At 37.7% G+C, this 71,014-nt stretch overlaps 3 protein-coding genes across 10 annotated transcripts in view; 2 read left to right on the top strand and 1 right to left on the bottom strand.

The window, feature by feature from the left end:
* ANKRD28 (ankyrin repeat domain 28) overlaps positions 1-29,732 on the top strand; it is a 120,962-nt gene extending 91,230 nt beyond the window's left edge. For 2 of the 3 annotated variants that reach the window (XM_027880065.1, XM_027880064.1), the window contains exons 9-28: positions 1,760-1,838; positions 2,287-2,401; positions 2,809-2,891; positions 4,868-4,931; positions 6,210-6,278; positions 7,825-7,965; positions 12,162-12,273; positions 12,894-12,920; positions 13,823-13,897; positions 14,951-15,152; positions 16,493-16,580; positions 17,028-17,145; positions 17,727-17,946; positions 19,296-19,383; positions 19,480-19,563; positions 20,081-20,226; positions 20,412-20,494; positions 20,631-20,713; positions 22,977-23,068; positions 27,731-29,732. In XM_027880065.1, coding sequence (XP_027735866.1) covers positions 1,760-1,838; positions 2,287-2,401; positions 2,809-2,891; positions 4,868-4,931; positions 6,210-6,278; positions 7,825-7,965; positions 12,162-12,273; positions 12,894-12,920; positions 13,823-13,897; positions 14,951-15,152; positions 16,493-16,580; positions 17,028-17,145; positions 17,727-17,946; positions 19,296-19,383; positions 19,480-19,563; positions 20,081-20,226; positions 20,412-20,494; positions 20,631-20,713; positions 22,977-23,068; positions 27,731-28,017 — 2,256 coding nt within the window. In that variant the 3' untranslated portion in view covers positions 28,018-29,732. The other variant, XM_027880066.1, reaches the window with a different exon arrangement.
* Positions 29,733-37,191: 7,459 nt separating this feature from the next.
* On the bottom strand, positions 37,192-46,966 carry BTD (biotinidase). 3 transcript variants are annotated; one of them, XM_027880075.1, is made up of 4 exons: positions 46,865-46,966; positions 41,878-42,112; positions 40,191-40,340; positions 37,192-38,750 (listed from the first exon to the last, which is right to left on the bottom strand). In XM_027880075.1, exons 2-4 carry the CDS (start codon positions 42,106-42,108, stop codon positions 37,566-37,568), a joined length of 1,566 nt encoding a protein of 521 aa, XP_027735876.1. In that variant the 5' UTR covers positions 42,109-42,112; positions 46,865-46,966; the 3' UTR covers positions 37,192-37,565. The 3 variants fall into 3 exon arrangements, with proteins under 3 accessions (XP_027735876.1, XP_027735875.1, XP_027735877.1); XM_027880074.1 differs by lacking the exon at positions 46,865-46,966 and adding an exon at positions 46,659-46,748; XM_027880076.1 differs by lacking the exon at positions 46,865-46,966 and adding an exon at positions 46,323-46,348.
* Positions 46,475-69,595, top strand: HACL1 (2-hydroxyacyl-CoA lyase 1). 4 transcript variants are annotated; one of them, XM_027880067.1, is made up of 17 exons: positions 46,475-46,577; positions 47,527-47,631; positions 52,953-52,993; positions 54,223-54,303; positions 57,901-57,973; positions 58,471-58,548; positions 59,507-59,601; positions 60,010-60,122; positions 61,757-61,892; positions 63,009-63,114; positions 64,436-64,519; positions 64,803-64,904; positions 65,394-65,548; positions 66,947-67,105; positions 67,419-67,526; positions 68,118-68,304; positions 68,722-69,595. In XM_027880067.1, the coding sequence occupies exons 1-17, from the start codon at positions 46,521-46,523 to the stop codon at positions 68,752-68,754; spliced, it is 1,713 nt and encodes a 570-aa protein (XP_027735868.1). In that variant the 5' UTR covers positions 46,475-46,520; the 3' UTR covers positions 68,755-69,595. The 4 variants fall into 4 exon arrangements, with proteins under 4 accessions (XP_027735868.1, XP_027735870.1, XP_027735871.1 ...); XM_027880068.1 differs by lacking the exon at positions 46,475-46,577 and adding an exon at positions 46,971-47,362; XM_027880069.1 differs by lacking the exon at positions 52,953-52,993 and having other exon boundaries at positions 46,560-46,577.
* The last annotated feature ends 1,419 nt before the right edge of the window (positions 69,596-71,014 follow it).

The following is a 71,014-nucleotide window of genomic DNA, read 5'->3' as shown; positions in this document are numbered from 1 at the left end:
TGTAAGGTACTTTATTAATGTGCTCACTGGGCCTTGGAGCTACTTTTTTTTTCAACTCCATCTTCTTTCTTTTCATTAGGCTTCCTTTGAGATACAGTTTTATCCCATCTGAACCAGTGATACTGCAGGCTACTTTATCTGAGCCCTGAAATTCTTCTGTCTGTTACTTCACTAAGCTTATTTTATGTGAGAATTTTTCTTTAAATTAATAGATTCTCCAGGTTGAAGAAGGAGAAAAGTGAGGGAAAGAGACACCATATGTGTAACAGTTGTTTTAGAGCAGGAAAGTAATTGGACACGGAGAATGTTAATGATTGGATAAAGAGAGGAGAACTAAACCGTAGAGAGAAAGATGAAAGAAAATCAGAGCATTGAGATTGCTTGGGGAGGATGTCACTTATGATGCATTTGGCCTTTTCTTAAGGCCTCCAATGACAGAATTAAAATTGATTGTACAGTTGACCCCATTTTCTGTGTTTATTTGCATCTGCTATGATATGCGGATGCTGTCTTTTGGATTCTTTATGGTCAAAGAAGTCTGCTAGCTGAAAGATCTGGAGATGACTTTAATTACCAAGTTTTATTTCTTTCAGTCTCGGTCTGAGAAGACAATGTTTTCCTTAACAGCATTGTTGTGGGTGGTGTATGCTGCTCTGTGGAGTGACAAAACTGAAAATCCCACATCCATCTTTCCCTGAAAGAGTCTCCAGCAGACTTTCAGTAACACATCCATAGAAGTTTTGCCATTTGGTTTCAGTGGGAGAATAAAGATGGGAAGTCACTTTTGCACGTGACAACAATTTGTGATATTTCAATGCATATGTTCATAGTTTATCTTCCCCCTACCATCTTTGTCCTTCTTAACTTCGTGTTTTATGAACATTTCACACTCTTCAAAACCAGCATTTAAAATTTAAAGATGTGGTATGCATGAGCATTCAAGAGTCCTTTTATTTTCTTGTCATGTTTGCAATTTTTTGTGTGCATTTGTAGGAACCTTTCTCTGCAGTAAAGCTTTCCCATTACCTGTGATAAAGTATAAAGGGAAAATCACCCTAAAGTAATAATAACAGAAAAAATGGTTTTGTAAATGCATTGAGATTGAGCTGTTAAAAATTGAAGTTTCCTTATGCATTCCTCTTGGTCTACTTAAAGGATATCTTTACTGGGTGAATGACTAAGTGCACATTTTAAGATGTGCATTTCAAATGTATAGTACCAATTAGGGTAGAATAGTTCTACCCTGGGATTACTTGTGGTTTATGATAAATTGCTTACAAACATACCCTTAGAGAAATTGCCAAGGAACACATGAGCTTTTTATCTTCTAATATAATGTGTAGTTTACTCTCTGTAATTTGCTCTGTAGGAAATACAGCTGCTTTCTTTCAAGAAACATAAAGCATTATTTTATTTTAGACTTGGGCAGGGGAAGACTTGGACATAGGCTTTTTGCTAAAGTTCTGTGCTGTCATCATCCTCTTCAGAGTTATCTTGAAGATGTAAGTGTGAGTGAGTGGGTATCACTGACTTGTGACTCACAGCTGGAAGAGTGATTAAGTGCAGCTCTTGTGAAAAGCTTGCTGTCTGTCATGCTGACTTGTCATTGCCAGCATCTGTCTGGCAGAAGTGCATAGAAACAATTTAAAGGATGCAATAGGAGGGAAAGAAGAATGAAAGCAACATCTTTTGGTTGGTTCTGGTGGATTACTGTTATTGGCCATAAGTAAACACAGGGGTTGTTTTTTTTCTTTTCCAGAGTAAAGATGGAAAAACACCTTTGCACATGACAGCGATCCATGGTAGATTTTCAAGATCCCAAACCATCATTCAAAATGGTAAAAAGGGGGAGGGAGTAGCTCTGTCATCAACTTTCCAGTATTACGAATATTTTTGTCCTCTTTTATTGGTAGCAACATACTGAATTTTTTTTCAGATCCAGTGTCCAGTATCAGACCAGTTAATGGTGGAGTCTGGCATATCTGCTTATAAACTTTGATAAGTTACACTGAAGAACTGCTTCTCTTTCAGAATGCAGGAAAATATATAGATTTCTCTTCCTGAGTTGTTGAAAATTGTCCCATATTGTTACATAATACAGTGCTTTTCTGTATTCTTCTTGTTACAACTACCTAATACAACTGAAAGCTGTATAGGTTTTAAATCTAAAGTAGTTATTCATTGACTATTATTAACGTTCCTTAAATTATCATCAGTGCTATTTTTCTAACAAAAGTGTCTGTATGCCTACGTATATTCTTACTTAGTAATTACTTTTTATTATAGGAGCTGAAATAGACTGTGAGGATAAGAATGGAAATACCCCTTTGCACATAGCAGCTAGATATGGCCATGAGCTATTAATCAACACGCTGATTACGAGTGGTGCTGACACTGCAAAGTAGGTAACTTTACTGACATGAATGCAAGCCGAGAGAATTTAGAAATGTATTTGTTATATTAACAAGACTAGTATGATTTTTAATGTCATCTTCAAATTGAAATAGGATTATCCTGTACTGTACTTTAAAGTAGCTACTCAGTACATCACAGTTTGTACCAAGAAAAAGAGAAATAGATTTTCCTTTTATGTATTTCAAGTAAAAGCTTTGAAAGTTTTAATAGGCTGTTGTACTGATTTAATGCATTCTTATAGCTTGTAAGAAAGTCTTTATTATGTGAATTTTGCTCAGTATTCTAATCAGGTGGTTTGCTGAACCCACCATGCATGTGCACTTTGGCACACAATCATGTTTGTTTTATTTTACTTGTAATGAAACTGTGATACCTGATTATGGTGTATCTTAGGCGGGGTATACATGGGATGTTTCCTCTCCATTTGGCAGCATTAAGTGGATTTTCAGACTGCTGCAGAAAGCTCCTCTCATCAGGTAGGACACTCTTTTAAATTCTTATGCATGTTTTGCCTGTCATTCTGTATTTCATAGAGTAGCTTTTAATTAAATCTTAGTTTAGTAGTACATAAAAATCTTTATAGTTTACTGATAACCTGGTGCTTGCTTTTTAATGGACAGTCCAGAGCTAAAGTGAACGCAAACTTTTGCAGAAGTAATTAAAAAAAAAAAATCACCCAAATTGTAATAATGCATTTGTAAGTTCTTTAATGTTGTGTTTGTGCATTTGAGTTGGCTACAGAGGTGAGATGACTGGCTTAGACTATAATGAAACTTCGAGGAGAAAGACTGATGTTCTGACCTCTTAGAGCATCCTGCTGTTTCTCTTCCATGACTTCTTTAGCTTAGTACAGATCAATCTATTCCTACCTATTCCCATAGTGGACACCTGATAGCTCTGATGACTCTGTGGACTGCTGCATTAAGAAGCTGTTGCATTGGTGGTGTGTTGTTTAATCACATGCAATGCAAACTGCGCTTTTCCTTCATTGTTTGACTCCTCCCTGAAGTTGTGGAGTTTGTAAGGTCATTAGTTCCCTTGCTGGCCAGAGTCTGATGGGAATTCAAAGCTCTTAGAACCATTGCAATTCTGAGAAAGTAGATTTGTCCAAAGGGAACTTAACAGTAACAAAAGAAAAATAAGAATAAACTAAATGGTTCTGTATTAATCTGAAGACACTTAATGTTTTTTGAAAAAACAAAAGTGGGGAGGAGAGTGTTGGGGAAAAGGAAAAGAAAGAAGTCGCTTCCACAGCTTTATATTGTTTGTTAGGGAAGCCTGGGAGAAGAACTAAAAGAATATAACTACCTATTGTTAAGGCTTGTTATTTAGTGTCCTATTCTGAGCAAACTTGCAAGGATTTACCCCAGAAAAGGACTGTCCAATTATTGACAATATTTCAATTGAATGTGTTCAGAATGAGGGATATTCTGGCTCTTTCACAATATTATGGTGGTTGTGCCCTTACTAGAGATTCACTATGGCAAAGGAAACCTTGCAGAAGACTTGCAAGTGATTTCTGTGAGTTTTACATGAGTTGAGCAAACTTGGATATAAATTTAGCCTAGAGCAGAGATGAGTATGTTCAGCCTTCAGGCTGGAGAGACCAGACAGTGCAAGCAGCATGTTAGCATGTGCTGTTGGTGTGGGGATTGGTATCTGCAGACTATGTGCCCTTTTTGGTTTTGGGAGGAAAAGTCTCCTTTATGTAAATTAGGAATCTCTTGATTTTAAAATTAATTAATATTCATGTGCAGACCTTAACAAAACACCATTCTTCCTTGTTCCAGTACTGAATGATATTTAAGTAGTTAGTGGTGGCAGACAAGCAACCTTTGAAGAAAACATCAAAGGCTACTTTTCAAATCAAATTAGTAAACTCTTAAAGTGTTTGCCATATAGCATTGCCGATCGAAATGAGAGGAGAACGTAGTGGCGCCTACAAAACCTGTTTTATGGGATATGGAGTAGGAAAACAGTCTTGAAATAATAGCACTCTTGCATAAGGCATCCTGTGTTGTTCATTATTTATTGTTGTTGAATAGTTCTTAAAAAGCTAAAAAAAAGGCCATCATTCCCAGGTACGAAAACTGGAGATTGAATGAATAAGTTACATTATACAAGGGCAAGACTCTTAGGAGAGTATAGTAGTTCTTTCAAACCAAAAAGGTAGCTTTGAAACCTGATTTAAATATTAATCTTTGTGTCAAAATATGTGGTGAGATACGAAATTGCAGTTACATTTTTTGATCCCTATGTTTTTAAATGCCTGTTTTTCAAAACATTGCAAATAGCAAGGACATGTTTCAAATGAAGTAATTTTTAATGCTTGAGTGCTTTTTTGCAAATAGGTGTTAAGTTTGCTTAGCAAGCATTTCTCTTCGCAGTAGATGACAGCAGTTTTGTGAAAAGTGATGCTACATAATGGTTTTACAAAATATTTGTGTTGTAGGTTTCGACATTGACACACCAGATGACTTTGGCAGGACTTGTCTTCATGCAGCTGCTGCTGGAGGGTATGCAACAAAGCATTCGTGCTTTTATATTTAATGTTATTTTTTCAATTGATCATTCCTGCTGTTTTTTTTTAGTATTTCCTCTCTGTGCTCCCCTTGGAATGTATGTAACGATGAAAATAATTTCAAGATGGATTCTATCTGCAGTCAGTAAAAATAAGTTAACTATTCAGCTCAATAAGTAATTGCTGGAGTACACTGTCCAGATATCAGCAGCCTTACCTTAGGTTTATGTTTGGGGATGAACTGACTTTTTTTTAAATTTCCATGGATGATTATATAATTTTTAGAATTTACAACATTCAAAAATGGCATGCCCACCTCAAATTACTGTAGAACATGGGGTGGAAAAACAGCAATTTTGGGAAATTTGTATTTACCAAATCCATAAACAAAAGATAATCTAACTAAATTAAAAGCAATAATTTAATTCCAGAGTTTAGGTGAATGAAGTAGTCAGAACTACTTACTCATCACTTGAGTTGTGATCCATATTGATTATTGTTATTGTATTGTAGGTTTTCTATAGCACCTACTCAAAAGAAGAATTGGGTAATAAATTTCATGACACACTTTGTGGGACACAGGAACTCCATGATATTGATATTTTCATTTTTCTGTTTGAGTATTGTTTAAGTAATGGTGTTAAGTAATCATTCCAAGTCAAAAGATACTTGATAGATACATCCTTGTTTTAGGGTTAAATTGGTTTCTTTTCATATGAAAACACATAATTTGTGGCATATTCTGTCATTCATCTCCAGTTTAGGAAAGTTACCAAGGTAGTGTTTAAACTATAAACAGTGTTGTACATCTATAACTATGATCATATTTTATTGAAAAGTGATTATGCAAAAAAGTTAAATACTTATGTTGCAACTTATATTTGGCTTTAAAAAACATGCAGTAAAAAGTTGCCTCTGTGCTGAAATCCTGGTAGCAAAAAGTGTGTAACATGCAGGTGTTATTGTTTGTTTACAAGAATTGAATTTTTTTATTGAATTGCATTCATGTTTATGTGCCTTATGCATGCCATTTGATATCAATAAAATTTATATATGTGGTCATGAAATAATTTATATTCTTTGCTGATTTTGTCCAGCAATTATGAAATATGTTTTACATGCAGAAATGTATTTATCAAAAATTTCATATTCTAGTTCAGTTCCATTAAAAATAACATGTGAGATGTACATGTGTAGCACTTCTGATATTCATAGAGGCCAATACTAAGAAATTAAATTTGCAATCATGAGTAACAGTGCATTAATTTAATAGGAATTTGGAGTGCCTAAATCTTCTGCTAAATACTGGTGCAGACTTCAACAAAAAGGACAGATTTGGAAGGTAAGATATTCTAGATTTGTGTACTGTAAAGGACTGTTAAAAGTATTGCAGAAGTAGCATATTGGTGTGTGGGCAAGTCTGTGTTCCAGGTTAAATGTTTTTTTAAGATACAATGTCTCTAAATAAACTGTGCTTCAACATCAAAAGTCACAAATACAGTTTGTTTATTGTGTTTCATTAAGTAGGTGTTTTGTCTTGTTTTTAGAGACTGAGTTTCGTATTCAACTGTAATTTTTATGTGCTTTTTTTTGCTTACAACATGGATCTAGTGTGTTTAAATTGCTCTCATCCAAGGACATTAGTAATGTTTTCCAAATAATGTATTAGTCAAATCTATAAATCTGTTGCTATTTCTAAGCTGCTTTTATTAAAATATCCATTATTTTATTATAACTGCTTCACCTTTTTCCTTTCACTATATCCATCCCTTTCTGTTTCCCTGTTTAAGCTCTTAACTCTTTTGGAATGACATTAATTCCTATTTTTAGTACAGGATTATTAAAGTTCATATGGCATGATCAGTACTTGTGTAAAATGTCGTGTCACGTCATGGAAAATATGATTTTCCAGGATGTGAACAGCAGAAGTAGGAACTGAGGAAAATGTTATGGACCCAAACTTGTATTTTGCTTTAAATTCCACTTCATTATTTCCTGAGAAAGGAACAACTATGTCACAAATTATGTCATTGAAAGTTATTTTCTTTCCTAGTTTGGATTTTGGTTTAAATGTGCATGTTATCTAAAGCAATTATTTCAGGAGATGGAAAATATTCAAGTAAAGTGGAAAGAAATTGGAAAAAGTCATTTTAAGAGAGAGGGAAGAGGTGGGACACTTTAAAATGCCTGACTGTCTCCTCGAAATTCAGATATTTATAGCAGCAGTCTCTTTTTAAAAATAAAAGTGAAGTTCTGAGTCATCTTGATCCTTTTGAAATTTTGGGCGAACTAGTTTACTTAGAGAATTGTTTGTATTTGAAACTGCTGTAAGTTTTCTCTGAGATTATACATGAGTACTAATATTTCAAGGTATATTTTAAATTTTTTCTTTCAATGCCTCTGATATATTAGTATAGTTAAAAATAAATAAATAATGCTCTCGTCTCTTAGGCAAAATTCCAGTCTATTTATCAAAAACATCTGTTTGTTAGTTGTTGTATTTTACTTTTAATTCATTTAGTTGCTGTGCAGTTCTTGATTTTTCCATGTGGCTTGAAATTACCTAACAGAAAATAATATTTCTAACGTAAATTTGATTTCCCTCTACAAGTTTACAGAAAAAAAAAATCATATAAAACTTCCTTTAATACAAAGTTTGTGCATATTTTGGCTGGCAAATAAATCTCCTAGTTACCGTTCCACATTATTAAATGGTCCCTAGAAAACGGCCCCATTTTTTAATATTGTAATGATGCATTCTTCACCCCAAATACTTGTTTAAAAATGTAAGGAGGATTTAAGTTTCACTTTATTTTGCTTTTTCTGTCTCTATAATATTATTTTGCTGTTATTTACCATTGTACTTTTTATTTAAATGTGTACTAAAGAACTCCACTCCATTATGCTGCTGCCAATTGTAATTATCAGTGCCTGTTTGCCCTTGTGGGATCTGGAGCTAGTGTGAATGACCTTGATGAGAGGGGTTGTACACCTCTGCACTATGCAGCTGCATCAGACACAGATGGGAAGTAAGTGGCATACTTTGTACTAAAGCCTTTCTCATTAGGAACATTTGAGCTGTGAATGTCATGTATGCTGTGCCTTCAGATTTGCCAAATGCATTTTTTGTATTTTTGAAGGTGGAACTTGACAACGTATTGTTCGTTATATTTAAAATATGTTACGTAACAAATATTTCAGAGGGGGGAAATGGACAATAGTAAAATATCTTGCAATAATTTTGTTGTGTCCTATAATGGAGATGTCTTAATTCAGGAATTCATTGGGAATAGAGTTTTTAGTCACATCTGTTGTGTAGTTGTTGGCTAAATATTTTTTGTGGGGGTTTTTAAGACAGCTCTGAGCAGTAGGGTCATTTTGCTTTACAAACAAATTCTGATGAAGGATGGTGTTTTATGGAGGGTTCTTAATATTGCCCCAAAAATCTGTGTAATTACTCAGGAATGCACTGTGAAGCTAGACTGTGAATCACAGAAAGTCTACAGCAGGATATAAATGAACTCATCATTTCAATATAAGATGCTTCTTCATTTGTTACGTGATTAAAATAGTCTCATTAGGCATTACAACTCTGTCTCTTGAGAGTGTAAGTTTTTGTGATATAGTTACACTTTTACTAATGAAATGCATCCACAATCTTTCGTAAATCCAGAAATCTCTTAATTTTTTTTGTAACTAATGGTTAGGTTTTACATGTTTATTAATGCCCTAAAAGCTGTCATGCAAAGTGAATATAGATAGCACAAAATCGATGATGTCACTTAAGCTCCAGACACTGTACATATTGGGGAGACTTCAGCAGCACTTGCTTGTGCACACACTCACGTGTACTGGTCGTGGTGTGCATTTCACATGCATACAATGACACCTTCACTGGAGAGGTGCTGCTTTGTGCCATATTGCCTTGTTTCAATACAGCATCTTTTAAAAGGTGAGGTAACAGTAGGAATGAGGTGGCGTATAACTTACAGATTGGGTTTTGAAGGCTAAATAAAAAATATTTTCATGGCCATTGAACTTATATTTGAAGAACATCCCTTTTTTATGTAAAGCCAGATTGCAAAATAAAACTGTCTGCTGCTTTTTAGATATACTTTCAATTCCTGCTGGAGTTAGCTGAGATAATTTGGCTTTAATTGCGCTCTTACATGTTGAGCTAGGATTAATTTTAGCTTCCCAGTTGCTCTGAAAACCTCCAAACTATAATGGTTCTTCAGATGAGATTGTTTTGCCATCTGTCTTACAAAAGGCACAAGTGAGAATGGTGATGACAATACTGCAGAGCTTTGTGAGGTAACTCAAAGGACTGTCTGTGGGACCCACGTGGTATTGCCCTTCTGATTAACATTTGGGTCTCTGGAAGACAGGCTGCAAAGCAGAATGGCCTGAGGAGAAGCTTTTTATATTGATGCAGCAAGATGATTAGTAACAGCTGGAAAACCAGTGCTGCTCAACTCATATTCAAAATAGGAATGAAGTTAAAATGATTATTCAGTTGAAATATAAAGCCTGGGAAAAAACATGTCAGGAAACCATCTATATAGAAATTCCAAATGTGTTTGTGTGTGGTTTTACATTCTTTGTTCAGACATCTTTAAAGACGGAGTTTAGAGACAAGGATGTTTTTGTTGAAAATTATATTCTGGTTTGTTCCTGTTTAGAAGTATTTCCTCTGTGTCTTTAGCAAATGCTTCTGATGTGGAACAAACATCAGTAAGCCTCATTTTGACAAGATGAGAGAGAAAAGCATGATTTCAGAATGAGGTAAAATAAGCAGAATCTTAAGGGAGAAAAACCCCATACAGTTTCTATGTTAGAATTTTCTAATGGACAGTTCACCAATAAACGTGGGAAATAAATTTAACTTACCTGGACTTTCAGAAAGTTTGAATTATCTCTTTTTTTAAGAGACCTGTTGAGGACAGTTAAGCATGCAAAAGATGCAAAGTTAGTCTCTATCTTGCATGCAAAGAAACATCAAAGGTAATTGTCTGTTTTGCACTGAAAGAATGGGTACTTGAGGATTTTTAGTAGACTTAGCTTCCTGCATCATATTTACTGTATTGTGGGTTTTGTGAGCACGTAAGTAGAGAAGGTACACAAGTGCAGAAATTTAGGTAGCCAAGGCCAGTGACATGTAACGTTTATTAATAAGCCATGATTTTTAACACAGAATCACTGATTAAAATTAATGAAGAAATTTAAGAGGAGTGGACAAATAAAATGTAAGGATTGTAATTTTCTCTTAATGAGACAAATTGATGTGTCTTTGAGTTCTCGAGAATCTCATCCCATTTTAATTCAAATAAAAACATGCAAGTACAGTTGCCATTAATGAAATCCAGGCATTTGTTTACTGGGAAAATAAAGCCCAAGTTAACTGGTTTAAAAACATAGATATGTTTTACAGGTAGCTTTTTATTAGATATGCCGAACTTGTTGTAAAGTTACTTACATCTTACGTTACATATGTTACTATTTTAAAACAGCATTTTTACCTTTTTCACTACCTGCTGAAGTCCTGTTCTCCTTTATGCTGGGCACAAAATGATGGAAGTCAGACTGCAGCTTGGCATTGCTTCTGCTTGTCTCAACTTTTTTATGAGGCAGAGTCCTTTGTAATTAGACACTTCTTTGTTCATAGATTTTGCTGCAGCTTTTTGCCCCTTTAATCTTCACTCACCTGGTTTGTTACTTTCAACCTTTGTTTGGAAAAGCAAATGTCAGGTCTTAGTTCAGCAAATAGCTGTTGTTGCACAGGAGGTTATCAGGCCCTTGACCCGGTACAGCTGTCTTACTTGTGCTGAAATGTGTTTCCATTTCATCTCGGCCGGCATTGGATCTTGTTCAGCTGATGAACTTGCACTGTTCCATCTGCTGACTCCAGGCTGTTCCTTGAAAGAACTCAAGAGTTCTGATGTTGCAGGGTCATGCTGTCTTCCCTCCGGAGATGGCTGGTTTTGTAGGATTTCTGTCTGTATTTCTCCAAGGACTGAATGGGATTCCTTGGGGTTTTGAATGATCAAGTTTGCACTCTTAATGGCATTGATCAGGGGGCAGGTTAGTATTCCTGCCTCTCAAATCTAAATCTGCCATCTCCTCCTGAAAGTCTTCCACATGACATCACAGCATACCCATGTCATACAACTAAAGATGTTGAAATTCCCTTGAACTTTGTACTAAACAATTTTCAATGAGATAAACAGGAGCTAGAACTGTACTCATGTTGTCAGTATATCCATTTGTCACTACTAATAATGGTAATCTGTGAGACCTTTAGGTAAACTGTGTTAAGGAAGCTGGATTCCAAGCTGGATTTGACAGGATAATATATTTTTTAGCTTCATATGCATTTTATTCAACTGATAGAGAAGTATTTAGTGAATCCAGAGAGAAGCCCCTGTGGTACACCTCAGAAAACCAAATGGTTTCACCAACAAATTCAAGGTTGTGATAATGTCTTTGCAAAATGTTGCTGAAATTATAGACAGCATAAAATTATGAATGAGTAGAGTTATTGGTTGGAATCATTTAGGGTGCACACATGGAGTCTCTTAAAAAAAAGAAAACTAGGGAGAAAGTGAGCTGACTTGAATCCCCTATTTTTCACCCTTCTGGCTGAATGTCTGTGGTTGAAACTGTGCTGATCATGATCTGCCTTATAAGTCTGTGTAATGAGAGTAAGGAATGGTAGCAAATAAGTATGTAAACAACTCAGTGTGTTTACTGTATAAACAAATCAAAAAATGGCATCTGGTGGTAGAGGTGTATGTGTGTGTGACTCCAGGGTGCCACCATGGTATCAGCTACTGATTGTCTTCCTTCTGTAATAAGTATGAAGGAATGTACTGATGCAGAAAAACATACAAAATGGTACTCATTGATATTAGGATAGGTAACTGCAATTTTGTTATCTAGGAGAAAAATAGCCATGAAACACTAGTTTTAACCAAGCCAGATAATTCAGAAGATGCAGGAGGATGTGTGCAGAGTAGGACTCTTTCAAATTTTGCAAGTTTTGTGAATGACCTTAACTTCTGATGTAATGAGTTAGGTGTTTTCCAGTCCTAGCCAATGTTGTACATTAAATCAGTGTCCCTGTGTGCTGTATTCTATTTTCCAGTTGAATTGGAACAATTTATCACTTAGCATTAAGTTGAAATTCAACATTTAGATACATGGTTGCATATGTCAATTTGAATAGGTGCCTGGAATACTTACTAAGAAACGATGCCAACCCAGGGATCCGAGACAAACAAGGATACAATGCAGTTCATTATTCAGCTGCTTACGGTCATCGCTTGTGTCTTGAATTGGTAAGAAAACGTATCATAGATGAAAGCTGTAACAGCTGCTCTTACAGAGGGTGATGGAGAGGCCAGGGGATTCCTCCACCTTGGTTCTTCACCTGTAAGCTGGGTCACTACTGTTTTTCAGCCTCTGTAAGGATAAATATTTAAGCATTTGGTATTCCTAAAGCAGAAGCAAGGTGAGGAGCTAAGATGCTGGATACTGGCTTAAAAAGATAATACATTCTCAGATAAATAGAGGGCATCCTCTCGTTGAGAATGTTGGGACATTTGTTTTGTTTTGTTTCTTAACTTAGACTATACTGCTAATTTTTTTTGCTGGTGGCTGAAATAAAGTAACTACCATGAACTTTTAAGAAATTTCATGAAGGTCATCAGAAGGAGCAAATGAAAATATAGGGAAAACCTGTAAAGAAAGGGTGCCTTATAAAATTAATTCATGTCGTTACAGTAATTACTGGCCACATAATAGAATTTTAGATAATAAAGCCTTAGTTTTTTATTACTCCTTTTGCAAAAATATATGTTATCTGATACGCTGTGTTATACAGCTTCAGTGTTATTATTGCAATTGCAGTTTTATATTCAAATGTATTCAAACGTGCACTCTGACTTTTTAATTGCAGATTGCAAGTGAAACACCTCTAGATGTTGTAAGTGTATTATTTCTCACTGTTGAAGTATTACTATACAGCAAAAGAGAACATGTAATTTTAAAAATAATGCTTATTTTTTAGACTTATTCAACCATTTCTTCAATGCATAAATGTACTATTTAATTTCAACTACAATCTAGATCTAATTGCACTTTGGAATTTTAAAATAGGAAACTTTTTAAGCCATGTACTTTTTTACTTAAACAATTGCATGACCATGTTATAAAAATGCAATAATGAAAATATGATTTGAATGTATGTTGTGTTCTTCAACCGCTTTGAATGTTTTAATTCTGCTTTTGTACTCAATTAAATGGTCTTGAAAAAGACCCAGAATTAAAACCTTTGAACACATCTGAAAGTAACAAATAGAAATGTATATACATAGATATTTTAATGCTATACTGCTTCTACCTTTTTTGAGACCATTTTTTCTCTCTCAGAAATGTTTTCCTGTTCTGCCTTCTGACCTTTTCATATTGTTTTCTTGCTCACTTTTCACCTAATCCAAAAACTTACTTGGTTGGTTGTTTGGTTTTTTATTTTTTCCTGCTGCTGTCACCTGTCCTTGTCTTTCCTTTGTATACATTTCATCTAAATTATTTCATATGGCTGCTTCAGAAAAAAATAGTAATTTTAGCTTAGTTTCTGATTTAATTATTGCTTTGTTATGCAACATTAACCAACTGGGCTTGGAGGCTGAATATGTGGAAAGGGTTGCAGTCACTGTAATTCAAACTCTGTAAAAGGTTGAAGGGGATCAGGAGATAGTAATTTTATATTATTCTTCCTATTTTTTTTCTTTTTCAAGCTGTGTATAGTGGAAACTGTAGCAAATATTGCTGAGTGTTTTTAAAGATGAGGGGGTTTTGCACTCACTCTGACTTTCTCTCTCTCAGCTAATGGAAACATCAGGTACTGACATGCTGAATGATTCAGACAACAGAGCACCCATAAGTCCACTGCATTTAGCAGTAAGTGTTTCCTTCTTTAGTGATGACAGCTCTTCTAGTGGCACACAGTCGTTGCACAGGTTTATTCATTCTGGATTTTTTCAAAATAGCTTAATAACAATAAAAATACAAACATACGCACTAATATTCCTGAATGAGGTATACAGGGTGATTTTTGCCTTTCACTCGAAACTTGCTTCATGGAACAGCTTTCATGTGGAATCTTCCAACTAAGATTTATATTATAATTTATAGTAATGAAACTTTTATAAGACTTGTTCTGTAAGTAATTACAACTTTTTTTTAATCATCACATTGTTTTGCCTTCCTTGTTGTTTAGTAAGAGAAATATTTTTCCTTAATACTTGAAGAAAGATTTGCACAAAGAGTAGGGTAGGACAGTGGTGAAACTGTCTATACAAATACACTCAAAATACAGAGTAAGCAGCTGAATATGTAGCTTTCATCTTTTCACTGAACTTCAAGCAATTGAAAAATGACACTGTACTTTATGAAAATACAGTAAGTCTCATGCAGTACCTCTATATATGTCTATATCTCCAAAGTAAAAAATAATCTTTAATAGTGGTAAATGAAAGCTATTTGTACTGTATTCTTTTTACTCTTGGTTTTGTGTTTTTTTTTTTTTTTTAATATCTTATGTAAAAAGCCAACAGGAATTACTTAGGTTTGCTTATGTTCTTCACTTGAAATAATTGGAGTATGATGTAACTATGACATAAAGCAATGAAGCTTGCAGTATTCAAAAGACTGTTAGTTTGGGAGACAGATGATTTTCTGAAAGGAGTTGCAGTTGCTGGAAGGATAAAACAGAAAAAAAATATAGATAGAATAGATAGATAGAATATAGAAAAAAAACACCAACCTTTTTGCTGAAATTGTGGGATTTTTTTTAATTAATCATAACTATTATGATTACTGATGTGCTATATCAGTACCTCTTCTAAATATTAAAACAAAAATACTATCTTAACAGTTTCATTTATGTAGTCCTGGTAAGAAAGGAAAAAATGTGAAGGATGGGAAAACTGAAGAATTTTCTTATTCTTGTAGGCCTATCATGGCCACCATCAAGCTCTAGAAGTGCTGGTGCAGTCACTGCTGGACCTCGATGTGAGGAATAACAATGGAAGGACACCACTGGATCTCGCTGCCTTTAAGGGACATGTGGAATGTGTAGATGTGCTCATTAATCAGGGAGCATCCATCTTGGTGAAAGATTATGTTGTAAAGAGAACTCCAATACATGCTGCAGGTATGTTCTGACTTCTAAAATTTTGTCTTTTGAAGTGGATCATCTCTGTATTTTGAAATCTAATTAATGTTCTAAGAAACGATGTTTAGGAATGGATGATAAGGAATAGCGAAACAGTTTTGAGTAGAAACCACTATTAATCTAGTAAATCAATTCAGCTCAAGGAGTGCTGTTCCACACTTGCCTCTGGAAGGGTATACTGTCCTTGTTCATTCAACTGACTGAGCTAGCTGTGCTGATGAGTGTCAGCACACAGCCCAAACTTAGGTGAATTGTGTTGCCTGTCTTGGCAGTAAAATACTTCTAGAAATGACTGGAGTCTTGGAGAATTTTGACACGTTTGAGAAGAGACGTGAAAATTTACTTGGATTTTTTTTCCAAGGATTTAAATGACTCCTGAACATTTTCAAAGTAATAGCACTCCTTTTCTCGATGAATTTCCTAGAAAATATGTCTAAGCCTACCTTCCTGAGAGTCTGGCACTCATGCTCTATCCTTATTTTTTTCTCTCTCTGAAAATAGGCTTATTAAAATTGACATTATTAGTAATGCTGTTACAGAAATGTTGCTGTTAAAAGAACATTATGTACAAAATATCATCATTCTAATCACTTAATTTGTTGTCCATGGCACAAGCTGTATTCTTCTATTTGATTTAGCTTTCTTAACTTGTGTTAGCATTTCTGTCAGCTACAGAAGCATGAATTGTTGCTGTTCTTATGTGGACTGAATACTGCAGCTGTAGGTCAGAAACAATTTCCCTTCCAAGAAGCAATCATTTATCTTTCATGAGCTGCATTTAAATGGGATTTCTCAATTTTTTGTTTCTTCTTTTTCCCGTGTTTTTAACTGCTTGGTTTATTGCGTCCATGCATTACGTTTCCTTCCCCTTTCTAAGTGTGATTTCAGTTATTATTTTATAACTATGCTCATGCTACAGTTGTTAACAAAATCTGTATATCAATTGCTAAGTATGTGGTTATCTGTGCCTTAAAACTAGCAAAACTTACACTAATTACTATATTTAATTATTCCTTCTTGTGGATGTCATATAAGCGTATATTCTAATTATGGTTAATGTGTGCAACCTCATTTATATGTAAAAAAAAAAAAAATTGTCTGTTGACAATTGACAACCTGACTCAATTACTTTTAATACTGTACAGTTGAGAATACCAGATTTCTGAAATTATTTTCTAGTGTTCATATTTTAACAATGGTAAAGCTGTACAGTGTGTTTTCAAGCTAATGGGCTTTAGTCTGAGCAGGTTAGCACTCTGTTTGAGCCATCTACTCAAAGACAATTAATGTAAACCCCTGTTTTTCATAATGTTTTACAGCTACAAATGGTCATTCAGAATGTTTGCGGCTACTGATAGGAAATGCAGAACCACAGAATGCAGTGGACATTCAAGATGGAAATGGACAGTGAGTTTAAATGACAGACATTCCGTCCTTCACAAGTTGTGGCATTTATAAAAAACCAAACTAAATATTTAACAGTGGCAATTTTTTACTTATTTTAAAGAGAGATTATATTTGAATTTGGACAAATACGGCTGTGTGTATTGAAATAAACATAAAGTTGGCAGTGAAAAATATTCTGTTGGGAGGGAACTAAAATTGTTTCATTGCCCAGATGCTGAGAAAATGGATTCTAGTACTGAATCAGGACTTCTCAGTTAGGGGATATCAATTTATTTTCTTGAATCTAAAAACCAAATGACTGGCATTCTCAGTGTGAAGGTAGTGCCAAAGGAGATCATTCATGACGTGAATTTTAACAACGCTGACCAGAAGGATAGTAGTTGTTACAGTTCAGCTGAGTCTATTCCATTTCCAGATAGATTACACTGTATTTTGCTCTCTGCTTAGGACTCCTCTGATGTTGTCAGTTCTCAATGGGCACACCGACTGCGTTTATTCACTTCTTAACAAAGGAGCAAATGTAGATGCCAAAGATAAGTGGGGAAGGACAGCATTGCATAGAGGGGTAAGAGAATATTCCTTTTCTAATTTCAAGTACTAATTTCAAGACTTAGTATGTGGTAGTAATGAATTTCTCATTATTCTCATCTTGCCATTCTTAGTTTTAATCATCTTTTTAGTTGCATTCAAAAGACTGGGTTTTGCCTGTTTGCACCCTACCCTCAGAATTCTTTTCTATTTGTGGAGTCTCTTAGTCTTGCTGTAAAGTGTTGACTAGAGAGGTCCTAGAGTACAGCTTTTGTTGAGGGTGGGGAGTTAGTGTTCATGGGAGGAAGAAAAGCGTGATGCATGCCATATTCCAAATATTTTGTTTATAGTTTCTGCCAGATAAGACAATTGAATGAGCCCTAGAGATTAGCAGTTAATTCCATGTTATTCCAAGAAAATATTCTGTCATCGGTATTACAATATGTTGCCGTTTTTCCAAAAGAATGGCAGTTTTCAGGTTTAAGAACAACTTATTTTGCTTATTTTGTTATTAATTAAAACTGCAAGAATTTGCCTGAGTTTTGCTTGCTTTAGTTATACCCCTTGGCTTATATACATGAATAATTTCCACCTCGCTCTTTCCTCTCCCTCTCACAGGCAGTTACTGGGCATGAGGAATGTGTGGAAGCGCTGCTTCAACATGGTGCTAAGTCCTTACTACGAGACTGTAGGGGACGAACCCCGATACACTTGTCAGCTGCATGTGGCCACATAGGTGTTCTGGGAGCTCTCCTGCAGTCAGCGACATCTGTGGATGCAGTACCTGCAATAGCAGACAATCACGGCTACACATCACTGCACTGGGCCTGCTATAATGGTAACGTACAGCCCAGTGAAAATACGGCTCTAAATGTATTTGTTTATACTGAGGCAGAAGTTATTACTACGTGGAAAAGCAACATATAAAGGCTGTCCTCCTTCCATTTGTATTAGTCAGAGGGAGAACATGACAGATGTGGTATCTTGAAGAGGAATGTGTTAACATCTAATACATAATAAGAGATGGAGTTTTTTTTGTCCTATACTTTGTTATATACAATCTTCTTAGTTTTATGCCTCAAGGAGTTTTTCAAGGAATTCAGCATAGTACCCTTGAATAGAAATGGGCCGCACATTCCAAAAACTTAACCTTCACAGGGAGTCTTGGGAATGTTTTCAGATTAAATCTGTTTTTAAACTTGCTTCATATCAACCATGATAGGCATAAGAAGCTAAAGTATATAAAAGTGATTGAATAAGAATTTATTTTTTTCTTCACTGATACTTTTCATGGATTTGAGAGTGAGGGAGGCCTTAAAAGGTAGGAAATTCATTCAGCTCCTTTGCTAAAGATTTTGTTCTGTGTGTTCATTTCTGACGTAGTAGAGGTTGTCATTTATTTCACCTCTGAGTGACATGATCAAGAAAAATTAAGAATTATTAAGTTAATAACTACTGAGCTGATGCAGCTGGGTGATAATTTGAACTAAAATAACATCTCTATCACATTCATAAAATTAAAATCTTGCAGCTTGGTCCATTTTAACAGTGGCAACAATCTATGAATAAAACAGAACTGAGAGAAATGCTTAATTTGTGGGATAAAAATTTGACAAGACTTGTGAAAATTCAAATCTTTAGACATCAGTGAATGTTGAACTCTCTATATATATGCATCTAAGGTCAAACAAATAGTTACCATTGCTGCTGCCTGTCCAGAAACACGGTGTAGAATTTTTAAAATATTAGTACGAGGGGTTGAACATGTTCTTTTTAAGATTGTGTTATGACCATAGACTTCATTTTCGTTTGGTTTTAGCAAGTCAGTGGAACAAAAATAAACCTTAAATGGTGGAGATGTTGTCATGTGGACAAAGTGATGAATGTCCAGAAGAGTTTGAAATTCAAAGGTTTAAAGAGTTAAACTAAGTGTTCTGGGTGTTTTTCAGACATCATGAGACACCTTCTAAATTTCATAAAGTTTACAGTGTTTAATGTCAGTGTGATTTTCAGGATTCTAAAAATATCTTAGTTCCTTAACATAGCCCTGTCGAATATAACCAGTCTTTCTTAGAAACTTTGAAATAAAATACTGCTTAATCTAATTTAGGTATCTTTTTTTTTGTTGTAATCCATCATTATACCTTTTCCCATTTTTGTAATACTTAACTCTTACATTTGCTTTAGGTCATGACAGTTGTGTGGAGCTGCTCCTGGAACAGGAAATCTTTCAGAAAATGGAAGGAAATTCTTTCAGTCCCTTGCATTGTGCTGTGTAAGGAAGTGTAAAATTATTCTTCATAAATTTCATTTCTGTATTTAACAAAAGATTTATCATTCTGTAAATAACAGCCTGTTTAATTCATTATAGGATTAATGACAATGAAGGTGCTGCAGAAATGTTAATTGATACACTAGGTGCTGGTATTGTAAATTCAACAGATTCAAAAGGAAGGTAAGAGTATAAATGCACAAAAGAATTTTTGTAATGTCATACACTATGCTAAATTCTTCAATCATTTGGGGATTTTGTATTTGCTACTTATGTTAATTCCTCATTCCTCTGATTTTATTCTCTAAAGGTTTTTTTTTATTATTCTGTGCTAGAAATAAATTTTAGATTTTTAAAAATCCTGGTCTGATTTAATAAACTTGAGCTAGCTTTTTATTATACAGGCAAGTCAGAGCATGTTTTAAATTGTATCACTTCATGGATATAATTTTATGCGTCTTTTAATTTTTCTGAATCAAATTATATCTCTATTGCATAAGCTACATGGGGGGGATTTATTTGAAATGAGAAGGTGACTTTCTAAAGGCAGCAGTCACAACTCCAACAATACTGATTCCAAAAGATCAGTGGGAGGGACTGCCCAGACCTTAGTATTTGTAGGATCTCAGTCAGGATGTCCCTTTGAATAAAGTAGAAAGCATGGCTGAACGTGGCCATACTGTCTTTTGATCTGTTGTAGAACTCCTCTGCATGCAGCAGCTTTTACAGATCACGTTGAGTGTCTACAGCTTCTGCTTGGTCACAGTGCTCAAGTAAATGCTGTAGATTCTTCTGGGAAAACACCTTTAATGATGGCTGCAGAAAATGGACAGACGAATACAGTTGGTAAAGAGAAAACTTTATATATTTCTGCTCTTAGCTTTGTTAATCTTACTGTGGGTGAAGTAGCCTTATAGTTAACCTTCCTGTGAACCTATCTGGTCAAAATTCTGTTTTCATTTTGCACAAATGTGAGCCATTTATATTTTGAGGAATATGCTTTTAGTTAATACAACTCTTTATTTCCCCAGAGGTGCTGGTTAGCAGTGCTAAGGCTGATCTGACTTTGCAAGACCGTTCTAAGAACACAGCACTCCATTTGGCTTGCAGCAAGGTGTGTGTGCTCTGACTTACCAGTGGTGCACTTTGTGTTATCAAGCACCGTTTGAAAATACTACTACTTTAAAAAAGCATTCAAAGCAATTTGTGAAGAGTATTTGTTATATGACAGATGTTTGTTCTGTGTTAAGGGTCATGAAACTAGTGCCTTGTTAATACTGGAGAAGATTACGGATAGAAACCTCATCAATGCCACCAATGCAGCCTTGCAAACGTACGTATCAGCAGTGAGGGTATTTTAAAGATGAGTTCTTGGTGTGTATCTTGCTCGTAAAGAGGAATATTCTTCAGATTTTTTTTTCCCAAACTGGTTGATTTTTAATTGTTTACCAGGTGCCAAAAGTTGAATTGAGTTGGAATTGAAACGGTGTTTTGCTCATACTTAAGGTTCCAATTTTAGATGGGTAAAAGGGATGATAAATAAAACACTGTTGTGATTCCTGTGTGGAATTACTGCAATCCACTGAGATTACCTGTGAACCAATATTTTTCTATTTTAAAAATTATCCAATTTTTCAATTAAAATTCACCTCAGTTAACAACTCATTCAAGGCAAACTAAGACTTGGTCTTCAAAGATAGCTACTTTAAAATAAAACACAGACAAAAAACAACTACCTGAACTATGCTTTTATTCTTCAGCATGGTTTCTATTTCATGTTTTGAGGATGAAACACTATTAAATATCGTGGAGAATATGCTATTCCTAAACCTTTCTAAAGATCTTCTCTCAAGTGGAATTAAACCTATTTTGTTAGCCCAAATCATAAGGAAAGCTTAGAAATGTATAGTATATCATACCAATAAGGATGGGCTATTAAAATGACTCTTCTGTGTGTTTTCCTTTTAGAGAATATGTTTGTGTTACAGACAATACTTGACACCTCGTGTGCAGTCAAGTTAGGCACGTGAATTGTCAGACTGCTTTAAAAATTCTATCACAGACCATTTAGGAAAAAAAAAACAAAACAAAACCAAAACAAACAAACAAACAAAAAAACCAACAGTGGAACTTGTAAGCAACTCACATATTATTCTGGCATTACGTCCCTTCTGGAATCTTGTCTTACTCAAACTCCTACCAGTCTTCCATCTATTCCCTGAGATCTGCTTGAACTAAGGAGTTCAAGCAGATCTCAAGTTCAAGTAAGACTCCCTCCTTTTTGCTTTTGCTGCTCACCATGGTGCACCTCAGGCAGCTTGAAATAACCAGAAAGCAGGAAAGGGATTGATTGCCTCTTTCTGGCTTGAAGCAAGGATGTCTCAAGGGAAGGAAAAGCAAAAAGGAGATGGGAACAGAAGTGGGAAAGTAATTCCACCCATGTGCCTTGGCTCTGATCAAGAGATGTCGTGGGGTAAAATAGGTACACATTTGCACCTCTATGAAATGTTTATACAAATTGCAAGGTTTTAACAGATGTTTAAAATATTACTGCTCTAGCAAATGTTTAGTAACTAAGTTGACTTTCTGAACAACTTAAACATTAAGTCCTTCTTTGTGGCAAGATAATAATTAAAATTGTTGGTCTCTATATTAAAATTATTTTAATTACAGTACATTTGTCAGTATATCTTCAATAGTTCTTGAATTTTTATAATTTTAATATAAGCACCACAGATACAGCTGCTCCTATTTGTATCTTTTACATTTCTGATCTCTAGGTAACGCACTTGTTTCCAACTCAAAATATAGTTCACAGTTAACTTGAACAACTTTAAGAATCTGAGAATGAATGAAGAGTAATATAAAGCAGAGGGGAAGCGAGCTGTTCATTCTGTTTCCTGCCGAGTGGTGGTAGGGTTTTATTTAAGCCAGTGGGAAGCAATTTTGAAAAACTTGCATTTGAAAAAAGATAGAATATTTGAGGTAAAGCTACACTTTCCTTCATAGATCAAGTCAAAATTGATTTATGGTTAATAGTTTAAAGTTTTGAAAAATAATCTGCTTTTCTTGCTTTATGCATTATACTGTGAATTTTATTTTTTTTTTATCTTGAATCCCAGTGGAATATAGTAGTTTCTAAAAAGCAGATTGATTAAATGCTTTTGTATCTCTTGTAAGCATTTACATGCAATAAAATATAACTACCAGTCTGCTTTTAGGGTTCTAGTGATTGATGCCAGTGATATGCAGTAACTCTCAGATGTGAAAATATCTGTTACAACAGCTGAGTGAAGGATTTATCAACAGTAGGGTGTGAGGTGTTTCTGACATTTTAACATAATAAAGTCCATAAACAGGCAGGTCTTCGCTAGCAGCTGCTTCCTCTCTTGTGCTGCCATAAAAAGAAGAAAGTTTGTGGTTTCTTTGCAATAAGAAAAGAGATTGTCTGCTTTTCCCACCTGAATTATTATATCAACGATATTATATCATGTGTGAATAACATAGGAGTATAAGTACTGCATCTAACTAGATGCTAGCTACCTATCTTAATAACTTGTTCTAAGGTTTATATATGAGTTTGCTTGTCTTCACAGACCTCTGCATGTTGCTGCTCGAAATGGACTAACGGTTGTAGTTCAAGAGCTTTTAGGGAAGGGAGCAAGTGTACTTGCTGTAGATGAAAATGGTAAGAAAAATTTAACTTTGTTTCCCTGTAAGGAACTGTGGTTCTAAACTCAATTCCCTGAAAAGCAATAACTGTAGAAATTTCATATGAGCCTTGCAGTAGGTCTTCCAAAGAAGAGAATGCATTGGGGATGGATCATTCTAGCCAAGCAGCAGAAGTATAAGGATAGTGAAAACATTCCAGAACTATGCAGGTCATGGCCGAGAAGTGTTTGGTTTGCATTTATAGTTTTATGATGCACTATAAATGTAGTTTTATGATGCACCTAGAAAGGCACTGGCTTTGGCATACCAAAAATGGTCACTAAAACATAACCTTCAAAGTAAAATATAACTCTCAGTTGTTAAGCTGGATTGAATTGCTATTCATTTTATCACAAGGGGTATATCAGAGTTAGCTTTTGAAAGCAAGTATCAAGTATGATTAACAGCTCTCTCTTACTGGTCTCAAGCTTCTGGCTTTTTGGAGTTTTTTGGCACATGGAAGTAAGAAGAATTAACTGTTTTATCATGACAATAAATCATACACCTTGTAAGAACAAAAGAAAATTAGATCTACTGACTGATTTGCGTATTTTCATGTAAGACATCTGTGGTCCTCAGAAACTGTGCTTTTAAAAGTATGGGAGTTCGTCTCTTATGCCATACTCCAGTGTGTCTTAAATGAAAGCTGTAGGTGGGACTGGGGAGTGGATTGGTTTTTGTTGGGTTTTTTGTTTGCTTTGTGTTTGTTTTTTTTTTTTCCCAGAAGACATGTGCCTAATTAATAGTTTTCTAATGATATTTACACTTTGGAAAGTTTTTCCTCTCTTAATGTTCACTGTGACTTTCCTTGTGTGTTTCTCAAATTAGACTGTGTAAAGTCACATGGGTGACTTAAAGATCAAGCTGCATTGACTTTTTGCAAGCAGTCTTTATTTGTATCTACAGCTGTATAAATTGAGACCTCTTCTGCTGGATCTGAGCTGTAGATTATTGTTGAAAATATAAGCTTGGAAAAAACCCAAGGTCTCTCCAATTACCTGCATTTCAGTTTATAAATAATTTATAAGATATTTAAAACTCTAGATTTGAAGTCACACTGCTTTTGTTAAGAACTACTGTCAGTGGAAAAAATTAATCCTCTTGGTTCTTAAAAGAGTAAGTGCAACTGAAAAAGCAAATTACTGTCCAGTATACTTCCCAAAAGCAGCCATGTTGAGGGTTTATTCTCAGTTCTGTATCAGTTCTTATTCACATCTTTCACTTCTTCTCCCATGTTTCCACACCAGTCATGATGAAACTGAGATCACCTGCATCTGCAAAATACTCTTGAATTTGACATTATTTTTGTAAGTTTATGTGTCTTAAAAGAAATTGCTAGCTTTTTCTTTCATTTGATACCATATGAAGTTTTATTTTTGGTCACTCAACCAACTTTTTAGGGTTTTTTTTGTTCTGTAGTGGGTTTTTCCCTGACTATTTAACTTTCTAGGCTAGCTATATTTCCTGGTGTAGTCTATCTTCTATTTGTCATATGCATGTGCTCCACAGCAGTGAGAGGAGGCATTCTCTGGAGACTCCACAGTATGGAGTTTCTCTTTCTAGATTCATCATTACAGTTATCATTGGCCTTTCGAGCCTCTAGAAAAAGGCAGGGGGTTGGTTTGGGTTGTTTGGGGTTTTCTGGGTGTTGGGTTTTTGTTGTCTATTTTTGTCTAGTTCTTTTCCAAGCATTGTATTCTAGTTTGTATTGGAGTTCCAGTTTTTGGGAAGGAATTTTTCTGTGAGTGCTTACAGACTGACTTGTGCCTCAGACTCTCATCTCTTTTCCAGTGTAACGCTTCCTTGGATTTATTTTGGGAACTCTCGTTGCACTGACTACGTTAATAAGCCTCTGATTTTCCTATAGGTGCCTTGATGGAAACTTTCAGGCCCCAGGGTAGGGGGCAGCTCTATGTTTGGGCAGGGGGAGCCCTGGTCTTAACTCAGTGCCCATCACACAGGCTCAGTTTGCTGTTGTGCAAGGAGGCTGCCTCAACTCACTCTGCTTCTATTGTCCCATCTACAAATGAAGATAGTAGTTTTGTTGTTTTGTAAAGGCTTATACAGGTACAAATACAGAACATTATACCAGTATCGAGTAGGAGTATTTCAGCAGAGTCAGTACGTTTACCAACATATTCTTAAAGCAAATTTATTTATAGCTATTGTTGCTCTGACATATGAATGATCATTTTACAGTTAAGTGATATAAAAATGTAATTTGTTCTTGAACATTAAATTAATATAGGCCAAAATAAAGTGATAGAGGACACAGATGTCAGTCTTTTATGGTGCATCCTGTGTATAAGGCAAGAATAAAACTGTGATATTTTATTCCTGCTTATGAAAGCCAGGAGCTTAAGACCTATAATTGAATATTAATATAAACACAGTTTTTAGAGAACAAAGAACTTGTAACAAAAGCAAGTATTCTGTTTGATCTTTACATTGGCCCTTTTTATGATGCACTGGGATGCTCTGTTCCAGAAGGAACGTAAGTATGAGTATTCAAAAACTTAGCAGTCTTTAAAAGGGGGGGGAGGGAGCCAAATGAAGCTAAAAAGGTAGCAGATGACTGCTTGTTTTTCTTCTTTAAACTATTATCAGATTACATTAGGGAAAGAAATGGTGTTTCATATGACCAACTGGAATAAACTTATTTTTTGTGTCATCTTACCTTCATACAACCTCCAGCAATTAAAGATATTAAATGGTGTGCATCTGAGTATCAGTTCTGAGCCTTCTGTTCTGCCTTACATGCCTGAAATGCAGTCATCATCCAAGTGTGGCGAGCTCTGGCCCTTGCTTCTGAATCCTCTCAAAATGTATCTCTTCTGCAGACTGTCACTGTTAACTCTGAGCTGTTTAAGTGCTGTGGTACCTTACTAACAATGAAAACATCTGCTGCGCTGCACTTCTGTACGGCCCTATCGCATGGTCAGCTGGTGCGTTTTGTGCTTGAATTATCTGTGTTTCCTTGGATTGTATGCTCCTTTGGGCAGGGACTGTTGTCTTGGTCTGTTCCAAGCATCAAGCACAAGGTCTGTCCTGAGCAAATAATAGTTCAACTGCAAGACTCTCCCCTGCTTGCTGTTTTCTGAATTTCTAGCTACAATTATTTTCCATAGTGTGCCTACTTCTTTAAAACTTATTTACAATTGTTTAATACAGTAACTGCTCCCGAGCTCTATGCTAAAACCTGACTTGGATCTACTTCTACAATAAAGATGATTCCTTAGCAGTTAAAACACTTGTTGGTAGAACAGGCATTGTCTTGTTTCCCATGCCTTCCTAAGGTCTGGATAGAAGTCCATCATGCACTTTGCTTTTAAAGCTATCTATTAATTAAAATTACTTGTGTGCTTTTTACTTGGATGTTATACACCTTTAAGTTGGGAACTGGGGATAATGCACAGGACTTCAGACTCCCACACGTGCCTGAACATGCGTCTCCCTACTGAGCTCGTTGTGGGCACGTCTGTCGCACACAGTGGGAGATGCTGCGGAGGTGCTGCAGGGTGATCTGGGCACACACTGCAGGGTGGAGCCAGGGAGAGGGAACTTATCAGGAGAATAAGCTGTGATCTGTGGTTGTACATATGTGACTGCCCTGCTTCTAGAGCTGCCAGTGTCACCACCAAGTGTGGTGGCTCGTGCTGTGGATACACCTGAGACCTGTGCCAGAACTTACCCTCAGGTGCTGTGCTGAATGGTTAAGCCTGAGACAGGAGCAATGCACTGATCTCCACTGAGGAGAATTTGAAGCGTTGTTCTTGACATTGAATTAGTAGAGACAAGTACGTAGGGAAAGGGGGAAGCTGCAGAAGAAGCAGTATTGGGGATTATTAGAGCCATGGTAACCCAGAAGAGATGTCACAGCTATATGTGAGTTGACTGCAGGTCATTCCATGGCCTGAGACCTCTTGCATTTGGGAGTTGTCACTGCAGTTTGTCTGGACCAGTTGGGCAACCAAGAGGTGTCTCTGCATGTTCTAGTCTGCAAACCCAGCTATCATTTCCTCAGACTTCTGTTGAATTCTTAACTGATATCCTGCAAAATAAATTTAGGCTTTGGTTTTATAGTTTACATTACTGTATATTGTAATAAATTATAGGTTAACTGACAGTCTATACTCTGCCTGTTCAGTTTAACTGCCCCTGCCGCTTTAGCCAGCTTGTTACTGAGATAAGGCAGTGTTATTAAATTAACTGTTGGTGACAAGCAGCTGTGGTGGAAGCTTCTGGATGAAGAAACATTTAAGACGTTGAGCTCTGGTTTCTGCAGGGCTCTTTAGTGAATGCCTTCACCCACTGTTGGCTGCCATTATTTGCCTCTCCTCAGCCAGGTGACTTTCTCACTGTTTTCAGATCCAGGCTTTTCTCGCTGGCCTAAAGTACCTAACTGTGCTTAACAAAGCAATTACATCTTTGTTGCAAAGCCCCTTAACTTCAAGCTTGTTTTTGTAACCAGAAGCTTAAAAATTCTAATTGATAATGCATTAATTTTTTTTTATTTTTTAAACAGTGTGAAACTAAGCAATATAAAATACTTTTGCAGCTGAAAGATACTATGATCTTGGAGAAATTTTTGCATTGTCTTGGTTTTAAATGAAGGTTTTGCTTTTTCTTGACTTCCTAGGTTACACACCGGCTTTGGCCTGCGCGCCCAACAAGGATGTGGCCGATTGCCTGGCTCTCATTCTGGCCACCATGATGCCTGTTTCATCAAGCAGCACATTACCTGCCCTTACCTTCAATGCCATTAATCATTACACCAACACCTCAAAAACTGTCACTTTTGATTCCTTGCCAATCATGAGGAGTGACCACAGCTCTTACTGTACTTTCAACAACATTGGCAGGGAAGGTGGCTATCCATATACAGAAGACGACGAGCTCAATGACTCAGATTCTGAGACGTATTAGAAGCTACATTTTGTAGGTCTGAGGAGTGAACCCTCATGCTTGAAGGTCAGACTTGCGTTCTCGGAAAGCTGTTGGTGTTTCAAAACAGAAAGAGGACAGGCCTTTGAGAAGATGTTTTTATTGTGGTTGCATAAAAAAAAAAATCTGTGAGACTCTAGGAAGATTTTTAAGAGCATATTTTGCAGAAGAAGCATGAATTCTTGAATAAGTACTTGGAATCCATGGCAAAAAAAAAAAAAAAAAAAAAGAATGTCAAAACTGTTTTATTTAACTGTATTAATACCATTCTGTTTCTGGTGCCAGGAGTAATTCCTGCAGACTGGGCACCCGACTTGATGTAAATGAACAACACTATTGTTCAACACAAAGGATGCTAGATTTAAATATTCTCAGTAAAACTAAAACCATTTTGAAGGCAATAAATGAGTTTGGTACAGTAGGCATTGTTTGTGCTGCAAATTGCCAAAGGACCAAATAACTTAAAGATTTTTTTAATTAAATTTTTGTGAAAACTGGAATAGGTTATTTGAGAAGTTGTTTCAACCAAACCTTAATTACTTCTGGAAAAGAAGCTTAGATTTGGGTTTAAATGTTGAATTTTATTTTTTTTAATTCTCTGAAAGCCTTCCGACACTATTAAATGTACCATGAAAGAAAGCAGATGTACTTTTAAGTTTTATTTTCTTTTTTGTTTAGATGAAATTAAAATGATCTTGTCATACTTTTATAATACTGAAGTTAAACCAGCTAACAAGGTGAAGTCAGGGTGAAAAATGTACAGTGTAATAAACAAGGGAAGGGGTGGGAGATGTGGGAGGGAAGTGGGAAGCAGTAATTGTTGCACAGTTTTAGGGTTTTTTTAACTTGGGTTTTGGATTGAGATTTTTCTTAATTTAAAAAATACACGAGTAACTTGGAAACTATGAAACTGCGTAAAACGAACTGAAATGTCTTGATAACCCTGTTGTGACTGAGAGTTCTTTTCAATAATTTATCCACTTCCTTACATCATAAATTCGTATGTAAGATTAAAATTGTATATCCCTATCACCTTTTTTTTTTTTTTTATCCCAGAGTTACAAAGTGTGGGGGGAGGTGAATTTAAAAGTAAATTTCCCTATTAGAGAAAAAAGTACAGTGTCTGGTCTGTGGGAAGAGCTGTGTATCTTTGTTGTGCTCCATTTAGAAAATAAACAGCAGAAACAGGTCCCTTAATGTAGTTCAGACTTCCCCAAATATTTTTTTTAATTTATAACAGACTACTCTTTTTTTTTTAATTGCCTGAAGAATGAAAAACTGACATAAGTAAGCTGAAGTTTTGTCTGTTAAATATGAATATTTACTTTATTTGGCTCTGCTTTAACTATAACTGTTACTTTTCAAGTGAATTTGTTTATGTACATGCAAGGAATCCTTGCATGTCCTGGCAAAGTACAAATAAATTACTACAAACTGATTCCAATTTCATTTTTATCTTTTTTTTTGTATTGTGAAACTGGAAATCTTTGTAAATTACAGCTGCTTTTCTGAACATAGTGTGGAAACACGGGACAATATTTTGATCTATTTGATAATTTTGTGGGGTTTTTGAAGAATTAATGAGCATGTACATAGAAATAGTGACTGCTTGAATACTGTATTTACCTGCACTCTTTCAGTACTTCAAGAATCCTGTATATTTTATAGATTATAATAAAACCCAAATTTGAGTTCTACTAATGAATAATTTATTTGCATGTACTAAGGATTGATGACAAAGTCTCTTGTCGAAATGTTAGAATTTATAAAATCTGCTTCACGAAGGCTTTGCCAGCATTTTAATTCTAAAGGAAGGTGAGCTATTTAAAGTAATTTTAAATGTTAAGTTACTTCATTATTCCTTTGGGCTTCCTTTTAGTTATTACTTTTTTAATTATTTGTGCCTGTGTTCATTGTTTATATATGCAATATGTTTATCTGTGAGCAGAATTAGATGACTTCAGAGAGGTCATGATTTCTGTGCATTCTTCCCTCTGAATCTCACGTGTGGCTGTGTGGCAGTGATGTCCCTGCCTCAGCTGGGGCACGCAGGCAGCACTCAGCAGATCCATATTGGCCTGTCTTGAGATTCACTGTAACTGTTTAAATTCCAAGGTTGAAGGAGCATGGACTTATTTTTCATCTCATATGCTTGTGGGAAATCGGGATGAGAACACCAAGCAGTGTGTTATTTAAAACGAAACAGCTGCATATTTCTGTTCTTGAAACTGTCTGAATTTTGTTGATTCAAAGGCACTATGAGAAGATTATATTATTAGGCCTTTATTATCTATGCTGACCTCTGACTCCAAGATGATGTTACCTCAGTGTATGGTGTCTGTAGCCATAGGGAACTTTATGGGAGGGGACACTCCAGCCTTACTGGATAATTAGCAGTGCAGTAGAGGTTGAGCTGTCCATGTCCAGTGTGTGTCTGGAGGAGAAAAAGCTCAGATGGCACTGGTTTGTTTATAAAAGATTTGGATGTGGAATACAGGGAAATGCAGGAAACAGTGCTGTTGAACATGTTTGTTTCCTTAGGTCGATCAGAAATTGTGCCTTTCTTTTGGTTCATAGCCACTCACCTCCAGAGGAAGAAAACCATTTCTCTCTGTTAAATTGCATTATTTTTAAGTTCGGTTTCGTGAACTTTTAGAGCTAAATATCTGTCCTTTTTTTATATGGCAAATTGTTAAGACCATTTAGGAATTCAGAATAAGATGGGTTTGTATCTTATCTATGTCATCCTTACAATTTACTTAGTGAGCCTGTAGATTGCAATTTGCATGTATTTGTTAAAACAAACAACTTCATTACTACCTGGCCATATGGGTAGGACAGTAATTGTGCCTTGTAAGTGATAATTGAGACTATTATCGTAAAATGGTCTAATTCCAAAAATGGAATGTGATTTGTTTAAAGACCATGCTACTGTGGTCAGAGACCACTTTCTTAACAAGAGGTCAAGGAACAGGAGGTTCCTTGTTTCTGAAAAGCAAATAATGCTGTTGGTGGCTGGAGGAGGGGTAAAAAATTTAAAAAAAAAAAAAAAAAAGTGTTCATACCTCAGTTGGAGGCCTCTTCATTTCCAGAAAATTATACTGGAACCTCCATTTTTCTAAAAGAAATCCTGCTCATTTTGTACAGACAAATATGGGACAGTTATTCTTACAGCCTTTCTCCAAACAATCTCTTGGATTTTCACCAAGGGAGAACAGTGAGCCTTGGCTGGACCATTAAAGCAATATATCAGACTAAAATAAACTCTTTTTGTCCTGGAGGAAAAAAAAAGATTAAATGGACTGCAGGAATGAGGACAGCTGGCTCTGCTCAGCTCTGTGTATTCTGACTTCTGGGATGTTTTATGGGTTTTTCAGTTCTCAGGATAAATGTTCTGCAGAAGAAAATGCCAAGTCAGTTAGTATTAACCTCACAGGCTGAGCTGTTACTTTTAGAGTGCTGTGTTGCAGCATAAATGCTGGATGCTGATGGAAGGAATCAGTCTGTCTTGCCCCCACACACATGCCCAAGAGTAAACTCTACTGTCTTATAATTCCTTATAAAATCTTGACTTCTGTGTCTCCTGTTTTGTGTTTCCTTGTTTTACTTTTTATCACCTTCACATGCTTAGATGTCTCCAAAATAATTGTTTAAATATATGTGGAACAATCAAAGCTAGAAATAAGCACTTTTTGAACTTAGATTTTAGTTGCAGTTGTTTCGGGTTTTTTTCTGGTTGCATATTTTGTTTAAAATTCTGACTTGTCTATGTCCTTGTTTCAGCCATCAGGCTAAAGAATTAACAAATGTTTGGTTGGAAAAAATTAATATTTAAATCCAAAGTTTTGCTCCTTTTGACATCTACAAAAAGGGCACTGAAGATACCAAAGCTATCACCAAAGCTGGAGGGAAGATGACTAAAAAGAAGCATGAGATAGTGTTTATAGATTCTCCAACCAAATTAATTCTGGTTTTGAGAGGAATTAGCCTTCCTTTGCCCAGATATTGTGTCCATTTAAATACAACTACCATAGTAATCCAGAATAACATGCTCTATTTACATTCTAGTTTACAAAAAAAGTTAAGAAAATGTTCATTAAATGCAGTTGGTTGGAGATAACACAACTGTTTTGGTAGCTCAGCTTCTCTTACGCAAAAAAAAAAAAAAAAAAGTAATGACCTTTCTGTTGATCATCCAATAGCTGGGTAAGAGGATCATCCTATAGAAAGATCGTAAGCAACATTGAATACTGCACAAAGAAATGGTTAGCCTTTACTTGTGAGAAGTTTGTCATAATCATGGGACATTTTAAACACTTCTAGATGTCTCCAGGGAGCCCGTATGACTCAAATCCATGTTTGGATCGGTGAAGTTCACATCTTAAAAAACTGAAACCCAAATAAAAAGGGTAAGTGTTTACAGACACAGCAGTTCTGGAGAACTGGAGGCCACGCTCTCTGGCTCAGTGTACCACCGGCTGGGTGGGGGAGCTCCACAGGCTTCCGTGGCTCCAGCTGCAGGAGCAGCAGGAGGACCTGGCCAGAGGACTCTCCTCATCTCCCAGCACTTGGTTCTGGGTCTCTGCTGATGGTACATATTCACTTCCAAAAAGAAATGCCATGGCACTTCTGGTTAAAAAGCACTGATTCCTGATGACAGTAATTCCTGATAATCCTGTCCTGGTTGGAATCAGACTAATAATGTTGGAGAGAAGGGCCTTTATTAATCTCTTAATAAGTAGTTTAAACTTCTAACTCTACTCCACAGATCTGGATTTAATCTCAGCAAAATTCATTTTAATATCAGGAAAAAGTAAGTATTTAAATTCTTAAAAGTTGGTCAAGGAAATTCCTATAAATCCTTAAATCCAAGATAGGTAGTTATTGCCTCTTGTAGTAATCTCAGTGATTTGTGATGACTTCCTTATAATCCTTTAATACGCTACAGAAGTTGACAGGACAGTTGGGGAAGAATTCTGATTAGGTTGAAAAACCTTTTTTGAATGTAAGTGTGTAGCTGTGACTCTAAATTGGATAAGAGAAGAATTTATAAAACATGAGTCTCCAAAATTTACAGACTGAAACCCAAGGTGTTAAGAGCTCTCAGGAATGTGGTCTGATTCTTGGGGTGATCATATGCAGGGCCCATGTGTTGGACTTCAGTAATCTTTGTTAGCTGATAGCACTGGCGTTTTGCTTTTTCTGGAGTCCTTTTCTCACTGTAATATGTGTATGTTTTGAAGAATGTTAAGTGCAAAGGTATCACTGTGCATTAATCAGAAAGGATGGAATTAATTGTCTATTCTTAGGAAAAATACTACCATTGTGTTTATGATGATCTGTAAGCCTTATTACAAAAATCCCTTTGTTTTACTGCTCAACAGGAGATGCAAACGCCTGGCTGGACACTGTGAGTGTCACCCAGCCCCCCAGTCTGATCTGTGTGTCCTCTCAGATCTACTGAGAGAAAAATGGTCTGAAATGGCAGCCTCAGAAAGAGCATTTCGTAAAGTTGTTCAGCCGTCTGGAGCCCAAGAAGATCAAAAGTGTTTCAGTTTCCTTTTCCAGGGGGAAAATTAGTTGCAGGTGTGACTAAAATTTTCAATTTCTACAACTCATCTCGCAACTGAACATTCCTGACAGGAAGAAGATGAGTGTCCCTCCTTGCGGTACTTGAAGATTTCTTGCAGCTATTTCCAACCTGTTATCCCAATTTCTTTAGCACTGTATTTGTCCTCAAATAAAGCAGTATTCCCTGGTGTGCCGTGTTATTTTATGTTGGGATAAACTATGCTCCCTCCATTCCATGCTACACTTTGGCAGTTTTCAAGCTGAGGTTGGGAAAAGAACCTTGCAGTTTTTCACCATCTAACTGTAAACATAGCTGAATAATAGAGAACCTAAAGAGCCTTTCAAGCTGTCTTCATATTGATAGTGTCACTAAATATTTAAAGAGGAAAAAAACACCTTACATGCTCTTTTTCATTAAAATTGCAATAGAAGCAGCTCGAACTATCGCTGTTCAGATTTACAACAGAACAAAACAAAACCTGCTTTCAAGTCTTGTAAATGACAGTTGTGCAGGTTTTCTTCTCATTGTACCTGGGAGCTGACTTAGTTCTGAAAGCTTAAGGCTGAGGTCTCAGGGGTTCTTTTATGTTAAAAGAATAGATTAGATACATGACAGAATAGGACATGATCATTAAGGTATTTTGTGTCCCTTGCCAAACTTTGTTACTGAAGCTGCCTGCATAGTTTTCTTAAAAATGGTAGAATCTATTAACATCTTACTGAGTTCAGCCTTTCTAATGTCTTCTACCAAGACTTTGTTTGATGTGCAGAGGGTACCATTATTGTCTCTGGGTTCTGACCTGTGTTGGCTACACCTGCTCTCCCAGGGCAGGGAGGAAGGAGAGCACGGTGCCTCTAAATTATTTCCATTGCTGCTGACTTATTAAAAACTTGGAGTGATAGCACTCAATTCAACTTGTGTGTATTTGGGGTTTTCACTTCACTTGTTGAGATGTGTCTAAAGGAGCTTAAGTCCAGATTGTACCAGTGTGTCACCAGTTCCTCAGCCTGTTCATATCCCTCTTGTTAACTCCAAGATCCTGTTTGCCAGCTGTTGCTTTTGTGTGCTTTCTAGTGTTTTTTCCTCACTGTAAGCAGAGTATCCCCACATCCAGCTGGAAAACTCACTGTGAATCCTGAAGCAGCAGATCCCTTATGAGGAACCCTCCAACACCTCTGACTTGTATGCTGTTACCCTGCCTGGACAGACAGTTTCTATGGTTGTCTTTCCCTTCCTAGGAGCAGTGTCCAGGCCCCTTAAAGACACCATCCCCTGCTGTCTCAGAAAAGGATGTTCCTCTGGTGTCAGTACAAATTTCCAAATCCTGATTTCACTTCAGTTGACAGACTGACTGATTTAAAGCTGTTCTAGACTTGAGCTGTACTTCCCATGCATCAAAAGATCCTCATGTTCTGGTTCAGTTTTGTTCCAGTGTCTGGCAGAAGTAGTTCAGAGAGCATTAATAAAACTGTTTATGTCCATTGAAAAGGTAACAGAAGATGGGCTGCATTGCAGGATGTTACGAGTGTGAACGTCAGCCCTGCTGAAGACTTCTCACACCTCCTCAGTAAGTGGTGAGTAGCTTCACTCCCGTGAATACAGGGTTGTATGGGAACAGGGCAGTGCTGGGATTGCTGCTCCAGCACAGACTTCCAAAAGCCACTGATGTGTGATAGTGAACATCACAGGTTACTGCCCGGTCACCCCATTGCAGAATGGATACATCTGTTGTTACTCAAAGATCAGGATGGATGGGTGAGTAGATAATCACTGGTAATCCACTGTGCCTGGTACTGTCTGTTCAACCTTTTCCTTTGCTAAAGGCTGCTTTTTTTGGGTGAAGAGAACAAGTTACTAGAACACACTCTAATACTTAATGCCTGCTCTTCTTAGGGAGGGGACAGAGAAACATGCCCCACACAAACAGTAAGGCCTGAAGGTCATGTTTTCTAATGGTTTTAACATAACCAAAATTAGAACAGCTCTGTGGGACACAGTTTGCAAGTATTTCACAGATAAATACTTTTTCTTTCCTTAAGCATAGGAAATATGTGTAATGCTATTTACTTCCTTAGCCTTACTGTGACAATGATCTGCTTTGGAACTAAATTCCAAAGAGTATTTTAGTGCACAAAGCTGCATGTTTTTCAGCCTCCAAAGCAGAGGGTCCTGAAATCTCCAGTTGTTCCTTGTTCCATTCTTTCAGACTTGGTTGTGTGGTAGTAGAACCCGAAGAACAAATAAGCACTGCAAATGCTTTTCTTTTCTACTCTGTTCACCCTGGATTTGTGCAGCCTTCAGCAAGAACACCACTGTGGGTGCCAAACAATTAATGATTTTTAATAACCCTATGGTGGAACGGCCTAGTTTTATATCAGCAAGTTAATGCCTGATGAGACATAGGCATTCCCCGTTCCATGTATCTGTCCAGTATATGCTGCAGGATAAACAAAGCTATTGTGCTTCTGTATCAGAGTTGTGTTCAACAAGGCTCTGACTCACAGTGATACTGGTTGGAGAAGGAAGGTTTGATAGACCCCCCCCCCGATCATTGACGTTTATATAATAACTCTTTGTAAATATTTAGGAAAACTTGAGGTAGAAATTCAGCAATTTTTCAGTTGTTTTGCTTTCTGAAATCAGAAAGTGAGTTCATTCAAAGCAGGAGCTGATGGAGCACCTCTCAGCACGCATACTTGTAGCTGCCAGTTTGAACCTACTCAGACCACCAAAATGGAGACTCACAGGTCTCCTGTTAGTGCTCTGCTTGTCTTGGCCTGAGTAACAGTCAGAGCAACCGGAACACAAGGACTGAACCAAAGGAACAGTTGTGTTTATTCCATTACTCAACAGCTATTAGCAGAGGAAGTCATAACAGCCAATAAGACCACATACAAATATAATGCTTGAGAATGCATTAACTTGTCTGAATTTAACCCCAAATTAATATCCTTTGAATGTTCTCTTCCCAGCTTCTTCACTGCAGTAGAACAGTTAAAGCACTTTAGTTATTGCCCTTGAAAAGAACGGTGTGTTTTCCTCACTCAGCAGCACAGACCTGCCATCTGGTACATGAAGCACTGACGTAAAAGCCTTGCTGTCCCTCAGTTTGTTAGGTGCTTTTCATAACTCCTCTTGAATAAATTCATAAACAGTGGCTAAGATGTCTTAAAGTCAAAACAGTCTTGAAATGACCTACTTCTCTTTTAAACAGGGAAAGTTAAAGTACTCAAACAGTACATAACATATGTAGTTGATATTTATTGATGATGTTTTCTGTAAACATAATTTCTTGGGAACTGTGTCTTACTGCAGTCTTGTTTTTCACACTCATTTGATATCTTCTTCCACAGCTTAGATACTCTGTAGATGTCTACAACTGTGACATTCAGATACTGCTAAAAGTATAGGAAAAACTGGGAGTTCAGCTGGGAGGTTTTGACTCTAAGAAAAAAAAAAACAATCACGGCACCCTAACCAGAAACCAGAACCTCAGCACATACAAGCTGTATGTGTGTATACCTACATATTTTCATGCATGTCATGCACAGTACTTGTGTCTTCCTTCCTTTTATTTTTTTTTCTCTCTTGCAACAGTTTTCCATTCCATTCATTTCTGTACTCCAAGCCAGAACACCAGAAAACCAAAGGATTACATTAAAAGGAACAAATTCAGTTGAAATGAGTTATTTTCCCAGTATAAAACATCTCACCAAATTACAGCAAGCCTTTATCTTTGCAAGGCAGTTCTTTCCCTTCTGGTAAGACATAAGCTACCACAGTACAGACTGTACTTACAGCTTCTTAGGGTGCTTTGCTTATCATTTCAAATGTGGAACCTAATCAGTGAGTCATGTAACAAACACACCTGGACCTCTAGGAATGGATGTTCAACAACTTCTGTTAAGATAAATACTCTGAACATACAGGCAGTTGTTTTCTGGCTCAAAGATCTGTGCTAGTCCTTTTCATACCATCGTCCATACAGAGCAGCTGTCAGTAGGCCAGAAGACGTTCTATTTTTGCTCATGAAATAGTGGTGGTTTTTCCAGCCCATGTGATCAGCAAAGTCCAAGGTAATACCAGATGTCAGCAGCAAAGGAAAGATGTAAGGGGTACTCATATTTCCCCATAGCTGGAAATCTATCAGAGCAGTGGCATCTGTAACCTCCTGTCCACAAGAGCTAAAGCTGAGGCCGCCACACTTCACTAAGGCACAGGCCTGGACATAGTATGTGCCGTGCACTGTATGGAGCCCATCAAAAACTCCCAAAGCATATAATTCATCAGTTAAAACAGCTCTCCGATAATTTAAGTAACAACAAAGGGTATTGGCACAAACCTGGAGCTCTCCTTTCTCCCCCCATACAGGAACGAAAGTAAAGTTGTCATACATCATTTCTGCATAAAATGGGGGAGGTAACTGTTCATTTCCTTTTTCAGATACTCTGCCAGGAGTCTCTTCTTGCTCCTTAAAGCAAACTTGATCATCCAGCAAGGTGCTCATAAAAGTCCTGCATGAGTCATGTAAGTTCTCTCTGAATCTTTCATTACTCTCCAAATTGGTTTCATGATCCGTGGTAATCACAGGAATTTCTGCTACTATGAGCTTGCCGCCATAACTTTCCATGTTGTGATATATGAAGGATTTGACTGGAGTGTATATCCCACTCCCTGTCATGCCCAAGGTAGGGTGGTGGATATTAGCTGCTAAAATATTGACATTGAAAGCTGTTGCAAAAGCTTGTTGAAATTCTACAGCAGACAAGAGCGGGAGCTGGTTCATCCAGGCAGTTGGATATACAATTTGTTTCAAATTGTACTGTCTGATGAGGTTCACTGCAGGCTCAAAAAAGAGTATATCAAAGCAAGTGAACATGCCAAACTTGCCAGCAAAAGGGGTATCAAAGTGTTTATAGTCGGGCTGTGGAGGGGTATCAAAAGCGTATTCGAAATACAGGTTGTGTTTGCGGTACGTGGCTACCAATGCCCCGTCAGCATCAAACGCCACGTTGGTGTTGAACTGGTACCTTCCATCAGGGGGGCAGTGAGGATCAGTGTGGTCACAGGGCTGCTTAGTTCCTAAGTTTGCCACAAGGAATATTTTGTTCTTCAGTGCCATGCAGCTCAGACGCTGAATAACCTGGAAAACAGTGTGGAGAAATGTAAGCGCTTCAGAATACAAAGGAATAAGTTTTACTTAAGCAGCTATGTCTTATTTAATACTTTTCAAATTATTACTTTCAACTATGTTCAAAATTGAACATCTTTGACCATACCTGTAAAATTTAAAAGCACCGATAATTTTGTGACAAAAGTTACTGGAACCAATAGCTTTGTAGACAGAAAAGTATTTTGGCTATTAATTTTAAAATAGAACTAAAAAAAAATCTGGGTTTCATTTCCTGAGAAGTAAGTAAATAAATCTCTCTATTTCAAGGTTGTTAATTTTCAGAAACTTCTGACTTGTAGGATCACCAATGGCTTTTAAACACCAGAGGTCAACTGAAAGTTTTGCCAAGGCAGCACAACTGATCTGTGGGTGCCTTTAGAACTTCTAATAGTGATCACTTGCAACTGAGATGTCTTGCTCTTGCACCTGTATGTTTTTACTTTAAATTTTTAAAAAGCAATTACTATCTACTCTTATAGGAGCAGAGATGTAAATGAACAGACTTTGCATAGTTATAGAAAAGAAATACAAGATGTTACAGACCACAGTATTACTGGGATATTTCTTCCATATCACAGAGCACTGTACCCAAGACTGCCAGTACTGCAATTTCCAAACAGGGTCTGACTGGCAAACCAACTTCTTGCTTGCTTGGCCAAGATCAGGGGTAGTAAAGCTTCATAGGCCAAAACAGGTCATCGCTTACAACTGAGATTCATGTTAGCACACAGATTCTGCTTCGTAGGTACATTCATGACTTCTTTCATTATATTGGTTACTGTAAGGTTAATAAGAATTCACAGTCTGTATTACTAAGCATGGTTATTTTCAGTTCAGGTCCAGAACAGTCAATGAAAACACTATTTTTGCAACATGGAGGTCACATCTTATGTAATCACGCTTGGTCTGTTTCAAGCTGTTACTTGTATTGCATTGTAGCAGATCAAGTCCTGTTACTTGTGCTAATCATTTCACACACAGACACACACACACATCCTCCCACCCCCGACCACTGAGTCAGAATGTTATGATGTCATCAAGTCATTAAACCCAAGTAAGGAGAATGCACCAAAAGCAAAGACACTACTATGTTGTTTTATATAAAACAATGTTGTTCAAAATAGAATCACACACAACACCTCTTACTAGAAGCGTAATTATAATTTCAGAGGTTGGGGAGGAGGAGATGACAAATCCATACAAAAGCCAATCTCCTTGTGTGTATGTATCTAAACAGAATGAAACCAGCATAACCTGAGCATCCATGAAAAGAGAAATCTGGTACTACGAGTTGTTAAACCTCTTGCTTACTTCCCTAAAGCAAAACAACGAGAGCTGTTTCCCATGTGGAGCACAAACCTAGCATTTAGTTATTCCACCCCTGCAGACATCAATCACTCCTATGTTTACCTCTGTGTCGTTGAATAAATAAGGCTCTCTGCATGGATTCCACTTCCCAGAGTGCGAATGCAGAACGAAATCTAAGTAAGGATAAATGGAGCTCCTGGTGAAGTTGAAGCCATGGATTCCATCTTCAGGAAAAACAATGATCTGTGCCCCCTGTATGTAAAACAAGTACATATTTTGCAGGCAAAGCAAAGGAAAAAAAGGGGATCTCATGGGTAGAAAGAGCTAAAGAAAGTTAAGTATAATCCCATTATGTTTTGCCAATAATGCAGCTTCAAAGTATTTTTTCTTCAACTTCACAGTAGGTGTAACTATGTAGCACGTGTAATTGTGTATTAAAAAAAAAAAATCTTATTTAACCTGGCACATACCTTTATCTTGAAAAGTAATGTATTTGACATTATTTTAAGGGCATGAAAGTAACAGCAGAACTTCATCCAAATTCTTGCCAAAAGTGTTCTCCCTCCACATGAGTCATGAGAATGACATTATTCAGGTTAAAGACTAATGATGTTAAAAACTTGGCTTAATTTTTTAATCAGAATTATGCTGTTTGCAAATGAACTTTGTCAAAGATGCTGTACCTGTATCAAAGATGGGTGCAGCATCACTTAATAAATTAGGTGTATAGGGTTGGACAGGGTACTGGAAGTATAAATCTCAGAAACAGCTTGACTGTGGAAGCAGTGCAGAGTCTGGTAGAAATGTAGCCATGTGAGAGCTAGGCTGGGTCTACCTGAAGTTCAGGGAGAGCTAAATTGTTCCTAAAAATGAGGTGGATTCCTCTTAGATCAGTCACAGTATTAGTCATTCAAATTCCTGTTACTTTTCAAAAGTCAGTTCAAATGTATTATCTGTGCTATGGCTTTGGGATCCTCTATGGGTCTTGGGTGCAGTGCTACATAAAAATAGCTATTATGCTTCTGCGCAGTCATCTGAATGTCTAAAAAAAAAAATAAATAGTGTTTTCAAATTATAAAAAAATGGTAACTATTCTCTCCCAGATCAACTGATCTGTGAAAATTGCAGGTCAGCTCTTCTCTGTGTAGGGACAGCAACACTGGCTTCCTTTGACCAGCACCAGCTTTGGGTTTTCCTGAGGAGGGAGGGAAAGGGTGCTCTGCATAAGAGCAGCCAGAAATACTAGTCTCTCTCCTCTAAATATATTTAGACTGAGAACCATTCCATGGTAGGGTAGGAGAAAGGAATGGAAAATTTTAGTTCCACAGAACTGTTAATGGTGGAACATTAATTTCCAAAGCATTTAACTTCCTTAGTTTTTAGAAACATTCAGGAATTTCCACTGAGAGCACTGGAACAAAATCAAACGCAAAGACAGCTGCCCGTAAGACAATCTTTCAGTGAAAACATTCCACTTAAGAAAACAGAAAGGAGCTAGGTATTCAGACCAAAATAGAAAATTAATTTCCCTATGCTAAATAACTATAGGCGTCGTTTTCCAAGCTTGGAATAACCCGAGCCGGGTGGGATGCTAAGTGGCCTGATTTTTTTTTTTTTTTTTTAGAGCTGCTGGCAGGTCAGCGTGTCTGAAAACCCAGACCACAGTCATGTACATAAATACAATACAGCTTTAGTTGCCTGGGAACACAAATGTGAAAGCCTGTCTTCAAACAGCAGCTACTCCACATATCCCCGGGGCACTCACAGCTGCTCCAAGCTGTGGCAGTACCTGTCTGGCAGCAGCCACCGCTTGCTGCTCGTAGATGTCGAGGTTCTTGCCCATGAGCTCCAGCGCGGAGCGCCGATCCACCAGGGCTGTGGGGTTGGGGCTCAGGATGGACTCGTGCTCATACACGGCAGCAACATAATGCCCCTCCCTCCTGACTCTTCCTGAGACAGCTTGATAGAAGAGAAAGCAGACAGACAGCTCCCAGCACAGATGCACCATGGTGTGGGCCATAAATCTAGAGGGGGGAAAAAAGAAAATGGGCCGGGGGGGGGAAACTTGAGCAAAATATCACGCCAGGATTTTAAATTTACGATTAAATATGGACAGTAACTGACACTCTTAGCAGGGTTTGAACTGAGTATGGTGTTTTTAAATTCCTGAATGACCACGTGCATATTGTTTCTAAATCTTAAATAATAGTGCTTTAAATAACTGTTTCCTGTTTAAAAGCATTTTAGCTTTGTATATAGTTCTACTGACCTCTTTTCTTGGTCTCCCTTTACAGTTAACTTTAACATTCATTTATAGATTACTTCACCATATACCAAAGCATCTTTGGAAAAAGTTAAAAGCAGCTCACAAATTTGCACCTCCTCCCCTGTTTGGTGATGGGGGATGTATTTAAAAGTAGCATTTCCTAAAATTACTTGAAAACTGTATTTAGTAGTCAAGTAGAAATAGAACTTATTCTATCAGTACTGAAACAGATGATTGCCAGAAAAACTATACCAGACACTAGTTCTGCATTTATCCTTCTATCATGAAAATGCCTCTCCTAATGGATTATGGATTCACTGCCTTCCAACTCCACATATGTTAAAGGCAAATATTTTTCCTACAGTGCAGCTTTTTTGAACATCTATAAAAATGTTGAGTGCACTTCAGATCTGCATTCCTCCTGTACAGTGCAGATGAGTAAGGTTAAAAATGCTTTCATATTAATAACAATAAATCAAAAATTCATACAAAAAGGAGAAAATTTGCATTACTGAGCTTTCCTTAGAAAGAAATTAAGAATTATTGACTCTGGAAGGCTGGGGCACTCTGCAATATGTGGGCCATGTAGCCTTTTGACTTCCCAAATTAGGAAACTACTCATACAGACTGACAAATGAACGCGACACTTCAGAAATACTACAGCAATGCTCTTTTCTTCAGAATTATTCTCACAGTATGAGAATTCTGCATCTATCACCACATGGTTACTAGTATCACTAAGGAATTAAACCTCAAATATCTGTGAAGTTGAAGGAGCGTGCAGGATAGATGCACTAATGCTATGTATTGACAGCCCACAAGGCCAGTCACTGACTTGTTGATTGCATTTGCTCTTTGGGAACTCTTATCCAAGAAAAGAAGTGCTCCAAAATGCTCATAATGCCCTGCAGTCTTTGTAATCCACTACTCCTGAATTTTTCCAAAGCAAATACAGACTGACAGGCACATGCATGAAGAGCCTTCTCTCATTCCTATTAGGAGTTCAGCAGGAAAAAAAAGATCAATTCTAAACTAATCCCAGTCTTATTTTTACTCATATTATACTAATTGTAGTTTTGCATCTAAAGAAAGCCTATGGCAAGTTAACTGAAAACATCTCTTTGCTTAAATTCCAGGACAAAAAACAGCTTATTGAGCAATTCTCAATATTGCTGTGGGTTTGTTTTTTACCTAAACACCAACAATGAGCAAATTGAAGAAAAATACAGTAAGTACTTAGTTTAAGTCACTTGTTTACTTCCACGAGTTCTACATGCCATTAGCAACGCTAGTTTGATAGCAACACAATCTCATGTAGGTCAGCAAAATCATAACCTTAGTGCCCACGGCAGGCAGGAGGTATGTTTGCTAAATCCAAAAGTTTTAACATGTAATAATAGCACTTGAAAGGGTCTAGGAGTAACTTAGGTATTTGATGCGGCTAAACTCAACTACATATTCATATTTCCTTGGTGTCCACACATACATGCCTTCAAGGGTAAATTTATTTAAAGAACAATAAAAACAGAATAAATCCTAGGCATCTCTGTAATCAGATGGATTAAAGATACTGCATTTATATAAACAGTTTTGAAGTGATGTACAATAAGCTACCCTTGCTATTCTGCATCTTGAGGAAAACACCCAGTAGCTATGAGGGGTGATCTGGCAATGCAAATCAAGAACAGGGGGGTCTGTCTTGTGTATCTCAGCTTTGAAAATGAAATGCCAAAGCACGTGTGAAAATATAAAGCAATAGCAGAGGGAGGGAGAAGAGGGGTGGGAAACCTCTCACAGTTAAGGAACCTACTGAAAATAAACAAACGCTGTGGCACTTCACTGACAAAACAGTCTTTTCTATTTCTGTCGCCCCTTCAGAGCCAAAATGCCTATTTAGGACAGGAATGGGTTCTAGCCAGCTGCTCTTCACTAAAGCTGTCAACTAAGATGTAATTAGAATTCATCATTATAAGGGATGGAAAGAGTTGGAGAGTTTCAGATCATGGGATGGAATTGCTGTGTATTAGAAAAACTGCCTTTTTGCCTTCTAAGCCAAACACACCAACAGAAAAAATCAACACGCTTCTACAAAATGGTGTATTTTACAAACATGCTTGGAGAATTCTTATTTTTCTGCCACAGTTAATTTTCTGGTGGTCAGAAGGACTCAAAGGTATGAATCTGAATCCCTTCCTCATTTAGATGCACAAGAGGTTCAGCACTGAACGTGCAACATGCACACGATCCCATCTGGCGAAACCTGGGCCAACTAAAATAATAACTACAATAATTCCTCCAAGTCCTTTCCCTTGGCTGTAATTACTGCTAGTACTGCTAATGGGTGAGCACTTGTGCGAATGCTCCCCAAAGCCCTTCCCCCTGTTTGACATCTTAAACAACTGCTGTCTAATGGATTGCTCTTTACAAGGAGAGCAGTGACAGGCCCCATGGCTGGGCTTGGATATGTTAACCTTTCCAGCAAAATAAGGATAGCAGTGGGGTTTACTCAGCCCTTAGGCAGCTGAGATTTCAAATATGTCTCTGCCACATTCTGGATTTTTTTCTTCCTGGAAAATGCTACACCATCTAATAAATCCTTTCCTTAAGGAGAAGTTAATTTGCTTAGGGTCTATAGAGCTGTCACCTCACCTGAGCTACGACTTTAAATTTTCATGAACTGGAATGCTTTATTAATTTTATCTTTTTTTCTGTCCCTTATCTGTGATTTATGTGGTCTGCTGCCTGGCAGAGAGGCTCCAGCAGGATCATCTCACCCAAATACAAATATTTCATAGCAGTAGTATTGTCATCCAGTCACAATATTCCAGTTATATTCCTTCTACACAAAGGGTAAAAAAACTGGTGTTTGAGTTCAGATGCCAAGTTTTCCCTGCAGACCCGTTGCAAACTCTTCCTATTCAGGTTTTCAGAACATCTAATCAACGAATTCTGTTGTTTATGTCATGAAGTAAAGCATCACGTCATTTGCTTTTCAATGGCTTTAGAAAATTTAGAGTGTCATCTCTCACCACACCTGGATGTATACACAGAAAAGCAACACCTACCCTGCTTCTTAGTACTTCTGTACTCACGATAATCCAACAGACTATAAAAATAACAGAGGTAGCACAGCACTAGTCTGGGTCCTCTTAAGTGATTAACAGCAAATGCATGTTAGGCCATGCCCGACATATAGTATAGTCACATAAACAGTACCAATAAGTAACGTAATAGCAACATAAGGAGTAATGACAATAACATAAAAAGTAATTATTACTAGGCAAACGTTAAATTGCTATAAAAAAATAAACACTTTTTTCACATTGTATGATATACATGGATTGTGATAGTATAATAATATATATTATACAACATATAATAACAATATATATAGTGAAATTCAGGGGGTTTTTTTCCACTGATACATACTGTCTACTGCATTTATTTGCTACATCAGATTACACTATTACGTAGGTTTTACAAAGGCTTTATGTTATCTATGTTTTGTTAGCTACTTTTTTGTTGTTGTTTGGTGAGTGAGGGCGAAGGGAAGGCTGCTATCCTTAGGGGTTTGGCTGGACAAGCCGAGGGCGGGGCAGGGACATGTTGTCAACCGTGTCACTTCTGCAACGCGTGCCGGGATGGGCCGAGCCAGGAAAGGGGTGTGCGCCACCCTTCCGCTGGGATTTTGGGAAGATGCCCCACGCTCCTCCCCGTGAGCGCCGGCGCCGGGCACCCCCACCCCAAATCCTCCCCTGCTTTGCCCCGCTCCGCGTTTGCCACCTCTGACCAATCCCACCGCGCCGGAGCGAGGCCCTGCGCCTCACCCAGGCCTTCGGGGCCGCGGCCAGGCCGGGCCGGCACCAAGCGCGCCTCCCGCTCTCCGAGGCCGCTCCCCCCCCCCATCCCGCCCCTCCGCATCCCGCCCCGCTCCCGCCTGGAGCCGGGAAAGCCCGGCCCGCGCCCACCTCGCGCTGGGGGCCCGCGCCTCCCGGGCTCCTGATTGGCCACCCACTCTGGCCAATCGGGAGCTCCCCCAGGCCTCGCCCCCAGGGTGGGGGCGGTACCGGCGGTTCTGGGTCCCGCCCCCGGCGCCTAATTGGCCAGGCGGGCTGTCAGTCACCTGCCGCGACCCTCGGCCGGGCCGGTGCGGCGGTGCCGGCGCGATGGAGGGCGAGGCGGTCAGCGGGGCGCAGCTCATCGCACAGGCCCTCCGGCAGCAGGTGAGGGCGCGGGGCCGCAAACCAGCGGGCAGGGACAGCGCCGAGTGCCCGCGGAGAACGGGTGTGCGCGGCTGGACTCACCGGGAGTGGGCGGGAAGGGCTGGCCTCGCCGCTGTGTGGGAGGGAGGGAGGGAGAGAGGGAGGGAGGTCCCGCCGCACGGCCCCGGGAGCGACCTGGCCCCGCCTGGCCCCGGTGCTGCCGGGCACCCCTGAGCTGCTGACCCGGGGGCAGCGTTCCACGGGCCTGCACTGATTCCTTTCTTCGCCCCTTCCCGAGTCCCCGTTACCGCCAAGCAATGCCGGCAGCCCTCTGCAGCTCTTCCCGTGGCAGCTGGATGTGCCTCCTGCGCCTCCTTTACGTTTAGCAAAGCTCTGTGTTGGCCCTGAACTCGAGCTGGTGGTGACCTGACACCGGCCTTGAGAGAAGACTTTGCCTTTTAGCCTGTGACGCACAGAGAAAAGGAGCTCGCTTGTAATAAAAATAAGCACGGTCTTCTTTATCTCTGCGTTTCTTTGTGCACGGTACTATTCCAGTTATTGCCTGGAGCCTTTTTGGTGTCAGTTTTCTGTGAAACTGCGAGAACATGAGATGCCATGAGAGGAGATGAAGCTGACTTACCGGGAAACAGAAAAGTGACAAAGTCCCAAATGAGAACTGATCTGCAGAAAGCACTGAACGTATGTTGACTGAGGCACTGAACCATTGTCCTACTCCTTGTGGGCCTCCAAAATCCAGGGCTTTCACAACCTCAGAGGGCTGAGCTGCAAATACCGGCTGGCACTGTGTATGTTTCCACAGTGACCTCTAAACTTCTTTGTGACTATATATGTTGTTACCTTTTAGTTTTAGGCTGCCTGTGTTGTTAGCATGTCTGTGTTTGGCATGTGCTTATTATAGCTGTCTTTCGGGGGAAAAAAATCTGATTTCTTTTAACATTTTTCTTTATAGAATATTGAATACATGTTTGGCATTGTTGGTATTCCAGTCACTGAAATTGCAATTGCAGCCCAGGCAGCTGGAATAAAATATGTGGGAATGAGAAATGAACAAGCTGTAAGTATATATCTATAATGAGACCAATCCTTACCTGAAATGTTTTACAGTGGAATGAAACCCAGTTTATGTTTTCTTACTAGGTAGAATGTGGTCTCTGAATGTTAATTTCTGAATTTTACTTTCTTTTTTTACTCTGAATTTTACTCTGAATTTTAATTTCTTTATGACCTACCTCTTTACTTTTTTTCCTTGTCTATGTTCTGTTCTTAAGTGCCTAAAGAGGAAAGTTTTCCTACTAATTGATAAGCTTGTCCTGAGAGTTTAAATAATTATGATTTTTTTCCCTTAACAATTTTCTAAATGCTCACCAAACAGTAAACCACAGAAAGTTATACTGTTCCTGAATGCTCAAAATCAAGCATGAACATACACTTAGACTCTCTTAGTTATATATATTTCAGCTTTGTTGTGTAGGTGTCAGAAATTAGACTCAGGCTCCTCAGCATTTTCACAGAATCGCAGAATCAGTTAGGTTGGAAAATATCTCTGAGCTCATCGAGTCCAAGCTTTGACTGAACACCACCAGGTCAACTAGACCATGCCAATAAGTGTCACGTCCAGTCTTTCCTTAAACTCCTTCAGGGATGGACTCCACCACCTCCCTGGGCAGCCCATTCCAGTGTCTGATCACTCTTTCTGTAAAGAACTTCCTAATGTCCAAACTAAACCTTTCCTGTTGCAGCTTAAGCCCGTGCCCTCTTGTCCTGTCACTTGGGAGAAGAGAGAGATTTCCCCCACCCTCACCCCCTGGCTACAACCTCCTTTCAGGTAGTTGTAGCGAGTGGTGAGGTCACCCCTGAGCCTCCCCTGCTCCAGGCTGAACACCCCAAGCTCCTTCAGCCACTCCTCACAGGACTTGTGCTCCAGATCCTTCAAAGGCAGTTTCATTACCTTTGTCTGGACCTGCTCCAGCACCTCAATATCCTTCCTGAACTGAGGGGCCCAGACCTGGACACAGCACTCAAAGTGCGACATAACCAGTGCCGAGTACAGGGGCAGAATCCCTTCCCTGCTCCTGCTGGCCACACTGTTCCTGATACAGGCCAGAATGCCATTGGCCTTCTTGGCCACCTGGGCACACTGTTGGCTCATGTTCAGCCTCCTGTCGATCAGCACCCCCAGATCCCTTTCTGCCTGGCCACTCTCCAGCCGCTCTGTTCCCAACCTGGAGTGCTCCATGGGGTTGTTGTGGCAATCATTTTGATGTTTTGCCACTAGTTCTGGATTTGTTTGTTTTTCCCCAGTAGTAAAAAATTCCTTAGTCATTCAGTAGTTCCTTAGGTGGTCTGGGGCTGAAGATGGTAAGTTCAGGTTTAGACCTCATTTTCAAGGGTTGCTGCACAAGCTGTAACTGCCAGTTGTGGGAGTGCTGGCAAACGGACCATCAGTTTCCCTTACTCAGAGTTGCTCTGCAACCTTTGTCAGTTTTCCATAATTGATGCCAACCAGTAAATAAATTTCTTGAGTATTATCTTACCAGATTTTTCTTGTGTTTTAATTTGCTTGTGGGTCTGTCTCCTATGAATACTATTAATTAGAATTTTACCACTTTAACACAAGAAAGTCCTTCAGATATTCTGGACCTGTATTTTGCAGCAGTGTTCTTTTTTATGTTTTCTACCGTGTAGTTCATAGCCTTTGTGGATTGTCCCAGTCCTCAACAAAGTATTATAACAGTAGTTCAGTTAACAGTGGTCATGAGTTGTGTGTTTTTGCTATCTAATCCTTACATTCTTGTATTGGAATGTGGAAATTTAGAGGAATGCATGTCTCTGTGGAAAATCTGCAACATATGAGAAAGGCAAGTATATACAAACATGTTTAAAAGGTGTATTTGATTCCTTGAAGGACTGGGAATTCAACACAGCCTTTATATTCCTGTAGGCCATTTAGCAAATATTCTAGTTGTGGCCGTGGTTATTAACACACTTAAAATTAATGTCCTCATATGTCTGTAATTAACAGGGAAGATTGTTTTGCACTGCCAAATGAGATGCTGTCGTATTTATCATCCTTTTTTCACTCTACAAGAGTCTAATAGAAAAGAAACACTTTGCTGTGTAAAAGATTAAATGCTTTTGTTTAGTGGAATGAAAATTACATGAAGACTTGTTTTAGTATCAAAATGTCAGGGTTTGTCTTCTTTAGGGACTGGAAAAAGATGAATAAAGATATGTCTTGTACTGAGTTTTGGTTTGGTTTTTATCCTCACTGAAGAAACAGAGTAACTGGTTGGCAGAGGAGAGGGTGAAAGGTTATATAAAGTATATTCAAGATACACTCAATATTTACACATCATAGTCTTAAATGTCTAAGTTTATTAGTTGTGTGGTCTGGCTCTGGAGAATGTGCATACAGCTGCTTTCTTTATTGGTAAGGGCAGCTGTGTATTATCTATATGGAAAATTAAGGGGTTTTTTTCCAAGGGTCGAGTTTCTGCCTCATTTCTGGGCCAGATGTAGCCAAACCATTTCCTTGTAGAACTGCTAAAATTCTAATTAACAGTGCTCATAGGACACAAGACCCATAAAGAAGTTAAAACACAGGAAAAAAAACCTCAAGACGATAATCAAGCACCGTATGTATTGGTTGGCATCAGTTGTGGAAAACTGACAAATATTCTTGACAAAATTATCCTGATGTCCTTATGCTGCCTGGGAAGGTGGTGGAGTCACCATTGCTGGAGGTGTTCAAGAAATGACTGGACCTGTCACTCAGTGCTGTGGTCCAGTTGACAAGGTGGTGGCCGGTCAGAGGTTGGACTTGATGATTGTGGAGGTCTTTTTCAACCTAAATGATTCTGTGATCCTGTGAAAAGCCCATAAAACTGCAGAATAGAAGACCAGATTAAAGCATGAAGTTAAAAGATAAGTAGCGCTACCAATAGCCGTGAGCCAATCTCCCATGGCCTGTAATATGGCCTAAGTTTGCCTGGAGCAGTTTGACCTGCATCCAAATGCCCTTTGAACACTGAAAAGTTGTGTTGCAACTCCACAGCAGCATGTATTTTGTGTATCTGTCCCTGGGTAATTAGAGATTGCAGTGACTGCTTAGAAGATTGGTAACCCAGATGAATTTTAAACTTAAAAAATACACAAACCTTTAGTTACTAGATTGTTATTTGTCAGTAATGCACGTTGCTTATGTTTAGTTCCTAATCTTTAATAATAATTATCACTATAATATTCAAAGCAATCTCTTCTTGATATTCATAACCTCAGTTAGTTGGGAGTATACAGATATGCTGGAGCTGGTGCAGCTGTCAGGGGGATTGAGAACCCTTCAGGAAGGGCAGCTGGAACAAAAGTGGGCATAGTTTAGTCCACCTCCTACATTCAGGATCTTTTTTTATAAAACGTGTTGGTCTCTGAACAGATCTAATCCCTTGGCCTCCGTGCCTAGACCATGGACTATGTAGTGCAGGATGGTACTTTCTATGGCCCAGATCCTATTGCACATCTGTTGGAGTTTTTGTGTTCTGTTTTGGTTTCTCCTGTTGCTTAGCCATTGCTGCTTTACTCAAAAGAGTGTCTTCCCAGAGCTCAGTCACACTTTCTCAATAAGTTATTGGCCATTAGCTAATCATTTATTTTTGTGAGACTGCTGCTTTAAACCTGGTTCATTATTTGCAAGGCCTGGACTTAAGTTGCATGTGGTAACAGAAGACACCACATACTAAGCTCAGGTTCATACAGCAGGTTCTTTCTCATAATGAGTTATCACAAGCTGTACAGACCAGTCCTGGAACACTGAACATTAATTACAATTAACATGAGGGCCTCAGACCTGCTCCTAGGAGTGGCAGTACTGTTTTACCTGGGCTACTGGGTACAGAAATGCTTAACCATTGTTTACTCACTATGTTGTTTATATTTGATTTGAAAACAGACTAATTTAACCCTGCTTAGTGTCCTGTTTTAGTGGGAGGAACAGGCCTCTGCTTTGGCTGCAGTTCAAGCCCACTGCTCATGGGTGGTTGCAAGCTTTGAGTTGGGTGCCTACATCTAGACTTCCTACATTTCTTCCTAATGTTGATTGTGGTTTTGTGGGCAGTGGTGTTTTATATGCCTTGCTTGTCTGAGGGACACAAGGATCTCGTTTCAGTTGATCAACTGAATGTGACCATAACAGGTAATGAGTGCTGTTACTCACATTTTAGTGGTGAGGGTGCAAGATTCTTCAGTAAAATCACTCTTCTTTCTACTATTCACACCAAAAAATCTTTTAAGTATACCTTCAACATTATTTACAATCTCCTCTAAACACAGATATCTTTAGTCATGTTGCCTCCTTGCAGAATGAAGCAGCTAAAGTTTTAATGGCAATGACTGTACATGAATCCAAATTCTATGTGCTGCTTTATTTTGCCACTCAGTTCTAAAACATATTGCCATAGAAGCTCAACTCCATGCTTAGAGCTCCATTAACAAGATTTTTCGTAACACATACTCCAAATATTTCCAAACTTTTGCACACAGATATGTCATCAAATTGTTGTCAAATTCTTGAACACAAATGACATTTTTCTTCTCTGTGCCAGATGTGTATGAAAAGTAAAAAGAGGTTTTTCTTACCAGTTTTTTCCCAATAAGTGTTTATAAACTTGCTGAGTTCAGGACAAAGCACGAGAATATGAAAGAGTTGGCAATGTCACGTGCCACACTGCTGATAAGCTGTGTTAGCACATGTAGTAGATGCTTCTTTTGAGAAAATTATCAAAACACAATTTTTCTTTAAAATGTCCAAGTAGCTAAAGCAAAGTGTTATACTGGAGGTGGAGTAAGAAGTACTTCAGCAACTCAGCTTGTAAAAGACAAGCTCTATTCATCTAATTAATTTCTCCAGTGTGTTAGTTCAACCTTTTGCCTAATTTCTGACATACAGTGAGTCATTCCAGGGATGGCTGGATTTCTGCTTGTTGTCCTTCTCTTGCAAATCCCTCTTCCCTGGTAGTCCAGAGAGCATTGGAAGGCAGAAGTTTTATGCATTGTTTTAGTGTTGGGTGGTTTTTTTTGTTTGGTTTATTCTATCTTGTTGATTTTTTTTCTTTTTTAAATCCCAGAGATTCCTAATGTAATGTTCTGTAACAACAGGAGCCTGAAATGTGGAGAGGAGTCTTGAGATTTTTCACATAAATCTTCATGAACACACCTTACAATGGGGAGGGAGAAGGGGTACTTTTGCTTACATTTAAGCTCTGAAAATCAGGGAAGAATCCATATTTTCAGTATTTTTGTTGAAAGTTATGTACAAGATGTTATGAAATGTATACATAATAATAATAATAATTGTGTAATTAACTCCAATATTTTCAACAGGCCTGTTATGCTGCATCTGCTGTTGGATATTTGACTGGCAGGTACATTCCATGTTTATCAATCTTTATAATATAATTAAGTAAATATTAATATTGTAATATTAACTGTGTTAGACTTAACAGATGGAAACTAGAGAGGTTTGTCTGTTTTGGAGCTGGGACTTTTTAGTGTGTGCAGATGTAGGGCAGTTAAAACGGAGCATGAATGCTAAAATTTCAGTAACCATTACCAATATTTCTGTTGCAGTGACTCAGACCAGGAGCAAGGAGGTGCTTAAACTCATTTAATATTGACCATCTTATAACTTTCTTTATTTTTTTTCCCCTTTGATATCTGAATAGTAGCTTAACACCCTTGGTATGAGGGGCAGAAATCACACCACCATTGTTGGCTGCAACTTGGTGGACCTGCTATACCTCAGTCTCATCATCAGTGTGTATTGTTCAACAAAGACCTTACCAATACAAGCCTTCCAGTCTCCTGTGTGCTGCTCCTGACACAAAGTATTGCATTTTGCTATTAATGCTGTCAGGAAGCATTCAGTGGCCTGTGACTTGTGCTTCTTGGGTATGGATCCTTTTCTAAAGTGAATATCTGGTGTCTGCTCACTCAGAAGTGCAAACCCGATGATGCAGGTGGTCACTCCTTACTCTATCAGTGTGACAGCTCTGTTACGCAGTTTTGTAGTTTTTCTTCCTTTGAATAACCCTCTGGAAGTAAGCTGGGTTTTTTTGCTGATACATAAATAGTCTATAAATCTGCTAAGGAATGGTCATTTTTTATGTCATCACCTGCAATAACAAGTGCCTCTGCCTCAACTAAACTGTTATAAATTTGTGCTGAGTCAGATGCGCTTCTTCCTTTGTGAGCTTTGTCGCCGGTTTCTGCTGCTGAAGTGCAGTTGAGAAAACTGCAAACATAAGTGGTTTACCAAATTCCATATAAATGTTAGATGATGGAGTAAATGCAATAGAAGAGGTAAGGGGCTGTGTTAGGATAAACCTGTGCACATTGCAGACCTCTGTGTGGATGGCACATAACAACTGTTCCCTTGTTGTTGCAATTGGGTTGATACAGCTAAATGGTTTCTGATTTCTATGTCTTATCTACAGTCCTTCGTACAAATTCCTTGCCATTCACAACTTGTGATGACATGAGTGAAACTTTAACATTCCATATTTCAGCATTTTACTAATTTTCGTTGATGATTTATTTGGTGTTCCATGTGCTTACTTTCCTTTTCTCTCTCCCTCTTTTTCTTTTCATCTAGACCAGGAGTATGTCTTGTAGTGTCCGGTCCAGGTTTTTTACATGCCCTTGGTGGGATGGCAAATGCAACCATTAACTGCTGGTAATTTAACTGCATTTTCACTTTAAAATTCCAGTAATTGTGTATTGTTATTTGTTGCAGATGTTGAGTTCCACAGTGTTTAGTATTGTACTTCCTCTGCCCTTTCCTCTGTGGGTAGTGACAAGGAAATTCTTTACTTTTCAACCCTAAAAGTAATTTTGTTTCATTTCTTGTGATCTTATGGAGAAAATTCTCATTTTTTTGTCCTACCCCGTTGTGCACACATTAAAAAAATCTATCAGCATAGCTGGTTGTATGGGTACGTTTGAAAATGAAGTTGATGTTCAGCCTGTAATGCTTTATTGATTGTGGAGATTGTCTTAAAGGTTTTTTCTAAGTTTAAATCCTTGTTGCCTTTGAATTACTGTATTTCATATGTGAACGAATTGACAACTGCACTGTTAAAATTCCTATTTGCTTCCCACACAGACATTTAGAACAGTAATTAAGTATTGAGTTAAAGGATGTGCAGAGTGATAGTATTTACTCCTATAAACCTTCACTGAGACATGACAACTTCAGCTGGTCTGTTACAGAAAGGTGTTCAGAAAGCTGTACTGAGGTATTTGGGGTAGAAGCTGTGCTAATACCGAGCACGTGTGCTCACAGCACAGAGTGTGATCTGGAACAATGGGATCCGGAACATGAAATTAGGAGGGGGTGATGGACAAGGTAGTGGGAACACTAACAAATCAGGTCTCTGACATTTTGAAAAAAAAAAAAACCTCTAGTGTTCAAATCCTATCTTAAAAAAATGAATTTTTGAACAAAGTTTTGCTGTCACTATGTGACCTTGGATTAAAAGAAGAAAGATCATACGAAAACCTTGCTTTCTGAACAGTTGTGGATTTGGTCATACAAAAGAAATGTTCATCACGTTTACTTATGGATTTGCAGCAGATATTTCTATTTTCTCACAATTTTTTTTTTTGTCTGAGACAAGGTCTGTTTACCTGTCTTGATCTTTCATAAACCTGTACTCCTGGCAAAAGGTGAAGGGAGTGACTTATCTAGTTGGACAGAAAATTGACATTATAGTAAGAAAATCGGTTTTCCCTGACCAAACCACACTGTTCGCCCACTGATTTTTTCATTGGTCACATCAGGTTTGCCTTTTGCCCACCACGTGCCAAAAGGAGAGAAGTAAGCATTCACAAACCCTGAATTTAGCCTAATGGAACTAATTTTCCTTGGCCCCTTTGTTAGTAGGCAACTGTATCGCGTGTTTAAGAATTCCAGAAGTGCTTCCCAGTTATGCTTGGCTGGCATTGCCGTTCTAAGAAAGGGTGCTGTGCTTTGGAGAGAAAGACTAGGGATATAATAATATATAATAATATAATCTCCACACCTTTCTCCTGGCCATGTACTCTTGCAACTTGCACTCTTGATAGCTCTGGTACTTGTTTACCCTGACAATAACTTTCGGTTCATTATTCTGCCAAAAAGCTAACCCAGCAAAAACAAGTAAGTAACGTCATGTTAGATAAGTGGTCTAAATAGCTCCCTCTGCAGCCAGGCAAGCTTCAAGCACCTTAGTGAGGGGGAGAGTGGATTATGCATCTGGGAGCAGAAGTTAGAGAGGGCTTCTGCTCTCTGTGGCAACAAGGTGTTAAGTCTCCTGCTCCTCTGAGGAGTGAGTGGCATGAGGAGACCAATTTGTAGGGCAGGGTTAGCCCTCACAGGTATCTCCAATGTGTTATGTGATTCTAACACCTGGCATTGTTAATGCACTACAATGGCTCACATTTTTTTACTTCATGTTGCCCAGAAGTAATCTGAATGTTGAACTGACTCTGCTGGTTGTGACTTTAAATAACTCAGACTAAGGGTAGTGGTTAAAGCCCTGTTTTGAGTTGTCCTCCTTAAACTTGGAGATCCATTCTTCTGATTGCTCTCTGTTTCAGTCTCTTCCCAGTATTACTTTGGTAAGCTGTTTACCTGAAGTTGCAGCTGAATTTTTTTTTTTTTAATTTAGTGAAGTTCTGCAAGTCTGTAAGATTTATTATTCTTATTAGTTTCATTATAATCAATGCTCTTCCTGCCTCACTGTGGTTTTTAACTTGCTTTATAAGCACTGCTCTTCAGAATGTCTACAGTATTGTGACAGTAGTACAATGATTTGGGGGGGGGACAGACTTTTTTCTAGTTACAATTATGTAAAACTTTAGGAGCAAAACTAAATTTTTTCAAGATATAGCTGTTAGAGTTGGCTGTCTGAAAAGTCCAGCAGGTTCATAATTATATTTCATTATAGGGAAGCAGTAGTTAGTTATTTTGTTCATTAAAACATTTAAATAAATTCTGAAATAATAAGTGAGAGGAACATGGGGTTTGTCACTGTCAAACTCATTATGTATGGATAGCTGTAATTACTTTGCTGATGGCAGGGAACAAGCAGAATAAAATGTGTAGAGCATAAATCAAGTGTATTTTTCCATAAGAATTTTTCATAAAGGTAAGATACAGCCTGAAGTTCTTATTTCACCCCGTCAGGAGATTAGAACTGAGGTTTTTGATTTATGGTGGAGAAATGGCATGGTTATGAAGCTTGGATCTGGATACACATATACCCAAGCCTGAAGGGGGATTAAATTTAAGATTATGCATGGAGCACACTGTAAATGTTTCAGCTGGATACATTATATAGATAAATGCAGTCAAAGGAAAGGCTGTGTCTGAAGAGGTACTGTTCAGCAGAAAAAACCTAGAAAGCTTCTGACCCAATATTTCAATTTAGTGTGAAGGAATAAGCAGATTAATAAGACATCCTTTTTTCTATTGACTCAGCATTTTGCATTTTAAGAAGTTTGGCCTACAAATGGAATAGAAGACCAGTTTTTATTCCCTGTAGGAAAATAATTTATTGTGTTTTGTGGAAATTATAATAAAAATTACTCCTCTGTAATTTGTAACCCATATTGTAAGCTAATACTGCCTTCCACACAGAGCCATGATCTAATTTAAGAGCAGGACTGCTTTAAGCATGTTAAATTTTTGTTCATTTATTTGGGCTTTGGGGTTTTTTACTATAGACAAAATGGAGGGAGAAATGCTCTCAGTCAGTCAGCTAACTTCTGCCATGTTCCAAATTCTATACAAACAGAACCTAATCCTAATGTAAAATTGTATCCTAGTGTGCTTCTTAGTTGTAGTGCTTGTGCATGTTACAGTGCCTCTTGTATACAAAACTTTTTAGACCCATCAATACTTTTTTAGCTTTTTGGATTAGATGTCATTCTACTCAAAACACCTTGTCACCCACGTTATCAAACTTAAATAAAAATTGCCTGTGATATTACTTGGTTTTAGAAGTTTTATGATAGATGCAAGTCACTAAATACAGCCAGATTGTCCTAAAACTAGTGACCCAAAAGCTGCTAGGAAGTCTACTGTCTGACACGACAGTATTTAGAATCCACTCCTGTATTGTGCTGGTCGTTGTCTATTCCTTTAGAGATCTGTGGATGCTGAAGGTGTGTACAGCATCCCAAGAGCAGTAGGATTTGACAGTGAGGAGAATCACAGATGTGATTTTAGCTATTAAAAATGTATGCATGCTTAAGGTTCTTTGTTTTGTTTTTAAATGCACTTTTCTAGGCCTTTGATTGTTATCGGAGGTTCTTCTGACAGAAATCAGGAAACCATGGGAGCTTTCCAAGAATTCCCACAGGTACACAGACTTACAACAGAAATGTTTCAGTTAAATAATTGATGTTGTTTCTTCGTTATTGTAGGAACAACAGTCTCAAACACTAACATTTCCTAACAGATCCTATAATGCTGCTGATTTGCTCCATCTACTGGTTTAAAAGTGACAGTGTGTAAATACAGCAGATTGCCTGGAATGTACAAATGTACAAAGTACACACTCATGTAAATTACCTTTGTCTGTTCTGAAATGGAAAAAAGCAAAATAAACTTTCCAAAAAGTAAATACCACTTTCTAGAGGAAAAAAAAAAAAACAAAACAAACCCAAAAAGCTTAATCCATACCAAAGTATGGTTTTGACAGTTTCTACCAGCTGAGCTACTGCATTTTTCTGTGGGGAAGTTCTCACCTTGTTGCTTTTCATTTGACATTTCTTTAATTTTGTTCATGTTGAAATGAGATGGAAATGAGCAAATCACTTTGATAAATCGGTAAAATGGTTGTTTGCATTTATTCAGGTTGAAGCTGGTAGGCTGTACAACAAACTCTCTGTCCGCCCAAGCAGCCTGGAAGTTATTCCTGCTGTTATTGAAAAGGTATGAAAAAATACAAAATTGGCAACAGAACATCAGGTAACTGTCTCCTTCTGTTTAAGTTTTGAGGGTTTATTTTTGTGTAGTTGTTACTCGAAGCAGTTTTATCCTGCAGATATGAGGTGATGGTTGATTGTGTAAATTAACAACCAGGGAGATTTCTCCTAGGAACAATGCTACGGAATAGGTTAGAAATAGATTCTGATCCAATCTGACACTTACTGATCCCTGCAGTGTTTTTTTTCTTAGCCTCAAGCAGGAAAATTTTTATGAAGTAAATGCTCTTAGGGAGAGGTGCAATGACTGCAAATGGAATACTACAAACTTCAGCTGTTACACCATTCCATGTGAAGGAGATTTGGAAGGGGAGGCAGTGGACATGGTTGTATTTGGGTTTTGAGTTTGGTTATTGCTTTGTTGGTGGTTTTTTTTGAGACTGAGAGAAAACACATCCTTATCTCAGTGCTTCAGAGAGGATTAGCAAAGTCTCGTGGTACTGCTGCAGCAGCAGCACTTCAGCCATGTCAGCCTAAAATCTGCATACTATGATACTGTTTCCAGAAGTGCAAATTCAGTGAAACATCTACCTGCAATAGAAGAACTGGAATCAAAAGTAATAGAAAATGGAGGCATTGGTTATCTTGGTTTTTCTCTGTTTGTGCTGCTTTAAGTAGAATTCAACATGAACAGCTAATAATGCAGTTGTCTATTTTAAATTAAACAAAGAATTTAGACTCTAATACTGTACATCTGCTGAAAAGCTCCAGCAGGTATATAAGGGAAAATGTAAATAGCTGTCAAAACTTTAATTGTTTGATATAAATCACTCCATGGAAGCTGTGTTCATCAGCAGTATGAAACAGTGTATCTTCTCTGCCTACAGAAGAGTTTTCTTGCCTTTTTAAACTATTTTTAAAATCCTGTCAAGCAGTAATTAAAACTGTGATTGTCTGTTTCCTAGGCTGTAAGAACCAGCATATATGGTCGTCCAGGTTCCTGCTATATTGACATACCTGGGGACTTTGTGAATCTTCAGGTGAATAAGAGCTCTGTCAAGTGCGTAATGATTACATTCATTTTTCCAGTCACTGAATAAAAGAAAGTAGAGTTATAAATTGCTTTTATATTTTATTTTCCTAAAGCAGGAAAATGCAGCCTCTAAATGTAACACTCCATTGTAATGTGATGCAGATTACAGTTTGTAAAGAAATGTGCAAAACCAGAATGAATTAATATGGTAATATAATCATGTCACTCTGTAAATCTCTGGAACAACACTATCCGTAAGATTAAAGAAACAAGGAAGACAAACTTCAAAGCTTGTTTTAAAAAAAAAAACACCTACTCTAATAAATGCTGTAATGTGTGTAGCAACTGCAATTTTATGCTAAACAGTAGATTTGTCTTTCAGCATTTCTTGTTTTGAATTTTTTTAAGAGGTTCTTTTGTTTTGCTTTTCTTCAGGTATGTGGAATGCTGCCTGCCACCTCCCATCAGCATGGCTGAACACTCTGCTGTATCCAAAGCAGCCTCTATCCTTGCTCTTTCCAAGCAGCCTCTGCTAATCATTGGCAAAGGTGCTTTGATGTAACTTGGAACCGTACAAATCCGGGACAACAGTGACCAAGCTATTGCTTTTCACCAGAAGCGTTACCTTCTTTTCACCTTTAGTCAAACAAACAAACAAACAAACCAGTAGCAAAACACAAACTTCTTTGGAATTTGATGTTAACATCTGCTCTAGTTTTAGAATATTTTTATTCTGCTTTATAGCTGTTGTCTTTTTCATCTAGTTTAAGGGAAAAGTCAATTGATAAAATAGAAGTTTACGTAGAAAAAAAATGGATAACAGTTGTCTTTAAATCTAAAGCCAAGGGATTGCTTCCAAAATTCCAAACAAATTCTGTTGGAATACAGAAATTATATTTTCTATCTGATGCTCTGATATATATATAGCAAAAATAAGAATAACCAAAGGTCATTTTTTGATTTGGTCTTACTGAAACTGCCACCCTACCTGTGTGGGGATATAAAGCAACACAGCAGGTGTTGCTGTTATTGCTGTTTTACAGACTTTCCATTCTACTCTACCACTGTAATTAATTCCTGAAGTAGAGGTACCCCTGACGATAGAGGATAATTATTCTCTATACTGGTTCTCTTGTTTTGTCCCTCCTTGTGGAATGTTAGCCAGTGCAGTGGTGCTGAAGATACAGGTCAGCTCAGAACAGAATTGAAATAACCAGCTTGTTTAACCCAGATTGTTTTACTGCAGATGTGGCAACGCTCTGTGTCTGTGTTTAATTAGGGAGTGCAATGATTGAAATGAGATGGATCTTATAATGGATGAGGTAATGAAATTGAAAACAGAATCAGGAGATCAGGAGAGGTTATGGGTATTTTTTCTCTGTGTCTGGCTTGGCACACATGAACAAAAGGATGTTGTTTGAAAGTGAAAGGCAGAAATCAGCCCCTCAAAAATACATAGATCTGTGTTTTGTTGATGTGAACAACTGAGAATCTACTCAACAAATGCATCTGGATTTTGTGCCATATATTGTTGTTAGCAGAATTTTCGAAATACATACAAAAGTCTATACTTCAGGATTTAAGACTCACAGCGCTAGGACCAGTCAGTTATTCTAGACTGCCTGGACAGGCTTAATTCAGCAGCCATGTACTGGAGGTAGCATCACATTGAAGGTGTGCACAAACACAAACCTTTACAAGGTCTTCTTTTGGCTGCTCTCTTTTCATTAGAGGCTTGTTGGAAGCCTCTTTGGGCAGATTTCTGTGGAGGATGGTACAACAGCATGCAGGGGGCAAGCGAGAAGTGACATGACATGACACAAAAGCCATTGCATGTTGCTGCTGGAGAAGCCTCTGCCCCATAATACCAAACTTTACCCACTAAAAATTGTCATTCTAGATAAACAAAATAGGTAAATAGTTCAGCCGAAGTCTTAAAAAAAAAAAAAAAGAAAAAAAGAAAACAAACAAAAACCTTTTTGTCAGAAACATAAGACATTTTAAACCCCAATCTGTGTAGGTTTGAATGTTAGGTTTTGAGTTCTTCAGAAGGAAAAATGACAGGCAGCTTTCATAATGGGAAACAGTACTCTTTCTGCCAGTGATGTTATCAGGTTAATTGAAGTTCAATAGAATGCCGTTGGTTTCTGTACTATTAAGCAGTCTCTTTCATTTCATTCAGGTGCTGCTTATTCACATGCTGAAAACAACATCAGAAAGTTGGTGGACCTTTGTGGACTGCCTTTTTTGCCCACGCCAATGGCAAAAGGAGTAGTTCCTGATAACCATCCAAATTGTGTAGCTGCAGCAAGATCCACGTAAATATAAAGCAAGGTTTCTCATCCTAACATCTGAGGAACAGCTAGGGATTTTGGTGGTCTACAGGTGGCAGGGAAGACAAAATGCATACAGCAAAAAAATTTTCAAGCATGTTTCGCACCTCCTCGTGGAGCACTGAAGATCTTGCTTGGAAAGGGACAACATATTTAGGCGGATCACTTTAGAATGCTGACCAGGAAGATGCTTTATCTGAGAGCTAATGTTCTGTAACTCTGAAAGCTATGGCAAGTAGATGTATCAAGGTAGCTAGTATGTGTTTCATAACATAAAATAGAACTGGCAAACATTTTATTTTAAACAGGCACTAGACAAACTACTGGCTCTTTATTTTAACACTGTAAACAGAAGCTCGAGATGCACACGTTGCAGCTGAAGTTTGGCCATCTGCTGTCTCTGTAGGGTATTTGCAAATACACTATCAGTACATTGCACTTTATTTATACAGAAAAACAAGGTATTTCAAACTACACTGAATGACTGTGTTTAAAGTAGTTTGTAAGAGCTTTTTTGGGCTTTTGGCAAAATTGATGTGAATGGACTCTAAGAGCCCTAGTGTGTATGGATATGCACAGAATCAGCTTGCAGCTGAGATTAAAATATTGTCCATTGCTGAGCGTCTTAGCTTTATCACTGTTAAGTGTGCAGTTAAAAAAAAAGGAGAATAAAAAAATACAGGAAATGTTGTCTGCCCATCTGAAAGGTAAATTAACAGGTGACTAAACTGAGGGGTCCACAAATCCTAATTTTGGTACCCACTGTTGCCAGTGTCACAATAGTGAGTGTTTTGCTTTAACCTCAGCATCGTTATAACATCTTGTTGGTCTCCTGATGCAGCGATTCCTTTCCTAAACACAGTGTATTAGGAAAGTACTAATTAATTTTCCTCTGAAGTTCCTAAGCTCAAGAATGGCTTGGTGATTGACTCGGTAAAAGGATACAGGGTTTTGGGGCTAAGCAAGCATCTTAGAGGAAGGAAGGATTTTATATATATACTGGGGTTTGCTGTGGTGATTAGGATTGCTTCTACTTGTGCAAAGACTATTAAGTGTAGTAATAATTCCTTCTTTTCTAATTCTTTCATTTCCCTTTATTAGGGCATTACAACATGCTGATGTAATCATCTTGCTTGGTGCAAGGTTGAATTGGATTTTGCATTTTGGTCTTCCACCAAGGTTTCGACAGGATGTAAAGGTTATTCAGGTAAGCAGGAAAATTATTTTCACTTAAAGCAAGTCTTCTGTGTTCTAGCATTGCCTAGAACAATCATTGCAAACTATTTTGGCAGTGTATTTCATATGGCAAATACTGCCCTACAGATAGTGCATATATTTAATTGTAATTCTCCAGAAATACTTATGATTTCTTTAATAGTTTTTATTTCTTTCTAGTTTTTTTCTAAGAATGGTTACAGCAGTGTTCCTGGAGGGCAGACACTTCTACGTAGTTGACTAATACAGAATTAGACTCCCGATACTTTTGTGGTCTTTGGAGCACTGGAATTTCCATGGTTGAAAGCAAACTGTCTTTGAAATTGTGAAATCTTTCATACCCTTTGATGTTCTCTTAGCTGAATTTTTTTTGAAATAAAATTGCTTTCAGATCCCCAGTCAGTCATAGTATAAGAAGTCAGTTACTCTGAAATGTTAATAAGAAAAGAGGCAGAAAGGCTATTTAACTAATTAATATATTTGACAATCTGCCAGCTCGTAGAAAGACAGGTCTTTAAATTGTTTACGTCCTTAAAATCTCCCTAAGAGTCTGTGACGAAATACGAGTGTAGTGGCTGGCCTGCTTACACTGATCTGGAACATGATCTCAAGTCCAGACTTTACATCTTTTCTAGAGCAATAGCATAAATTTTTAAGCTACATTTTTACAAATATACATCTTATTTTTACAAATATTATTTTTACAATTTTTTCGAAAGAATGTAAAGAAAATATTTTTTTCACTGTCCAAGATTAGTGTAAAGTCCTGTCAGTTCATAGTTTGTGTGACCTGGCTGTAAGTTAACTGTCTGTGTAACCTCAGAGGTTTCATGCATCACTGATAAAGCAAGTGGAGAAGTTGCTTCAGTAGTTGCAACTTACTTTTCAGTTTCTTCATGCTAGCTAATTTTTTACTTTCAAATAGCATTCACGCAATTTTCTTTGAAGGAAAATTACTGCTTTGTTTAGACTTTAAGGGTATATCTAAGCCTAGATTTTTAGTTATCATGTAATTATTGCTAAAATCACCACCTTCTTCTCCTTAATGCACTAATAAAGTTCTGTAGTGTCTGCAAGAGCTTGAAAGATCCAAGCAGTCAGTTTTAAGGATATGTGTGAACTTTTATTAAAATAGGCGTTTACTTTGAATAAAGGATTTCCTGATGTAATTTAAAGAAAGGCAGCCAAAACAAGGTACGAGGACAACGTTAGACGTGTATTTATGTTAGACAGTGTTTCTCACTTGAACTGAAAAATAAACAAATCTCTTTAATGTTCTTGAGTTAATGGTGGTCTTTCTTTTTGAAATATAGGTCGATATTTGTGCAGAAGAGCTGGGGAATAATGTAAGACCTGCTGCAATTTTATTAGGTGACATAAACGCCGTGACTAAGCAGGTAACGTAATGTCCTGTGTCCTCTTGTTTTGACTTTAATTTCCTCTGATTCATATAAAGTAAATTGCCACTTGAAAGCAAAGGAAAAAAACCCCAGCTGTTCAAGGAAAACCATTTTTCAGGCAGTAACTGGATGCTGTGCATGCAGTCTATTCTCAAATTATGTGTTAAAGATTCTGATTAGTATTACAGTGATTGTGCTGGGATCTTTCTTGGTAACGTTATTCTTGATGCTTGTTTTTTAAATATGTTGGAAGACATCTCTATAATCAATATTGTTCCAGCTCTTAGAAGAATTCAGCAAAAGATCGTACAAATATCCTTCTAATTCAGAGTGGTGGAAGAGGCTAAGAGTGAAAATGAAGAACAACGAGGAAAGATCAAAGGTAGTGTTATATTAAAGAAAAGAGAAGGTTTCTCACTTTACCAGGTACTGATACATTGTCAGTTTTGTCACTTGTCTGTATCCAGTCTCCTCAATTACTTCTCAGTCATGTTACCCAGACTTCGAAAATTTATACCATTCTGGTACAGGCTTACTCTTCTCAGGCTTATGAACTGTAAGTTAAGTATTACAGGTTAAAGTATTCTATTATTTTGTATAAATTCAAACCATGTGGAGGTCATTGAACTTTGGGATTGGGTTCTTAAAGCCAGTAGTGGAAGACCGTAGCGGGAGCTGCTCTGATGAATAGATTGCGTTACCAGGATAGATACAGAAGGAGCAACATTGATGTAGTGCATGGGAAACCAAATGTTTCATCTTTACCTAGCAGAGTGCATTCTTATTTCCATTGTTATTATTTAGGTGTCTCAGTTCTGCACTTTGTTATAAATTCTATCCATAAGAGTTACTGATATCTCTTATTTTTCAGGAATTAGCATTACAGAAATCCCTGCCTATGAATTATTATACAGTCTTTCATCACATCAGAGAACTGATACCCAAAGACTGCATTTTAGTAAGTGAGGGAGCAAACACCATGGACATTGGACGGACTATGCTTCCAAATTACTATCCCCGTCAAAGGTGTGGTATCTTTTGTGTTGTGCTGACTCAACAGGCTAGAGCTATGTATAAATGTTTTCATTTAGCTGAGAAGTATGATAGTCCAGAATTTTTGTAATTCTTTTTAAAGAGTCTAAATAAAACAATAGAAGTTTAGCATGTTGGGAAAGGGGTTAAGGAAAGTTTTCGACCTGTATACTCATGTTCTGTCGTAGATTTTAACATTTCTCTGCACGCTCTGCAACAGAATGGTGTTGGTTGCTCAGTCTCTTGTGGAAAGTGAGTGGCATTATGTTGAATTCCCTGACCTAGATGTTTATTTCTGTGCTCAGAGTCTGTGGTAAATTTTGATTAAAAATGAAAACGATCATTAGAATTCTTATGTTGGAAAGAATTCACATGAAGAATTTTTCTTTGAAACACTTCAGAATAGGGAAAATAGGGATTGTATATTGGACATGCCTTTATGTAAACCTCCGTGACTAAAATGTAGGTACTCATATTTGGAAGGGTCACTTTAATCATTATGTGTAGTCTCGTTTTAACATTAGTGGGAGTTAGATGCTGGTTTTTGAATGGGGGAAAAAGTGAGTTTTTCTGGTGATGTGAAATTTCTCAACTGTGAAGCTTATGCCTGCTTGTGAAAGTAGCACTAAACTCCTAAACAAACCTAAATACTTTGTAAACCGAAGTGCTTTGTTAACAAAAGACAACCAACAGCCAAAGCAAACCCCGCCCACATACTTCCAGTAACACTGGGGTAGACTTTGCATCTTTTTCCCCCTTATTTAAAGTAAGGACACAGTAATGTTAATGGTTGTCTTTTCAGACTGCATTCAGACTGCGCATATCTGAAAGCAAATTTGAGAAGTTAACCCTAAAATAATCTAGTTCTTTATGTACTTTTGTATCCATTATGTGCTTCTGATTGAAATGATCTAACTTAATTATAGCTTTCAATTTGATTTCAAACTGGTTGAACAGAAGACTAAAATTTGAACAGCAGTATTTAATCAATGGCTTTCAGACTTGTAGGTATATTTTCAAGGAATTAAATATAGAAATATTTCATGTTGTCTGTCTGTCTCTACAGTAATTGAATGTTTTTGAAATATTGTTACTATGCAAGCTAAAAGCATATGAGAATAGGTCTTTATTGTAGTACAACTAGTGTACAAGAGTTCTTAATTTTAATTAGAGTTCCATTATGTTTATATCACTTTAAACATTTGCTGTCTTATCAAATGATCGGCTGACTATAATAATCTGTACATCTGATATTTCTGTATACCAGTTATTTATGAAACAATATTTGAATAGTGTATGGCAAAGTATTAAAAGTAAAGGTAATTCACCATGGATTAATTGAAGAGACTGAGTGGAAATAAAGGGATAGTAATTCTGTATTCTCCCCTTTAGGCTTGATGCAGGTACTTTTGGAACAATGGGAGTGGGGCTGGGCTTTGCTATAGCAGCTGCAATGGTAGCCAAAGACCGAGCACCTGGAAAGAGAGTCATCTGCATAGAAGGAGACAGTGCTTTCGGATTTTCTGGCATGGAGGTGGAGACTATTTGCAGGTAACTGGTTTTTTTTGCTCAAGAAGAGCAAGCAACAACTTTGTGTGTTGCCAGGATCACTTTAACTCAAGGCTAAGGATGCTGCTTTTAGATGGGGTGCCCATAAACCACATGAAAAAAAAGCCAAAAAAATATAAATGGTCATTTTTTATGTTGTTATGACATAGTGCTCTACTGGTGAGGATTAGATCATGTTTCAGGTGAAAGTGATTTTTTTATTTATTTATTTTCCTTTTAAAGAAAATTAACACTTCTAACATCTTACAGAAAGGGGCAAATATATCAGAATTCTTCCAAATGTGTCTTTTTGTAGGTACAATTTGCCAATCCTGATTATCATAGTGAACAACAATGGGATTTACACTGGTTTGGATGCAAATTCCTGGAAGGAGATGTTAAAGTTGGGCAATCCTGCTACATGGTAAGCATCTCCAGAGTATGTCCTGTTAATTACAGAAGAAGTGACCAAAATGGTCATTCTCTTTATTTTTAATGCTTTGTAATTCAGATTGAAATTACTTTTAGAAAGCAAATTTAGTCCTGGGCTAAATTCATATAAGTAAGAACCAGTTACCAAAAGCAAGCAGCCAACCAAATTCCAGACTGTTGTTTGCACCACAGAGCAGTAGAGAGATGATTCTCTGTTAGCTGTCTCAGGTTCCTGCAGCAGTTCAGGCTGCACAGTAGAGAGCTGGTAGTGGGCTAACCTTCAAAATCATGATAATCTCCAAAATTACCCGAATTCTGAGTTTACACCGAAGTTCTGCTTCTGGAGCTGAGATCTCTGTACAAAGAGAACTTGGCTAAAGCTTTGGAATGTCTCCAGAAGATGAAAGTGAGCATGGTACCCTATTAACATACCTTAAGTGATACATGAACCATAGTTCTTTCAACCCAGAAGAATTCTACAGGCCAGTACAACCATCTTGCACTTTAAAGTTGGTGCTGAAGTAATTAAATTGGTCTGTTGGTGGTTCCTTGCCATTAATCAGGTTTTCCATTGTGTTAACAGTGTACCTCCTGTTTCCCTCCTGCCAAATTCACACTATGAGGAAATTATGTCTACCTTTGGAGGTAAAGGATACTTTGTTAAAACACCAGAAGAACTGCAGAATGCTCTGAAAGCAAGCTTGACTGACAAGGAAACACCTTCTCTTATTAATGTAATGATTGATCCACAATCCGAGAGAAAGAAACAGGTATCCATATGTTTTCTTTTTTTTTTTTTTGGCTAACTTCATGTTGGTGAGCTTTTGAAAACCTCAGGAAGTATCACTTGAACCTCAGAGAAGGCAGAGATAGTTGCAAGGCAGAAATATTGTGTTTAAATTTGGGGGAAGGGAGAATGGGTTCTTTTACGCTGTGCCGTCTGCTTTCCTTGTTACTTGCTTGTTTGGGTTTTTTTCCCCCCCACTGGCTGTTTTTAATGCACAGTGTTCTTCATGACTGTTTCCAGAATTTAGGGTTATTCCTTTTCATTCTTGACAAAATGAGATGAAACATTTTTGAGCAGTCTTTGTATCCTATGCATTCCATCTGGTAGTTAACTGTTCCTCTTACTCTTTGCCCATTCCATTATAGTTTTTATTCTGTGTTGGTTTGTTTTTTTCTTCCAGGAATTTCCCTGGCTGACTCGTTCTAACCTGTAGTAGAAGAGGAAGATGATGGTGGTGCAGGGCAGTACGTTAAACAAAACTGAATTGGTTTCTGGAAGTGGAACTGATACAACTGTATTTTACATAGGCATTGGAACAAAGTGGGATTTAGAACTGCTATTAGAGGAATCTTTAAATGCTAAAATGAGCTAATTGTATAATGAGAAAGACACATATGAATGTATAACAGGCCTTCTAGCAGATTGTGCAGAAACACTGATGATAAAATTACAGTTTTTCTTTTACTCAGAGTAATTCCCATCATTTGTGAATTAAAATCTTGGATGTCCTGGATGAACAGAATAAGCTGAGGGTTTTATGCTGACACTGAAACATGGAAGTCTTTGACAGTCTGCAACTATAGTAGTTTCATTCTTAATCAACCACCAACGTGATACTTGTTAGAGACTTTGTCCTCTAAGAACCAAAAAAAAAAACATCTTATGCAAAAGTCTTGCTTGCTCTCATTATGTGTCGAAGCCCATTGCATTGATAGTAGCTTCCTAATTTTACAGATTCTTTTTCAGCTTCTACTAAATGTAGAAGTAGTGTATTAAAAATCCAGACTTACTCAAGGGCTAAACTTCTGTCTACTGAATTTGGTTTTGTTAACTGGGACTTATGGTGCTTGTTGGAAAGTAAAATCCTAGATCTTTTTTTGAAGGTTTGCTCTTCACACAAACACTGTTATCCCCGTAGGTTGAAAATGTGGCTGTATTTATTATATATTATATATGTTATGAGATTTCCAGGATTAATAGTTTATAAATCTTTATAATTAGAAGTATTAAAAAAAAAAAACACTACTACCACCATCAAAACAACAACAACAAAACAAAAAAGCACCAAAAAAGTCCCAAAACACAATTTAAAAAAATTCTTCACCAGACCAACAGCAACAAAAAAGTGTTAGACTGAACCATAATGTTCATTTTGGCTGGCATCACAAAGCAACCACCAGTGGTCTAACTGTGCAATAAAGGTTCTTCATACAATTTTCTTACTATATAGAAACCCAGTGTCCATCTTACACTGGCTGTGGTGCAGAGGCAACATTTAAAGTAGATAATTGGCCAACCTGTGGCTCTGTCTACTGTGTTTTCATCTGTTGTTGCATCCAGCAATCTGACTTAGACTTTAAAAGTGAAGTAGTTCTTTCTCTATCCCTCTGTCATGACCTACAGCAACTGCTATTCAGGATACTACTAAACACTTACATTTACACCGTTCTTAAATGCACTGGGAGGTTTTTCATTGTTACATATGCAAAAGGGAAAATTCTGTCTCTGATTTGGGTTTTGATTGCCTTGGTTTTGAGTTATTCCATTGACTAAAGTTAGTTAACTACTGGAAGGCACTTGGATGACCCAAGGAAGAAGAGGACTGGACTGGCAGGGGATCACTGCCTCCATATAGGTTTGTTGCAAAGGCTTATTTTGTTGGATCTTGCACTTCAGTCTGGGTCTGGCACGAGGCCATGGGTTACTGTTAGGCAGGAATGTCTCTGCTCACTGATACAGGAAGCTAATATCTGATATGAGCAAGAGTACCACAGTCTGACCAGAGGTACCACTGCCTGTTAGTTGTGTGGGAATTAGGAATAGCCACGTGGCACTAAGAATGCTGGAGTCAAGAAAGGTAATATCCTTAGGAAGGACAAAGAAGTGCAAAAGGATAAAATCCCAAAATGGATATAACTCACAAATGTAAGGCTGCTGAGATGCAGAGTCGCTGTGTTCTCTGGGGTGCTCTGCAGGGAATGTGGAACAGTGTTGGATCTTGTCATTAATTTTGTTTCATTCTTATTTTTGTCTCTCAAATTGATTTTGATATGTTGCAGTGATTAAACACAATCTATTATGATGGTGTAAGGTGTCTATGTATTTACACCATCTATTGTGATGGTGTAAAGTGTAAGAGTTAATGCTGGAACTGATCACAGGGGAGATAATTTGCATTGGATAAGCAAATGCATAAATTCTTATTTTGTACTTGAAAATTAATAAAAAGTGATTTTCATGCTGTTTCTCCTTTAGTAAGAGTATTTGAATTATGTCAGCATTTTGTTTCAGCTGTTGGAAATCAGCTTATATGTTGGATTTCTAGAAGAGTTGTTGAATGGCTACAATAACAACCACCATTCATTTTAATAAGTCAAGACATATGGAAAATGGAAAGCAAAGAATTTGAAACTGTGGGAGGTGTTAACATAATGGATAATATCAGTTTCGATTTCACTGAGCTTTTAAAAAGC

Source organism: Empidonax traillii, unplaced genomic scaffold (genome assembly GCF_003031625.1).
Source record: "Empidonax traillii isolate 1590-97213 ecotype Southwest subspecies unplaced genomic scaffold, ASM303162v1 scaffold64:size1360303, whole genome shotgun sequence".
In the NCBI taxonomy this organism is placed as follows: Eukaryota; Metazoa; Chordata; class Aves; order Passeriformes; family Tyrannidae; genus Empidonax; species Empidonax traillii.
The sequence above is the reverse complement of the archived record's forward strand: the minus strand, read 5'-3'. Positions and strand labels throughout refer to the sequence as shown.

What these genes read in the sequence shown, in the direction of transcription:
- BTD (XM_027880075.1), bottom strand. Translation starts at nt 42,108, where the DNA reads ATGGCCCACACCATGGTGCATCTGTGCTGGGAGCTGTCTGTCTGCTTT. An exon ending in CGGTGGCTGCTGCCAGACAG is followed by an intron (nt 40,341 to 41,877) that starts GTACTGCCACAG and finishes TTTTACATACAG; the next exon opens with GGGGCACAGATCATTGTTTT. An exon ending in ATTTATTCAACGACACAGAG is followed by an intron (nt 38,751 to 40,190) that starts GTAAACATAGGA and finishes ACTGTTTTCCAG; the next exon opens with GTTATTCAGCGTCTGAGCTG.
- HACL1 (XM_027880067.1), top strand. Translation starts at nt 46,521, where the DNA reads ATGGAGGGCGAGGCGGTCAGCGGGGCGCAGCTCATCGCACAGGCCCTC. An exon ending in TCTGCTAATCATTGGCAAAG is followed by an intron (nt 60,123 to 61,756) that starts GTGCTTTGATGT and finishes CATTTCATTCAG; the next exon opens with GTGCTGCTTATTCACATGCT. An exon ending in AATCCGAGAGAAAGAAACAG is followed by an intron (nt 68,305 to 68,721) that starts GTATCCATATGT and finishes TTTTTCTTCCAG; the next exon opens with GAATTTCCCTGGCTGACTCG.